The sequence below is a fragment of the Oreochromis aureus genome, linkage group 11, assembly GCF_013358895.1.
Source record: "Oreochromis aureus strain Israel breed Guangdong linkage group 11, ZZ_aureus, whole genome shotgun sequence".
NCBI lineage: Eukaryota > Metazoa > Chordata > Actinopteri > Cichliformes > Cichlidae > Oreochromis > Oreochromis aureus.
Genome location: NC_052952.1, coordinates 35,093,243 through 35,165,172, shown reverse-complemented (window position 1 = coordinate 35,165,172; position 71,930 = coordinate 35,093,243). Strand labels below are relative to the sequence as shown.

Here is a 71,930-nt window from a genome sequence, read left to right as displayed (position 1 = left end):
CGAGGTTCTGAGTGGGGGGCTGTAGTGTTTTATCACAGGCAAACATCCTTGTGAAGGTCTGATGTGGTAAAACTTCCTGCCCTTTGTATGGCTTCACTGTGTTATCTAGGGTGAACCATAGATTGGGTGTGGGGAGGTTACCCTCTTTATGACCTAGGATGTTGTTCCTGCTTTATGACCCTTTTGGTCAGCAGCTCACACACACACAAGGTATTCCTTGTTCACATGTATACCTATAAGATGTCATATGTTAATGAACCTATGCATATTCATGTAACCACAATAAAAGAGCAGTGTTACAGGGGAACGGACGAGAGCAACTGGGGTCAAGCGAAGGAACGGCGCCTGTCCAGTTCTCTCCCGTGCACGTGAAACATAAAGAATGTTGCCTACTCGGGTCTTGCTTGCTGTGTAATTACATTGCCTTCAACGTTCCAGCGAATAGGTTCAAGCTACAAACCTATCATGGAGATATAGGGAAAAAGGGTCGGTTGGACTTATCACAACGGCGGTTATCAACTTAAGCGCGACTCTCTGCTCCAGGATCCGTTCATGGTCACATAAAAAGGGGCGTTTTATGGGTCATGTGACTCTTCTTCCATATACTCAATTCAGAGGCATAAAATAATAAAAAGGAGATTACAAAACCTGTCTGTACATAACATAAATGATAAAGATCACTTTCACACAAAGTTGTTTCTGTTCTCTGTCGCTGATATAAAAGCGGGGTCATGGATCCAATGACATTCTCCTACTGGAGGATAAACGAATGAAGAAAGAACTATTAACTGACTAATAAACAAGCAACATGTGAATATGAAACGATTTAATAAACATTTGGAAGCATGAATTTCATTTTTGTTGGACAGATTTAGTTCTAAACAATATCTAAATAAACAGATATTGTTTATTTCTAAACAATGTCTGTGAAGGTTCTCAGTCATCCAGGTCATCGTAGTCAAAGGAATTTGCAAAGAAAAGCGTCTGGACTTCTTTGAGTTGCTTGAAGACGTTTCACCTCTCATCCGAGAAGCTTCTTCAGTTCTAAGGTCAAATGGCCGAGGGTCCCAGATTTAAACCCAGTGGGAGTATCCCCCCCAAAGAGGGACAAAGGACCCCCTGGTGATCCTCTAATCACATGAGCCAAGGTGTGAGAAAGCGGGTGTGGTACCTAATCAGCCAGGGTTTCGGGTGAGCCCATTGTGAAACCTGGCCCCACCTTGTCATGTGAATTCCTGAGGTCAGATGGCCCAGGATGTGAGTGGGCGTTAAGGCGTCTGGGGAGGGAACTCAAAACTGGATTATAGATGGCAGACAGTTGGTGTCGTAGACCACCACCTCTGTTCAAAGATGGTCGCTCACAGTGGACATAGATGGCCTCTTTCACTCCTCTTTCAAACCATCTGTCCTCTCTGTCCAAAATGTGAACATTGGCATCCTCGAAAGAGTGACCTTTATCCTTAAGATGCAGGTGGACTGCTGAGTCTTGTCCTGTGGAGGTGGCTCTTCTATGTTGTGCCATGCGCTTGTGAAGTGGCTGTTTGGTCTCTCTAATGTAGAGGTCTGGGCATTCCTCGCTGCACTGTACAGCATACACCACGTTGTTAAGTCTGTGTTTTGGAGTTTTGTCTTTCGGGTGAACCAGTTTGTGTCTGAGTGTGTTGCTGGGTCTGAAGTACACTGGGATGTCGTGCTTGGAGAAAACTCTCCTGAGTTTCTCTGATACACCGGCTACATAGGGGATGACAACGTTGTTGCGTCTGTCTTTCTTATCCTCCCTCGCTGGTGTCTGATCTTCTTTTCTGTGCCTCTTTGCTGACTTTATAAACGCCCAGTTAGGATAACCGCATGTTTTGAGTGCTTCCTTTACGTGTGTGTGTTCCTTCTTTTTTCCCTCAGGCTTAGAGGGAACAAGTTCTGCCCGGTGGTGCTGAAGAAGCTTCTCGGATGAGAGGTGAAACGTCTTAAAGCAACTCAAAGAAGTCCAGACGCTTTTTTTATTTCTAAACAATATTGTCACAAACTTTTCTCCAGCTAACATCCTGCCCTGACTTTTTATGCTCACTTTTATTACTCTGTGTTAAGCAAAGGGTAAAGGTCTTTGTATGCTCCGAATGGGAGGAGGCACTTTTGCTAAGAGGTTTGCTTGTACTTCCTGCTTCCTCTAAAGGCTTGTTTCCCGACTTCGCAGCCAATATTCAGACTGATTTTTTTTCTCAAGAGGATTTGTTTACGTTTTTCTTCTTCTCTGAGAGGTAAGTCTTTCAAATGATTCAGTTTATACAGCCTAATTAAATATGAGATATTCATTATATAACTACAGATTAAGCGATTTAGTGCCATGATGTCCATTTTATAATATATATTTTATGCTTACGGTAAAGTGATTTGCGGAAAGATACGTGAGAAAATAAAAGGTAGAAGTGAAACGTTTATTTTAAATGTGGGGATTGGATTGAAGTAAACCTAATGTGCTAAATTAGGAATTAGTTCATTCCTCAAGTGAGAAATGAAAAAGGGGGACTGTCAGGGACAAAAGAAATATTTTTTAATGTGTATCTGCTCATTAGATTGTTTTATGTACTTTAATAATGAAGGCTTGTAGAGCAGGGCCACCTTTGACTCACAAATAAGTGCTCAGCCAGACTGAAAAACAGGAAGTTTTAGTGCACAGGCCTATTAATAGATAAGACACAGAAAAGAGGAACTTTACATATAAGCAATGTTTGAAACTGTGTGACGTGTAAAGTACCAAAATAACACCTATATGAGACACAGCTTATGATTCTAATGTTAGAGCTCTTGCAACTGGCGTTTGAGCTGTGCAGGGGTCTCTCTCTTCCGGAAGATGATTGAATAAAAAGAAATATAAATGTTTTAACACACTATGAGTCGGTTTTCTCTGTTCTGTCATGGGGAAAAAAGGATCTACAGCATCCATTTAGCAAACATATACCTGTGGTGGGGATCGCAGTGTGATAATGACTACAATCCATACTGGTACTAGATGCGTACAACAACCGTAGTTACTCCATCTCCTGAGGAGATGACCATTAAGGAAAGATGCTTAGAGGGCCAAGCAGTGGTGATAAGTTTGAAAAAGTCCAACAGTTAAATTAAAAGTTTTTTTTTTCAACTGTTGGTTGGACAAAACAAGCAGGGAGACATTCATTATAGCAAAGAACATGAATTTGAACCTAATAACCAAATGAACCATTTGGTTGAACCAAATAAGCAAACAAAAAACTTGTAAATATGAGATCTAAGAAGACAATTTAAATCATGAAGAACAAATTCTTCATTAAATCGATACAAAGATAAACTATTTTCAGAAGTTTTAGAGGTAACATTGTTGTTTTGAAATGCATCATTGATTTTTGTCCCACCAGATGCTCTTGAGAAGCATCAGTGTTGTGCTGATTGTCCTGTCAGTCCTGGAGCTCTGCATCACCATCAGCTCTTCCATCCTGGGGATCAAATCTCTGAGGAGGAAGGACAAGGGAAAAAATGAGGTACAAGATATACAGTATGAACTAACACAGTCTGATAAACATCTTAATTAATCTGTAAATGTTGAGTAGACAGTAGTTTTATATGAGTTCTTAAAAGATTCATAGGAATATGTCATAGTTTTGATTCTGTCTTCATGTAATGAGTAGTGGTGTCCAAACATTTGTCTGGTACCATAAAGGTTTCTTTTCTTTTCTTTCTTTTCTTCTCAAATCGTCAATTAAATCTCTCTTCTTTTTTTTTCAAAATTTTGTGTTTCCCCTTTGTGTTATATACATCCTACTCTGATGGTGGATGTTCATATTAGACATGGTTTTAAAACAAATCTCATAATTTCAAACAGAGATTCAAATAATGTTTGCTGTTGTTCAAGTAATCCCTGTTGGTCAATAGGTCTTCAAACAGCTCTAAACCTTTTGTTTCATACAGTTTATTTTTCAACTCTTGGCTACCCTTAGTGACCTAAGTTGTCCCAGAAAAACAGCTTAGTCTAAGAACACTGGACCCACCCACATGCTGTTCAAATCATCTGCTTATAACAGGCATTCAGTTGAATTTAACTTAACTGAGTTCAATTCAGTCAATCAGATTCAATTAAATCAGATTAAATTTGTTTTTAATGATAAGAGGCTAAAACAGAGCCAGTTCAGACACGGAATGAACTGAGGGGCTGCACCGTGGCTCAGTATAACAGAAAGAAGGATTCTTTTGAACTTTTGTTGATGCAAAGTCTGACAGTGTTGAGGCTCATTATTTACCCAAACTGAAAAGAAAAGAGTGGTTACAGAAGCGCAGACTAAAATTGAAATGATAACTCCCCGCACGAAGCACAAAAGCACAGTTCATTCAGTTTTGAGTAATCGTCAGCACATTTCACGTACTTTCCCATTTCTTTCTTCTTCTTGTAGAGCACTGATGACTCAGAGTCGACCAAACCACTGCTGGAGGAAGTCACTGCACAGGCTGTAGCCTAAATGTCTTTGTTCAGTTACCAGGAATCATGTTCCTGTGCCTTTATGACCTACAACTAACTTGATGTCTTGATGATTTATACTAATTAAGACTTTGTCTTCCTAAGTGCTTCTTGAAAGGAAGACATTATACCAAATTGAATCAATTGATAATATCGTTGTTGTGTTGATTAAAATTTAAGTTGAGATAAGTGCCTTAAGTTTGTTGGTAAAAATGTGTTTATTCTTGAGAAATATGGGGTTATTTTCTTTGCCATTCTACAATGTATAGTGACAATATTAAAAAAGTTAGAAAAGAATATAAATAAAAAAAATACTGACAGTTAAAAGCAGATATTACACTTATATTGACATATTTTTGTAGGCTATTTGTGAAATGTCAGAATAAAGAGAGAACTGTTATGTATTTTTTATTGCTTTCATTAAAGTCAGAAGTATACATATACTTCCTTAGTATTTGGTAGAATTGCCCCGTTACTGTTTCACTTGGGCCAAATGTTTCAGATATCCTTCCACCAGCTTTCTACAATAGTTTGTGGGCATCTTGGCCCAGTCCTCTTGACAGAACTGGTGTAACTGGGTCAGGCTTGCAGGTCTTCTTGCTCCTTTTAGTGCCTCACCTTTTAGTGCCACCCACATGTTTTCTATGAGATTGAGATCAGGCCTTTGTGAAAGCCACTCCAATACCTTGACTTTGTTGTATTTTAAGCCACTTTGTAAATAATTTGGAGGAATGCTTGGGTCATTGTCCATTTGGAAGACCCATTTGTGCCCAAGCTTCAACTTCCTGGCTGATGCCTTCAGATGCTGCTTCAATATGTCCACCTAATTTTCTTTTCTCATGATGTTATCTATTTTGTGAAGTGCATCAGTCCCTCCTGCAGTAAAAAGCCCCACAACATGATGCTGCCACCCCCATACTTCACAGTTGGGATGGTGTTCTGAGGCTTCAAAGCTTCCACCTTTTTCCTCCAAATATACAGTTTATCATTATGGCCCAACAGTTCAGTTGTTTCGTCAGACCACACAACATGTGTCCAGAAATAGAGATTTTTGTCCCCATGTGCAGTTGTAAACTGTAGTCCATCTTTTTTTTATTGTGGTTTTGAAGTAATGGCTTTCTCCTCTAGAGTACCCTGTCAGCTCATGGTGCTACAGGACTCATTTTTACTGTGAATAGTCACATTGTCTTAACAGTTTCAGCCAGCATCTTCACAAGATCTTATGCTGTTGTCCTTGTTGGTTGATTTGCACATTTTACACCAAAAAACATTCCTCTCTGGGAATCCGTCTCCTTCCTCAGTGGTATGATGGTTGTACATTCCCATGTTTTTTTTATACTTGCATATTGTTGTCTGAATATGCTGTCACTTGGTGTTCGCTCGCTTTGTGGTAGAGTATCACTTCCTGTTCCTGCTCAAACACAGTGGTGTTTCTGAGTAGCTTTTCTGCTTAGCAATTTAATTTAAATCTTTTGATACATCCCTTTTTCATAGTATAATCTTAACGTGCTTCATCTGAATCACCCTTTTTGTGTGCTCACTACCTAATTTATAGCCAAAGTATTCACTCACTGTCTCTTTACTGTTTCGCTAGCTTAGCTTAGCTCGTAGCCGACTCGTTAGCACCATGGCTACTTCACCTGTCCCTCCTGCACTTTCCTGCTCATTGTGTCAGATGTTTAGTTACTCCTCAGCCTCCTTTAGCAGTAATGATACCTGTAACAAATGTAGCATATTTGCAGCTCTGGAGGCCAGGATTACTGAATTGGAGACTCGGCTTCGCACCCTTCATTCACCCGTAGCTAGCCAGGCCCCTGTAGCTGGTGCAGCCGAAGATAGCGTAGGCCCCGCTAGCTGTTCCCCGGCAGACCCCAAGCAGCTGGGGAAAGAGGGCGGCTGGGTGACGGTGAGGAGGAAGCATAGTCTTAAACAGAAGCCCCAGGTACACCACCAACCTGTTCATGTGTTCAACTGCTTTTCCCCACTTGGCGACACACCGCGCCGGGGTCAAACTCTGGTAATTGGTGATTCTGTTCTCAGACATGTGAAGCTAGAGACACCGGCAACCATAGTCAATTGTCTTCCAGGGGCCAGAGCAGGCGACATTGAAGGAAATTTAAAACTGCTGGCTAAGGGTAAACGTAAATACAGTAAGATCATAATTCACGCCGGCAGTAATGACACCCGTTTACGCCAATCGGAGGTCACTAAAATCAATATTGAATCGGTGTGTAACTTTGCCAAAACAATGTCGGACTCTGTAGTTTTCTCTGGTCCCTCCCCAATCAGACCAGGAGTGACATGTTTAGCCGCATGTTCTCCTTAAATTGCTGGCTGTCTGAGTGGTGTCCCAGAAACGATGTGGGCTTCATAGATAATTGGCAAACCTTCTGGAGGAAACCTGGTCTTGTTAGGAGAGACGCATCCATCCCACTTTGGATGGAGCAGCTCTCATTTCTAGAAATATGGACCAATTTATTAAACTCCCCAAAATATGACTATCCAGAGTTGGGACCAGGAAGCAGAGTTGCAGTCTTACACGCCTCTCTGCAGCTTCTCTCCTCCTACTACCCCCAAAACCCATCTCCATAGAGACTGTGTCAGCTCCCAAACAGACAAAAAAAACAAACCAAAACCCAGCAATAAACAACTTAAACATAAAAATCACAAAGAAAGAACAATACAGTATCCACATCTGAACCAAAGAGTAAAACAGTGAAATGTGGATTATTAAATATTAGGTCTCTCTCCTCCAAGTCTCTGTTAGTACATGACTTAATAATTGATCAACAAATCGATTTACTCTGCCTTACAGAAACCTGGTTGCAGCAGGATGATTATGTTAGTTTAAATGAATCAACACCCCGAGTCATTCTAACTACCAGAAACCTCGAAGCACAGGCCGAGGGGCGTGTGGCAGCAATTTTTCACACCAGTCTATTAATTAACGAAAGACCAAGACAGACTTTTAATTCATTTGAAAGCCTGATGCTTAGCCTTGTCCACCCCAGCTGTAAAACTCAGAAACCAGTCTTACTTGTTATTATCTATTGTCCACCTGGGCCTTACACAGAGTTTCTCTCTGATTTCTCAGACTTTTTATCTGATTTAGTTCTCAGCTCAGATAAAATAATTATTGTGGGTGATTTTAACATCCATGTAGATGCTAAAATGACAGCCTCAACATCGCATTTAATCTGTTATTAGACTCAATTGGCTTCTCTCAAATTGTAAAAGAACCCACCCACCACTTTAATCACACTCTAGATCTTGTTTTAACATATGGCATAGAAACTGAACATTTAACAGTGTTTCCTGAAAACCCTCTGCTGTCTGATCATTTCCTGATAACATTTACATTTACAATAATTGATTACACAGCAGTGGAGAGTAGACTTTATCAAAGTAGATGTCTTTCTGAAAGTGCTGTAACTAAGTTTAAGAATATAATCCACCCACTGTTATCATCTTCAATGCCCTGTACCAACATAGAGCAGAGCAGCTATCTGAACGCTACTCCAACAGAGGTCGATTATCTTGTTAATAATTTTACCTCCTCACTACGCACGACTCTGGATACTGTAGCTCCTGTGAAAACTAAGGCCTCAAATCCAAGTACCTGACTCCGTGGTATAATTCTCAAACACGTAGCCTAAAGCAGATAACTCGTAAGCTGGAGAGGAAATGGCGTGTCACAAATTTAGAGGATCATCATTTAGCCTGGAGAAATAGTTTGCTGCTTTATAAGAAAGCCCTCCGCAAAGCCAGAACATCTTACTATTCGTCACTGATTGAAGAAAATAAGAACAACCCCAGGTTTCTCTTCAGCACTGTAACCAGGCTTTAGTACCATCGATGTTAAGTTAGACTCTTTTTCTCCAATTGATATTTCTGAGTTAACTTCAATAATTAATTCCTCCAAACCATCAACGTGTCTTTTAGACCCCATTCCTACAAAACTGCTCAAAGAAGTCCTGCCATTAATTAATTCTTCGATCTTAAATATGATCAACCTATCTCTAATAATCGGCTATGTACCACAGGCCTTCAAGCTGGCTGTAGTTAAACCTTTACTTAAAAAGCCATCTCTAGACCCAGCAGTCTTAGCTAATTATAGGCCAATCTCCAACCTTCCTTTCATATCAAAAATCCTTGAAAGAGTAGTTGTCAAACAGCTAACAGATCATCTGCAGAGGAATGGCTTATTTGAAGAGTTTCAGTCAGGTTTCAGAGCTCATCACAGCACAGAAACAGCTTTAGTGAAGGTTACAAATGATCTTCTTATGGCCTCTGACAGTGGACTCATCTCTGTGCTTGTCCTGCTAGACCTCAGTGCTGCGTTCGATACTGTTGACCATAATATCCTATTAGAGCGATTAGAACATGCTGTAGGTATTACAAACCACTGCACTGCAGTGGTTTGTATCATATCTATCTAATAGACTCCAATTTGTTCAAGTAAATGGAGAGTCCTCTTCACACACTAAGGTCAATTATGGTGTTCCACAGGGTTCAGTGCTAGGACCAATTCTATTTACATTGTACATGCTTCCCTTAGGCAGCATCATTAGAAGACATAGCATAAATTTTCACTGCTATGCAGATGACACGCAGCTCTATCTATCCATGAAGCCAGGTAACACACACCAATTAGTTAAACTGCAGGAATGTCTTAAAGACATAAAGACCTGGATGGCCGCTAACTTTCTGCTTCTTAATTCAGATAAAACTGAGGTTATTGTACTCGGCCCTGAAAATCTTAGAAATATGGTATCTAAGCAGATTCTTACTCTGGATGGCATTACCTTGACCTCCAGTAATGCTGTGAGGAACCTTGAGTCATTTTTGACCAGGACATGTCCTTCAATGCACATATTAAACAAATATGTAAGACTGCTTTCTTCCATTTGCGCAACATCTCTAAAATTAGAAATATCCTGTCTCAGAGTGATGCTGAAAAACTAGTTCATGCATTTATTACTTCCAGGCTGGACTACTGTAATTCTTTATTATCAGGATGTCCTAAAAACTCACTGAAAAGCCTTCAGTTAATCCAAAATGCTGCAGCAAGAGTACTGACAGGGACTAGAAAGAGAGAGCAGATTTCTCCTGTTTTGGCTTCCCTTCATTGGCTTCCTGTTAAATCCAGAATTGAATTCAAAATCCTGCTCCTCACATACAAAGTCTTAAATAATCAGGCCCCATCTTATCTTAATGACCTTGTAGTACCATATCACCCCATTAGAGCACTTAAGCTCTCGCTCTGCAGGCTTACTTGTTGTTCCTAGAGTATTTAAAAGTAGAATGGGAGTCAGAGCCTTCAGTTTTCAGGCCCTCTTCTGTGGAACCAGCTTCCAGTTTGGATTCGGGAGACAGACACTATCTCTACTTTCAAGATTAGGCTTAAAACTTTCCTTTTGCTAAAGCATATAGTTAGGGCTGGACCAGGTGACCCTGAATCCTCCCTTAGTTATGCTGCAATAGACGTGGCTGCCGGGATTCCCATGATGCATTGAGTTTTTCCTTTCCAGTCACCTTTCTCACTCACTATGTGTTAATAGACCTCTCTGCATCGAATCATATCTGTTATTAATCTCTGTCTCTCTTCCACAGCATGTCTTTATCCTGTTTTTCTTCTTTCACCCCAACCGGTCACAGCAGATGGCCGCCCCTCCCTGAGCCTGGTTCTGCCGGAGGTTTCTTCCTGTTAAAAGGGAGTTTTTCCTTCCCACTGTCGCCAAAGTGCTTGCTCATAGGGGGTCATATGATTGTTGGGTTTTTCTCTGTATTTATTATTGTGCTATCTACTGTACAATATAAAGCGCCTTGAGGCGACTTTTGTTGTGATTTGGCGCTATATAAATAAAATTGAATTGAATTGAATTGAATTGAATTGAATTGAATTGAATGTGGGACCTTCAGGCATCTGGAAATTGCACATAAGGATGAGCTATACTTGTGTAGGTCCACAATTCTTTTTCTGATGCCTTCATTGATTTCTTTTGATTTTCTCATGATGCCAAAGAAAGAGGCCCTTCTTCTTCTTCTTTATATTGTTTATTGGCGGTTGGCAAACAGCAAATTGGTGCATTACTGCCACCAACTGATGTGGAGTGTAGGAAGAGGCTCTGTGTTTGGGGTGTGCCTTTATTAGCATTCACAGGTGTGCCACCAATTAACTCAAATGGACTCAATTAACCTATCAGAAGCTTCTTAAGCTCAGAATAAAATCATATGAAGGTTTCTTTTTAAAGACACAATAAACTTAGTTTATGTATACTTCTGACTTTGATGAAAGTGTTTCACAAATACTAAAAATATGTCAATATTTATTGATCTAAAACAAAAACGTTTACTCTGATTTGATGTTTGACGGAAAAGAAAAAAAGGTTTTAATGTCTTTTTGTATGTAAATATCTGGTTTAAACTGTACGTGTTTCATCGTACGTGTATCTCCTTATGCATCTGTGTAGGCTACTTTAAATGTAGTTTATAACACTGAAACTCTGTTATGCTGATTTCAAAGCTAAAGATTTATTCACTGACCAAACACATTATAATAACATCCTAGTTGATGACTCAGTCTACTTTGTCTCCTCCCTTTTTTGGAACTGTTGTAACTGTACCTTTTTTTTAATGGTACTTTTAGCAGTTATGGTTTAGTACTGACCACTATATACCACTGTTAGTGCTCAACAAGACCAGTAATGTTAAATTAAAATTACTAATAAAACAATTTTTTCACACGAATAGCCAGCACATTGAGCAGATATATCAGACGCTGAGTAACTGTGTGGGGTTTATTTGAGGTTTGGCTCTGGAGTCCTCTTGTTTTCCTTTTCCTAGTGTGACTGTTTTCTTGCCTTTATCTACGAGTTCACTTTCTGTTTGATTTTGATTATGACTTTCTCTGTTTGCCTGTACTTTATCTCTTTTCATTTTGGTTCATTTGTTTTTCCTCTTTTTTCCCAAATGGGAGCATCCATGCTTAAAATAGAAAAGGTAAAATGTAAATATTTCTAATTTGACACAGTATAACAGGCAATATAGAGCAGGGGTGTCCAACTCCAGTCCTCGAGAGCTACTGACCTGCATCCTTACTCCAAAACAGCTAAATCAAATGGTTAGGTCACCTCTTCAGCATGCCCTCAAGTCTGGCAAAGGCCTGATAACAAGCCATTCATTTGATTCAGGTGTGTTGGAACAAGGATGCTTCTAAAGGCTGCAGGACAGTAGCTCTCGAGGACTGGAGTTGGACACCCCTGATATCGAGGAACCATACTTCAATAGAAGCCATGTTTGACTACGTTATTTCAAGGCTTTTTAAAAAGACTCATTTTAGTCTTAGTAGTTTTCTTGATGTGTGTGTGCTCATGTAAACTGTACTGAGAAAAATAAAAGTCAATTTTGTAAATTATGGTTTTTATAAAAGTTGTAAAGTAGAATGATCCAAGGCATGATCACTGGCTAACAATAAGGCTTTTCCAATGAGCTTCATCCAGTGTCTCTGACTTTATAGCTTATATTTTAATATGTTCTATGGGTTAATAAAATGTATGTGCTTCCATATTTCAGCATATCCTTGTATGATAACTGTTGAGAGTATCTTCCCCAGTGGAATTCATGGGATTTTCCAGAACAGAAAATTGTCATAACTGTTCAAAAAAAGCTCTAGTCCAAACTGCCCTGCAGATCGTCCTCAGTCCAATCGTATTAGCAGAAATAAAGGAGACAACACTTGAAAACTCTCGAGTCATTTTAAATCACCACAATGATGAAAACACTCAGCTCTCAGCTCAACAAAAAGACTTCATAACCCATCTCTTGACATCATGGATCATATTTCTCTATACAGTATATGCATGATCTCATAAGCTTGGGCGTGGCTTCAAATTACATATCATTACAGAATTTTAAATACATTTATTCTAATATCACAACTGTGCTTAAAAATGTGATAAAATATGGTTGCTTTTGCCACTACAATACACTGTATCTAACACACACACACACACACAACCAGCTCCAGGATCAAACACTTCCTCTAAACCAGCCTCAACGGGTACCTACATCTCTGCCGATCTCACCTGGAACCACAACACCATCATGCTGGTAAAGAAGGCCCAGGAGCGGCTGCACTTCCAAGTCCTGAGGAAGAATAAACTGGACCAGAAGCTGCTGCTCCCACACCTCCAGACTCAGAAACAGCTTCTTCCCCTGGGCCGTTCAGACAGCTCTGACTGTGGTGATGGCTGTAGCTCAGGAGGCAGAGCAGGTCACTTACTTATCAGAAAGTTGGTGGTTCAATCTCTGGCTTTCACAGTCCGCATGCTAAATTTTCTTGGACAACTTGCATCCATCAGAGAATCAATTTGTGTGAATGCTTAAATAGAAAGCACTTAAGAAGCATAGAAGAAAATTAATGTAGTTTGTTGTCTTAAGTGCTTTGAGTGCTTCAGGAGAGTAGAGAAGCACTATATAAGAATCAGTCCATTTGCTAATAAACACTATTTGTTTGTTTTGTATACATTTCTCTTGTTTTCTATATTTCCCTCTTGATTGTATAAACTTCCCCTGTTTGTCATTTATTCCTGCTGTCTACTATTTATATTTTATTCCGGCAAGGTTGGTCATTGTACATGGAAAATGATAATAAATGTCTATTCTATTCTATTCAGTGACAACAGCAGATAATCTCAAAGATCCCAATCGGCCATTGATTATTGATTAGAGTTCTGGACAGCTGCATATTACAAAGTGTTCTGCAGTGACTTAGCCCCACACTTTTCCCACAGATTTTCCCACACAATTTTCAGTTCTCATTTACCTTTCAAAACATTTTTAAAAAAAATTCAAATGCTGATGAAATGTGCAACAGATTTCTTTATTTTTATGTATCATGGCCCAATATTGTGAAAAAAACAGAAAAAGAAAGAAAGAAAAGCAACAACAAAGCATATGACACACTATCTGAAAGATGGAACACTGAAAAGAAAAAGTAGATATTTAGAAATACATTCAATTTGGAGTATATAAAAATGCAAGAGAAGTGCATGATAATGTTGCAGTACAGAGTCAAAGCTGTAAAGGCCCACGCTTACAATGCTTCACAGCACAATTACATTCAGACTGTAGGCTCAGTGGTATCTTCCTCTAGAAGTGGTTTGTAGAGCTCTGGGTCATCAGTGCTCTAAAAAAGAAAATATTGGTAAAGTAAAATGAATAAATCTGTTTGGCTTTTGAGCTAGTCACCAAATATTCATAAACTTCCACATAAGAACTCACACAAAACAAAAACAAAAGAAAAAAAAACCCTCCACATATTCAGCCAACAGTCTCTGCTTAAATAATAGTTTCCCCTTGAAGTGATGCTAGTCTGTTACCTTGGTTTGCCCCTTTTCTTTGCTCTTCAGACTCTTGATCCCTAAGACGACTGAGCTGATGGTGACACAGAGCTCCAGGACTGACAGCACAATTAGCACAGCAATGATGCTTCTGTAGAGCATCTGTTGGGATACAAACAACAGTGTTCAATTTTATTGTAGTAATACCCCTGTGACTCAGGCTCAGACCCTTTGAACGGAGAGCGGGCAGAGACTTCTGTACAGACGTGACTGTGATCGCAACATCATCCTACAGTCAAAAACCTACATACAGTGGTCCCTCATTTATCGCGGGAGTAACGTTCTAAAAATGCCCCAGGATAGGTGAAATCTGTGAAGTAGTCAGCTTTATTTTTTTACAATTATTATAGATGTTTATTATTATTACAACTATTATAGAGCTGTAATTATTATGTATTATAGCTGTAAAACCCCTCACTACACGCTTTATACACTTTTCTCAGACAGGCATGAACATTTTCACACTTTTCTCTCTTGTTTAAACACTCTCAAAGTTCAAGCCTTCGTAGAAAAATAATTTCAGCATTATAGAATGAAACCAAGGATCAAACCCTGTGTTCAGGTCCAGAACATGAGAATAGAGCAGCAATTCAACATTAATGAATCAAGAGGAAACAAGAAGAATGAGTTGAGTAAAGTTTGACTTATCTGACTGTTTCGGTAAATTCTACGGTAGTGGTACCAGCGTTTGTTTTAGTTCAAAGGCTTTATGGTTTTTCCTATAATACCTGGTGGTGTAGTCGGCCGATCTTTTGTCAGTTCAGCCTTATATATTACGTTTAACCCGAGTGACCACCCGGTCAGCTGGTGGGTAACAGGCATCTCCGAGAACGTTAGAGCACTTTTGCAAATATGTGATGATGTCTTGATAAATCGAGCAGACATTTGAAGTTTACACAGCAACATTCTCGCATGAGTGTGTGTGTGTATGGATAATAGCAAACACTGAAATACATTTTTTGCACGCAGCAATGAGTTTTGTTCACTCAAATTTAGCTTTTCTTCGCTCAAAATAAATTTTTCCTCAAAATGCAACACCTGCAAATTCTTTTTACGTGCGCTCAGAATAGTGGCACAAAAATAACGCCGTACGGTAACATCTACCTTCCCTTAGCATTTCCAGAAGTCCAAGTTTTTGTGCGATGGTTAGCATCTTCCTCTGCCTTTTGGGTGCTAGCACAGGTGCCGTTGATGGTGCAAAACGTTTCATTGACATTGTTGTGTCAGTTGGGGAGAAAACTTACAAACATACAGTACAGCACTTCAGAGTTACACTGCTAGCGATCAAAGATTTATGTAAATTTGACATTCTGCACTGTACAGGAGATACGGCACAAGATTGACTGACAATGGTCTACAGCCAATCAGGACACAGAACAATGCACTGTAAAAAACTTTCTTAAAAGCATGCAAAATCGCACACAAAAAAATCTGCGAAACAGCGAGGCCATGAAAGGCGAACCGCGTTTTAGCGAGGGACCACTGTATACTATTATCTGATCACCAGCTGCAAATCCACAGATTTCAGAAGCAGAAACCTGTGATTATATCTACAAAACAATTTAATAACTATCCAATTATAAACAATTATTTTCCACTTGTCAGTTAGGTAATTTAACTTGTATGTAAACTGCTGAACTAACACTTACCTTAATTAAAGCTTTGCCCTCCAAGCATCTCTCCTGTAGTATCATCTGTTCAGGAGATGGACTTGGTGTTGTATGCCGGCCATACCAGTAGTCGGGCTCCCCACAAATGTTCCACAAATATATATTAAATACACTGATGCTATACAGCACAATGGCTGCAGTGGCAAAAGCAACCCCAGTCAGATTCAGAATCATATTGACGATAACCTGAAATACAAGATGTGTCAGTTAATGTAAAATCAAATTTTCAACATTAGAAGGCTGGTCGGTTAAAAGTTTTACAGTCAATCACTGCAGGAAAGCTTGCAGTGGTTGGTATTAATCTTACATGTACATAGATGTGCATACATGAGACCTGGCACAAGTGTGTATATTGAAATAGATTATTATACGTCTACTTTTATATCTTCAACTTAGACAACGAAATTCAAGTCATCCTTCTAAGATACATCTGAACTACTCACCAGACATGGACTTGGATACTTGTCAGACAAAATGCTGACAATTCCAAACACGATGAACTACACAAGACAAAAAAGGAAAAGACAAAGTTTCATTCCTTTTCATGTGTAATTTAACTGAATGAGGAGACACATCATGTGTTTAAGGTGACAACAAGAAACAGCAACTTATCAATAAAACCACAGAAGTAAGGGATTAAGATTTCAATTGATAAAACACATTTGATTTCATAAGATCCTCCAGGTTTATCTTAAGCACTCTGATACTCTACATACTCTGAACTACAGGCTCCATTTCAAAGAGTTGAGACAGTGTCTAAAATGTAAATGAAAACAGAATGCGATGATTGGCAAACTTCATAGGCCCTTGTTTATTTATTTTGCAGTAAAACTGAGAAAATCTACAATTACAAAAAAGAAAAGGGCAATTTTTTTTATCTGATGTTGACTACTGTGTAGCTCCCCTCTTTTAACAACAGCCCAAAACCTTTGGGAACTGTAGAGAGCAGCTGCTGGACTTTTGGGAGAGGAATGTTGTCCCTTTCTTTTCCGACTCAGAGGATTCCAGTTGCTGATCCACCTTTCTAGTGTTTTCATTTTATGATGCATTAAATGTTTTCAGTCACTGAAGGCCTGAACTTCAGGCAGGCCAATTCAGCACCTGCACTCTTCTACTACATAGCCATGCTGATATAATAAGGGTGTATGCAGTTTAGCAACGTCTTGCTGAAACAAAATGTCATCTGAATGGAGGCACATGTCACTCTAAAACCTGTAGATACTTTTCAGCTTCATGATGCCTTTCTGATATGCAAGCTGCCAATTCCACAGGCACTGATGCAGCCCCATACCTTCACAGATGCAGGCTTTTGAAATTAGCACTTATAACAAGCCAGATGGTCCATCTCCTGTTCAGTCCAGAGGAACTGAGGTCCATGTTTTTGGATATTATCTCCAAATTTTGATTTGCCTGACCAATGATCAGTTTTATACTTTGCTCTTTAAATTAGCTTTGGCCCAGAGAAGATATTTCTGCCCTGTTACCATTTAACCTAATAAGCTGCAAAATGTTTCTCCAGCAGCTCCTTTGAGTAGTATTTACTTATGTGGATCCATTCTTAGTTTAAAAAAATTGAGGAAAAAGCTGCTTAGCTTGCTTACCAACCCTCCCATCCAAAAAGGGTAGCCAGTCTCACGAATGGTCCATAAGCCAACATATCTGCTTACAAGGATTGCTCCGAGTCCAACACTGAGAAGCCCAATCATGATCTGCAGAGTCTGAGAAAGAAGAAGCACAGAATGAACAACTTGTGATGTACTGTAGGTGTTCAACACCAGTCATAGAATATGCTGTATACTGGAGCACTTTCTCTCAGGCTTTTTCTGTAGTATGACAGAAAAACCCTTTTAAGCTATCCATCCATTCTCTTCTCTCCTGGAAGTAATAAATGCATGAACTAGTTTTTCAGCGTCACTCTGAGACAGGATATTTCTAATTTTAGAGATGTTGCACAAATGGAAGAAAGCAGTCTTACATATTTGTTTAATATGTGCGTTGAAGGACATGTCCTGGTCAAAAATGACTCCAAGGTTCCTCACAGTGTTACTGGAGGCCAAGGTAATGCCATCCAGAGTAAGAATCTGGTTAGATACCATATTTGTAAGATTCTCAGGGCCGAGTACAATAACCTCAGTTTTATCTGAATTGAGAAGCAGAAAGTCAGCGGCCATCCAGGTCTTTATGTCTGATATATTATATATATATTAGACATATATATAATATATTAGACATAATATATTATATAATATATTACATAACTATATAAGCTCCGCTCTGTCGTGACTCAACAAATTACCCACATGTGGGACTAATAAAGGTTTATCGCTTCAATTTACTATTGTATAAATCAATCAGGAAAACCACATGTCAATAAATAAGTAAATACATTCAGAAGTAAATTTCAATTTAACCGAATTCTTTGCTGTCAGTTATTGATTTTTAATGTGCATTATTGGGTTACTATTTATGATTTGCAAAAAAAAAAAAGAAAATCTGATCAACAGTTCAGATTGCGTCATTTTAAGTGAGATATTGCCTGGGGTGTCTGTTTGGCTCAGTGGCTGAGCAGGTGACCACATGGCTAGAGCAGCATGTCACTCTCTCTCTCTCTACACTGTATCACAACCGGATAAAGGGAAAAAGTGTACGGCACCACTTTGACTAATGATTTTTGTGTAAACACAATGGCTGAAACTGCCGAGCAGTTACAGTTTAATTTTGTGTAAAGTTTCATGGAAAAGGGTTCTGAAACTTTCAGAAACAATCAAAAGGTCAAAGGTGACTGTAATATAACCACAAGTTAGTTCGCTCAGAACAAAAGTTTAGTTCTGAGATTGGAGAAAGAGAAAATTAATGATTTTTTTTTTTTTTAAATTTGACTTATTTGAAGCTTTTAAGGTTGTAGCTCACCCCCAGCACTGTCTGAGAAGTTCTGTTGAGGCTCCTTAGGCGCTGAGACACAGTGCAGCACACTGGGCTGTAGCAAAGGTTCTTGAGGATCTGGCACAGAGGAGGCCAAGGGCTATCAGGGTCAGAGGTCAGAGTGAGTACAGTGACCCCATCAGCCTTGGACACAGTGACAGACATCCTGCCTGTAGATCCTGGAGACTGAAAGAGAGAAGAGTAGATAAAAATGAAAATAGTCTGAATCACATTAAGGCCCCAGCTGTGGAGAAATGCCTGAACTCAGTATTAAAACAAAATATATATTTAACTTGTGCAAATAAAGAAATTAAAAATCCAAATCACTCGATACCTATTATCCTATATTAACTCTTATAAAATCACCTTATAATCATGTTGAGCTCCATTAACTGTAGCTTATACTGAATGGCTGTTAATTATAATGAAATAAAAAAAACTTGTATATAAATAAACGACTACATAAAGTGATGCAGTTGTGTTTATATTTGCTGTCCATGTGCTATACATTTCACTATTAGATAAAGATGATGATTAACTGAATAACATTACTGAAGATAAACACTCACAGTCACTTTATTAACCATTAAACTGCTTGTTAGTGGAAATATTTAATGAAAGCACTTTAAAGTATTTAAGCATGTAGACATTGGAAAAATAAAGTGAAGAAAGGTGATTTAAGTGACAGTGAATGAGGCATGGTCTTCGGTGACAGATGGGCTGGTCTGAATATTACAGAAACTGATGATCTACTTAGACAACTAAGGTTTACAGAACAATGTCCATAATGAAAAATTCAGTGACCTGCAGAAAATGCCTTGTTGATTATAGAGGTCAGAGGAAAATGGCCAGACTTCTTTGACATTAAACGAAGCAAGACTGACTCCCATAATTACTCACTGCTACCAACGTAGGCAGCGAAGCATCTCTGAACGCACAACATGTCGAAGCTCGAAGCAGATGGGCTACAGGTGCAGAAGACCATACCAGGGGCTACTCGCGCTATATTTCACACTGGCTCAGCAAAAATGCACAACAGGAGATATTCCCCTGCTCTAATGAGTTTCGATTTCCGTCCTAACCCAAATTTTGGACGCAGGTCAGAATTTAGTGTAAACAAAAGCCTGGCTCTATCCTGGCTTTGATGGAGGACCCAATAAAATGGCGTGGGAGAGTATTTCTGACACCGAAACTGAAATCATGAAACGAATATCTGAAAAATTGTATTGTAATTCGATCTCCCCGTGAAATTAAGTAACAGAGTAAAGCTGTTGTATAAAACATTCAAAACTTAACTCTTTTCATTAGCTTTGTTGACATTTTTGCAATCCTATAAACTTTTTTTTCGGGGTCCTCCACATATTAGGAAAGTGCTGTAACCTACCAGAGAGAAAACTCGACGTGCATGTGCTGCAAAGCGGACGAAACTCGACTTTACTCCTGTGAGTCAAAGTCCAAAAAAATAAAGTGACTGCGTCACTACCAGCAGCAGGGAGCGAAACTGCGCCGACTGATCCAGGAAATCGAGCCAAGACCACAAAAACAAACATGTATGTAAAAAAGTCTTCGATCAAAGTCTTTGTTGTCGACACAGTAATACGACGTAATTTAACAATTACAGTAATACAGCTCAACCCGTGACTGGCACCACGGAGCGCATTGCTTTGATCTGAGACCCCTGTTTACCAATGATTACGTCACATTAACCTGGATTACAATACAAAATCAGTAAAACAAACTGACTTACTTGTCAGAGGAGAAGAAAAGCAACCAAGAGCCAAATTAATATCTGGTTGTGTTTGTTGCGCAGCTGTTGCTGGATTAGATTTTCCTGTTGTTCCTCCGCCCATAAGACGATATAAAAATTAACCCTTTGCTCAACATCCAGTTACAAACAAAGATAACTGAAAATAAATCAAATATGGAAGAATTACCCCAAGGGCGTAGATTTGGTTTTGGCATTGGTGGGGACGGATGATTCAACCACCGAACCCTGCCCTGTTTCTTTTTTTTTTTTTTTTTTTTCCGTTTTGTCTTTGCTTCTTGATTAAAAAAAAAAAAGGAGAAACATACTTGCCTGTATATGCTATTCTACATGCTTTTAAACCATTTAAAATTACAATTCATAGTTTTATATGTGAAAAATTATCATTAAGCAAATGACTAAGTATTTTAGACTTTAGTTTACTTCAGCCATATTCCATATAAATCAGGTATCATACAAAAATAAAAATAGCTTCAAATACAGTCAAGACAATAAAAGAATATGACTTTAAGGACTTAACAACATTACTTCAGTTACAGTACACCAACATGTCTTATACATTAGCACCAAAGGAACACTGAATGACCTGGTGGTTTTTGTCCATAAAACTACTCATCTAAGATTACCACAAAATTATCAATTTCACCTGTGATCTTGTGTCACCATTGCTCTCTGAGCTTTGTGTTGGTTCTTCTGTCACCTGACAAATAGGACATACATGACAATAAGAATAAAATGTGGAGCTGCTTCAGTGTTTCTGTAAATTTGTGCAGATCTTGACTCATCAGTAATGTTTGTAGGGTGAGAGCATTTTTAAAACAATTTGTGCAAACTGCACTACAAGGTGGAATATTTGCAAAATCATGACTACCTCATGATATTATGTCTCAAAAATTAACCCTATGAAAATATCAGTACCATTAGGATTAAATTATTGTGTCACCAACATTTTAACGTTAGACATATAATTCTAACAGTCTCTGTAAACTAATATCCTGGCTTGCTCGAGGCTGCCGTTTTCTCTGACACTTTCAATCAAAATTAGAAATGCTACTCTGAGACTGAGATAACTAATAGTGCTGCCTGTTGTGCAGTTAGTTTCCAAAAAACGTTATTCATGGTTACATACAATTTTAGACTGATGTGGGCCAAAGCCTAGCATAGCCTGTAAAGTTATTATGACGGACACATTTTATGAGTGAACTTGACTTTAAGTGACTTACAGGTTTCTTTGAAAAATACTTTCTTATATCCAGGTTCTTCCTTTTTGCTGCCATCCTCCTCTCCTCCTTGCAGGTCCTCGCAGCGCAGGCTTGCCGCTGCTAAAACTAAACAGAGCTCCCTGAAAGGCACAGCCAATCACATTGACCATATTTGTCACATGAGGCAGGACTCCAGTAACGTAATGTAACTCTTTGTGCACCGCTGGGTGAATGAGACGTTGACAGATCGTTTTTTTCTTTCTATCGGGTTTGTTTTCCTTTACTCGAAGAGATCAAATTATTGGTGGGGACAATTCAATAATTGCTGGATATTGGTGGGGACATGTCCCTTCCGTCCATGCCAAATCTAGGCCCTTGAATTACCCTCACTAGCAAAAAGGAACCATACAGTGAAAATCGTTGGTGGACTCATTTAGAAATATTTTAAATGAATTCCGGTTATAACTATATATTATAAATATTTGTATAAACATTTAAAACATTTTCTGTAAAACCTTTTTGTATTACTTTGACTTTTTTTATTTTGGTAAGGTAAACTAATAAAAGGTTTAGCTAAAAGGATGATAATTTATGACAATAATAATTTAACAAATAAACGTTTTTATGAGGCTCCATCAAATTTGGTAGCATTGAAAAGAATAACACTGCCTTTATTGTGCTGGGAGACTTCAACAGAGCCAACATGAAGAAGGTTCTCCCCAAATACTATCAACACATCTCCTTCCCCACAAGAGGTGATCAAACACTGGACTACTGTTACACTCCATTCAAAGAGTGCTACAAACCCCTCCCCCACCCAGCTTTTGGCAAGGCAGACCGTTGTTCCATTCTGCTGCTTTTTGCATACAGACAAAGACTGAAACAGGAAAAACCAGCTTCCAGGGTCATCTACAAATGGGACAGTGAAGCTGAGGAGGTCCTACAGGACTGCTTTGAGACAACTGACTGGCAGATATTTGTGGATGCAGCTGATGGCAACATTGATGAACTCACAGACTCTGTCATTGGATACATTGGAAAGTGCATGGACGATACCATCACTAAAACCACTGTCCGCATATATCCAAATCAGAAACCCTGGGTAAATAAAGACATTCATGCCAAGCTAAAAGTGCGGACCTCTGCCTTTAACTCCGGAGATGCTGATGCATATAAAGCAACTACGTATGACCTCCGAAAGTCCATAAAAAAGGCCAGAAAGGACTACAGGGACAAAATGGAGTCCAGCTACCACAGCTTTGACACCAGGTGACTGTGGAATGGACTGTGCTGCATCACTGACTACAAGAAGGACAACACAGTCAGTGTTCAGACCACTGCATCTCTCACAGACAAGCTCAACAACTTCTATGCTTGTTTTGATGCAGACAGCAGAGAGCAGATCCTCTACCCTCAGGAGGACAGTGAGGCTGTAACTTTAACTCTCAAAACAGAAGCTGTGAGATGGACTTTTAAAAAGGTCAATCCTCACAAAGCTCCGGGTCCGGACGGCATCCCAGGCCGGCTTCTCAGAGCGTGTGCCAACCAGCTGGCAGAGGTGTTCACCAACATCTTCAACCTCTCCCTGAGGCAGTCAGTGGTCCCAACGTCCCTCAAAACATCCACCATCATTCCCGTTCCCAAAAAATCAGTGGTCTCCTGTCTGAATGACTACCGTCCTGTTGCACTGACATCCGTCATCATGAAGTGCCTCGAGCGGCTGGTCAAAGGTCACATCTGCTCCTCCCTCCCTAACACACTGGACCCTCTTCAGTTTGCCTATCGGACAAACAGAGCCACAGAGGATGCCATCGCCCTGGCAATGCACACCACCCTCACTCACCTGGAAAAAGGGAATACATATGCAAGGATGCTCTTCATCGACTACAGCTCGGCATTTAACACCATCATCCCCTCAAAACTTGCTACGAAGCTCGTCAACCTTGGGCTGGGAACACCGATCTGCAGATGGATTCTAAACTTCCTCACAAACAGGCCCCAGGTGGTGAGAGTTGGTAAGCACACCTCCTCACCACTCATCCTAAACACAGGAACGCCACAGGGTTGTGTGCTTAGCCCCCTCCTTTATTCCCTGTTCACACACGACTTCGTTGCTAAACATGAGTCCAACATCATCATCAAGTTAGCGGATGACACAACCATCATAGTCCTCATCACAGACAATGATGAGACGGCCTATAGAGAGGAGGTGATGGCACTGTACGAGTGGTGTCTGGAAAATAACCTGACTCTCAACATCAGCAAAACCAGAGAAATGATAGTGGACTACCGGAAACGACCAGTCAGGGAACACCAGCCCATCCACATACAGGGAGTGCAGAATTATTAGGCAAATGAGTATTTTGTCCACATCATCCTCTTCATGCATGTTGTCTTACTCCAAGCTGTATAGGCTGGAAAGCCTACTACCAATTAAGCATATTAGGTGATGTGCATCTCTGTAATGAGAAGGGGTGTGGTCTAATGACATCAACACCCTATATCAGGTGTGCATAATTATTAGGCAACTTCCTTTCCTTTGGCAAAATGGGTCAAAAGAAGGACTTGACAGGCTCAGAAAAGTCAAAAATAGTGAGATATCTTGCAGAGGGATGCAGCAGTCTTAAAATTGCAAAGCTTCTGAAGCGTGATCATCGAACAATCAAGCGTTTCATTCAAAATAGTCAACAGGATCGCAAGAAGCGTGTGGAAAAACCAAGGTGCAAAATAACTGCCCATGAACTGAGAAAAGTCAAGCGTGCAGCTGCCAAGCTGCCACTTGCCACCAGTTTGGCCATATTTCAGAGCTGCAACATCACTGGAGTGCCCAAAAGCACAAGGTGTGCAATACTCAGAGACATGGCCAAGGTAAGAAAGGCTGAAAGACCACCACCACTGAACAAGACACACAAGCTGAAACGTCAAGACTGGGCCAAGAAATATCTCAAGACTGATTTTTCTAAGGTTTTATGGACTGATGAAATGAGAGTGAGTCTTGATGGGCCAGATGGATGGGCCCGTGGCTGGATTGGTAAAGGGCAGAGAGCTCCAGTCCGACTCAGACGCCAGCAAGGTGGAGGTGGAGTACTGGTTTGGGCTGGTATCATCAAAGATGAGCTTGTGGGGCCTTTTTCGGGTTGAGGATGGAGTCAAGCTCAACTCCCAGTCCTACTGCCAGTTTCTGGAAGACACCTTCTTCAAGCAGTGGTACAGGAAGAAGTCTGCATCCTTCAAGAAAACATGATTTTCATGCAGGACAATGCTCCATCACACGCGTCCAAGTACTCCACAGCGTGGCTGGCAAGAAAGGGTATAAAAGAAGAAAAACTAATGACATGGCCTCCTTGTTCACCTGATCTGAACCCCATTGAGAACCTGTGGTCCATCATCAAATGTGAGATTTACAAGGAGGGAAAACAGTACACCTCTCTGAACAGTGTCTGGGAGGCTGTGGTTGCTGCTGCACGCAATGTTGATGGTGAACAGATCAAAACACTGACAGAATCCATGGATGGCAGGCTTTTGAGTGTCCTTGCAAAGAAAGGTGGCTATATTGGTCGCTGATTTGTTTTTGTTTTGTTTTGGAATGTCAGAAATGTATATTTGTGAATGTGGAGATGTTATATTGGTTTCACTGGTAAAATAAATAATTGAAATGGGTATATATTTGTTTTGTTAAGTTGCCTAATAATTATGCACAGTAATAGTCACCTGCACACACAGATATCCCCTAAAATAGCTAAAACTAAAACAAACTAAAACTACTTCCAAAAACATTCAGCTTTGATATTAATGAGTTTTTGGGTTCATTGAGAACATGGTTGTTGTTCAATAATAAAATTATTCCTCAAAAATACAACTTGCCTAATAATTCTGCACTCCCTGTAAACAGTGTCAAGGTCGAAAGGGTCAGCAGCTTCAAATTCCTTGGAGTCAACATCACCGAGGACTTCTCCTGGACCCTTCACACAGACACTGCTATCAGGAAAGCTCGCCACCGACTCTACTTCCTGAGGAGGCTGAGGAAGTTTGGCATGAACGCCAACATCACCTCAAATTTCTACAGGTGTGCAATTGAGAGCTTGCTGACGAGCTGCATTACAGTTTGGTACGGAAGCTGCTCTGCCAGCAGCCGTAAATCAGTACAGAGGGTGGTGAAGGCAGCAGAGCACATCACTGGCATGAGGCTTCCTGCCATTCAGGACATTTATCTTCAGCGATGCCTCCGCAAAGCACACAGCATCATCAAGGACCACAGCCACCCAGCACATAAGTTCTTCTCCTTGTTACCATCTGGCAGACGTTACAGGAGTCTGTCTGCTCGGAGTACAAGACTTAAAAACAGTTTCTACCATCAAGCCATACGACACCTCAACCACAACACTTAAACACACACAACACAGTCTACAGGACGCACTCAGAAGCTTCACAAGTACTCTGTATAATCTGCACTGGTCACTCCACTTTATTGGTATTTATATTTTTTTTTAAAAAAGTGCAATACTGTAATAACTGCCACTAAAAAACTTTTGTACTGTTCAGTTTGTACTGCTGCTCATTCCTGCCACTGTGCAATATCCCCCGCCCCCACATCACATTCCTATTTAAGATTTTCTTTATTTAATCACTAGTGTGTACATATATTTATATATACATATATATATTTAGTCAGTTAACTGGAAATCTCTTTTTTTTTCTTTTACTACATCCTATTAATATTTTGCTCTTTACTATTTTTTTTATTTATTTTTTCTACTGTACCATTCTGCTGAGTGACTGTCTGCTGCTCGTCAAATACATTTCATTGCAATGTTGACCCTGGGCTAACTTGCATATGACAAATAAAACTGAAAACTGAAAGCTGCTCTCTGGTGGACACATAGTATGAAAGCAGCAGTGTTACCACATAAACCCCAGGATAAGGAACCAGATTATAATAATCAAAGCACTGATTTCTATCTGTTTATTTAGCCATTAAGTGAAACAGCAAATTGTTGTAGAAATGCAGGTTAATGAATTTTGGATTTTGGTTGTTTCCTAAGTGGACAGTTTGCTTTCACAGAAGTGCGACTGACTTGGAGTTACATTGTGTTAAGTGGTCCCTTTATTTTTCTGAGCAGTATATATACCAACAAGACAGTGTACATCACTGTCACAACAGCTTTTTTTTCCATTCAAAGGCTTTATTGCCGTTCCTATAATACCTGGTGGGCCAGTCTCCAGTCATAATGCCCAGGCCGATTTTTTGTCCCAGTCCAGCACTGGTTCAGCCCTTGGAGCTTTCTTTCTTGTTTTCAGTGGTAATGCCTATGGTTGTGCCAGAGCACATTTTAATCAACACCATTTGCATTTCAGATTTCACACATGTTGTTGGACTCTGAAAATGGAATGTCTTGTGGCGGACAAACATGTTTTTTAATGGCACAAATAATTTGTGGGGCATCTTATTGTCACACCTGATTGTTCTTTCATTTTAGTTATAGTAGTGTTTTTAAATGGTTGTACAAAATAAAAAAAATAAAAAAAACGCCAATGTAAGGCTTGCATTTTTAAATAAATATTTGTATATGTTTACAAAATTTGTGCATAAGTTTTCAAAGTTTACAGTTTATATTTGCATTTCAAGTCATGATAATAATTTAAATTGTAAAAAAAAAAAAAACTACTACTAGGATTTTGTGTTTTTTTTGTGTCATTGAAAAAACAACTAAATTCAGACACATGAGGTTGAGCTGAAAAGAAATGGACAATTATATTTTGGACTTTAGAGGGTTGACCCCAAAAATCATGAAAAAATAGGTTTAAATTTGTATTCATGACAGGGCAGATTTCTGACATATTTATTTTAACTTTAAGCAACAATGTGATTTTTTTCTAACATAAAACAGTGTGAAACTTAAGTTAGACTTGTGTTTGTAAATGAACCACCCATGTTGTTTTCTGGATTTTGTATTTATTGAGCTACATATTTATTTATTGTATAGGCTATACAGTACATAAAATCAAAATGTGCATGTTTTATGTCACTGAAATGTTTAATTATGTGGGCTACAGAAAATAATTAAGTTATAGACTATATGTATATGAAACATGTGTAAACGTACATGCAGTTAAAATGATTCAAATGCAGTAACCACCTGCATGTGTTTGAAAAAAAAAAAAAAAGCTTTGATTTTCATGCCACCCTAAGAACATTTCTCTAGATCCGCCCCTGGCTCGTAACTCCTTGATGTGTGTGTGCTCATGTAAACTGTATTGAGAAAAATAAGACTTAATTTGGTAAATTATGGTTATTATAAAAGTTGTTAAGTAGGATGATCCAAGGAATGATCATTGGCTAACAATCAGGCTTTCTGTAGAATTATAGGAATTATTTTAGGGTTACTGTTCATAACCATCATCTTTATCATTGCATTAATTATCATTTCATCCAAGCATTTATTGAAGTTGCTGGCATTATGTTATAATTTGTATTACAGGGGTTATCATAATCAAATATTAACATGTTTATTACAGGTTGTTATAACCACTTTAAACTGTGGAGTTGAATCTATAATTTAAAGGTTTTCGAATGTTTTTATATTCTTACACTGAAGTCTTCAGTGGGGGAGAAGCTGACTGCAGGCTGACAGGAAATGCGTCTGCAAGCCATGCTTTTGCAGAAGTGAAACTGTTCAGAGAGCAGAAGCACACTCTGTGCACCCACAGACAGACGAGATACACGCACACTTAGTTAGAGAGATCACTGATAGGGGAAAGTTCAAATTGCTTTGCTTGGGGTTACTTTTAGACTATATTAGGAGGAGCAAACATATTGGCAGATCTGAGAAGGAAAACCTGTGTTATGAAAATGATTTTAATCTTTTATACATGATTGCATTTGAGCTTATTAAAGAGCTGTGGCTCCTGGTCACGTGAAGGTCAGAAGTGTAACGGGTGAGATGTGAGAGCATTTAAGGGCGAGACATATACATACAGACACAAATAGTGAGAGGTCATGACACGTACGCAGTACACAGCATGCACGCGCCCTCGCACGTGCACGCACACACACACATACACACCATGGTAGATCTATTTTGGTAGGGCGGAAATGCAGAAGTGTGCCGACGTACTTAGAGGAAGTGCACCAGATGAGCGACAGCGAAGACGAGCTGAGGGAAGCACCTGGCGTTGACCAAGAAGATGTTCTGTTTTAGACTATGCTAAAGTTCATGGAACATTTTGTGGTTTGGATTGACGTAAGCTGTACTATTGTCTGTTTTGCAAAAGAGGGGGCTTTGTTGTCCTACTCCTATAAAGCCTTTGTCTAATGATTGTAAGTTCGGTTCGACGCTGAAATCTGCACAGCGGTCGGACTCACACATGTGTTTATTAAAATACTGTCTAATTGCACACGCCTGGATCTGTGGTTATTTATGGATTCTTCTCTCAACATTGAACCCTAACATTTCCCAATGAGGGTGCAGTGTCTCTGACTTTACTGCTTTCATTTTAATATGTTCTATGGGTTAATAAAATGCATGAGCTTCCATATTTCATGTATCCTTGTATGATAACTGTTGAGAGTATCTTCTCCAGTGAAATTCTTGGGATTTTCCAGGACCAGTGTCGGGTCGCAAAGCCAACATGATAACCTTATCCAGCCAATGGTGTGGAGATCCAACTTTTTAGATCCAATTAAAATCAAATCACTCAACAAAAAAAAATCCTCTGGAAAGAAGTAGCAAGCATTCTTGAAACACAATTTAATAAACAGACTCATATGAACAGCAAGATAGTACATTAAGACACACAGAATAGAAAAACAACAGATAGAAAAGCAAGCAAAGCAAACCCTGGGGTGTAGAGCCATAAGCACAGACCGCAGAGTCTCACCAAGAGAGACAGAAAAGAGCCTGGTGGACCACTGACCCATCTTTTATAGGGGTCAGTAATCACTCCTCCTGCTACTGGGTAACTTTCCACTTGTCCTCCAGCCAAAAACAGCAGATGCAGGGTCAGGTGCAGGTCAGGGGTGTGGCCAGGAGCCATCTTCAGATGGATCATGTTTGATAAACCCTTTGTTGTGCTTTGTCACAATAGGCCATAACATGATCAAATGTTACACATTAATCCTGTTTATTAAATCTCACAACAAGCAGTATGCATAAACTTATGATGTGGATAATACTTGGCCTAAATATATTGGTTACATACAATTTAAATATATAGGTTAAATGCTTAAAATGCTAATTCCAATATATATAAACACTTCAGTGTAGGTAAAGTGTGTGTATATGTGATTATATAGTACTGTTATGATCCTTAAGATGATTTTATTGTGATGTGCTCACTATTTCTGTTGCACTCTTTCTGTTTCTTTAAGAGACATGTTTTGGTTGTAATGCATGAGATCAAAACGTCTGGTGACGTTCAGTGCAGATATATAGGTCTACATCCATCCATCCATCCATCCATCCATCCATTTTCTTCCGCCCTGGAGCCTCCTCCCGGTGGAACATGCCTGGAACACCTCAACTGGCTCCTTTCGATGTGGAGGAGCAGCGGCTCTACTCTGAGCCCCTCCCGAATGGCCGAACTTCTCACCCTATCTCTAAGGGAGAGGCCAGCCACCCTACAGAGGAAGCCCATTTCTGCTGCTTGTATCCGCGATCTCGTTCTTTCGGTCACTACCCACAGCTCGTGACCGGTAAATTGAGAGCTTTGCTTTTACACTCAGCTCTCTCTTCACCACAACAGGCCGGTACTGCGGCCGCTTCACCAATTAGTCTGTCGATCTCCCGCTCCCTTCTCCCATCACTCGTGAACAAGACCCCGAGATACTTAAACTCCTCCACTTGGGGTATAGGTATACATGTCATCCAAAAATCCACAGCACGGGAAGTTGTCATAACCATTCAAAAAGGTTCTAGTATCTGTCCAAACTGCCCTGCAGATCGTCCTCAGTCCAGTCGTACTAGCACTAATAAAGGAGACGAAACTTGAAAAACTCTTGAGTCATTTCAAGACACCACAATGACAAAAACACTCAGCCCGCAGCTTCACAAAAAGAGTTCATAACCCATCTCTTGACATCATGGATCATATTTCTATATACAGTATATGCATGATCTCAAAAGCTTGAAGATGGCTTCAAATTACATATCATTATAGAATTTTAAATACGTTTATTCTAATAATAACTATGCTTAAAAACGTGATAACCTTTTTAAGCATAGTTATAATATTAGAAGTGGTTGCTTTTGCCACTAAAACACACTGTACCTAACCTCATGCACACTTGATGGTCACAACTAAAATAATAACATCACTGCCAAAAGTATATAGACAGTGTTGCCTCAGTGCCTCACCTTCAATGACTAAAGACATACAGCCCTCACGTCTGTAGTCAAATGCTGATGAAATGTGCAACAGATTCTGTTATTTTCATGTAACATGGACCAATATAGTAAAAACAAACAAACAAAAAAACCAAAACCAAAGCAAAACAACAAAGTAATAAAAAATGCAAGAGAAGTGCATGATAATGTTGCAGTACAGAGTCAAAGCTGTAAAGGCCCATGCTTACAATGCTTCACAGCACAATTACATTCAGACTGTAGGCTCAGTGGTATCTTCCTCTAGAAGTGGTTTGTAGAGCTCTGGGTCATCAGTGCTCTAAAAAAGAAAATATTGGTAAAGTAAAATGAATAAATCTGTTTGGCTTTTGAGCTAGTCACCAAATATTCATAAACGTCCACATAAGAACTCACACAAAACAAAAACAAAAGAAAAAAAAACCCTCCACATATTCAGCCAACAGTCTCTGCTTAAATAACAGTTTCCCCTTGAAGTGATGCTAGTCTGTTACCTTGGTTTGTCCCTTTTCTTTGCTCTTCAGACTCTTGATCCCTAAGACGACTGAGCTGATGGTGACACAGAGCTCCAGGACTGACAGCACAATTAGCACAGCAATGATGCTTCTGTAGAGCATCTGTTGGGATACAAACAACAGTGTTCAATTTTATTGTAGTAATATCCCTTTGACTCAGGCTCAGAGCCTTTGAACGGAGAGCGGGCAGAGACTTCTGTACAGACGTGACTGTGATCGCAACATCATCCTACAGTCAAAAACCTACATACACTATTATCTGATCACCAGCTGCAAATCCACAGATTTCAGAAGCAGAAACCTGTGATCATATCTACGAAACAATTAAAACCGTATATTTTCCACTTGTCAGTTAGGTATTTTAACCTGAACTACCCTTACCTACACTTACCATAATTAGTGTTTCACCGCCGTAGCATTCCTCACAAATTTCCGACCAATATATATTAGATACACTGATGCTATACAGCACAATGGCTGCAATGGCAAAAGCAACCCCAGTCAGATTCAGAATCACATTGATGATAACCTGAAATACAAGATGTGTCAGTTAATGTAAAATCAAATTTTAGACATTAGAAGGCTGGTCGGTTAAAAGTTTTACAGTCAGTCAGTGCAGGAAAGCTTGCAGTGGTTGGTATTAATCTTAAAAAGCTCTGCAGCTCCATCCTACATAAATACATATACATAGATGTGCTTACATGGGACCTGGCGTAAACGTGTATATTGAAATAGAATATTATACTTCTACTTTCATATCTTCAACTTAAACAGGAAAAAGAAGAGACGAAATTCAAGTTGTCCTTCTAAGGTACATCTGAACTACTCACCAGACATGGACTTGGATACTTGTCAGACAAAATGCTGACAATTCCAAACACGATGAACTACACAAGACAAAAAAACAAAGACATTAAAGTTTCATTCCTCCAACTGAACGAGGAGACACATCATGTGTTTAAGGTGACAACAAGAAACTGCAATATATCAATTAAACCACAGAAGTAAGGGATTAAGATTTCCAATAATAAAACACCTTTGATTTCATAAGATCCTCCTGCTTTTTCTTAAGCACCAACTCTGATACTCTACATACTCTGAACCGGGGTTTCTCAACCACTGTGCTGTGGCACATAGGTGTGCTGTCAGAAATGGTCAGGTGTGCCGTGGAAGATTATCTGGTTCCACCTGATTCGTACTCTAAGCAATTGGCATGAGTAACGGGCAGAACAATTACATTCTCTTCCACTAGAAGGCAGTACAACTACCTGCTCTAATTAAATGGGTTGCCAACTGCCAGTAAAACAGAAGAAGATGAAGGAGATATTACACAATAGTCATGCAGTGAGACGATGCAGCGTGTAATACCAATAGATAAATATTTGAAAAGAACCTGACCTGGGTCCTGGAGAAAATTCCTACCCAGATGAAGTAACTAGCATGAGTAGTGGTCATGATCTCTGTCATTCCAGGAAAGGAGCAGATAATGAGGAACAAAGTCAAAATTGACTTTGTTTTGTTTGATAAACAATGAGATGTTTCTGAGGATAAATATTAAATTGACATTTATTTTTGTTTGGCAATCACTTAACAGCCATAGCAGTAACTGGTATTTGTTTTGTATTCGTTTTTGCATTTTGATCTTTCAATTCAAGTCAAAGTCAAAGTAAACTTTATTGTCATCTCTGCCATATACAGTTCAGTATATAGAGAGACGAGAAGACCAGGCTCCAGTTCTATACAGTGCAAAAGAACAACAATAAATATAGGAAGAGTAAGAATAAGAAGAATAAATATATGTACAATTTGAGACTGAGGTAAGGGGAGAAAAATATACATTTTGAGGTAAAAAGGATTAATAACAGTCTAAAAATTTACAATTGAAATTTTGAACTGACTTTGAAGCGGTTTAAAATGACCAACGTAGCAGCTTTACAGTTTACAGTGTGAAATAATTGATCTGTCATTAGTTGTTATCAGTAAACTGCTGTAGAATTAACTGCTATTTGTTTTTGCATTTGATTTTCTTTGATTGATTCATATATACAGTTAATTGCGTGAGTCAATTTCGAAATTAATTTTCATTTTTGTTTGGTTTGATTCTGAAGACGATTACTCTTCAGTTAATTGCTAAATTGACTTTTGTTTTTGTTTGATTAATTTTTAATCAAGTACTGATACAGATTCTTTTTTAGTTAATTCTTACATTGATTTTTGACATTGTTGATTTCACCTTTTATTAGTTTAGTACAGTGTGTTTGTTTTTGAATTATTTACCAGCTGGGTTGAACAGCTCTGATTTTGCTTGCTTTAAATTAGAATAATTAAATTTGCAGTTTTACTTCAGAATTACTTTCTTTACAATTGAAGTTTGCAGTTTTGTGAAAAGAGAAAAACATTGCATTGTCATCATTTTCAAATAGAGGTTGATCGTCTAATTCTTAGCAATTGATGAAGATGAATTTAGTTTTTGGTTTCAAAGAATAACAGAGAAAAAAACATAACAGAAAAGTAAAGGAAAGAAATAATAATTACACCTGCGAGTAAGAGAGTCCTTATTCCTAGATATAGCATCTTGTCTTGGGGGGGGAATAGCCAGGAGTGGAACCATATTCCAAATAGAGAAGCAAGCTAATGAAGAATATGAGCAAGCAGAATGGATGGAAAAAGAGAGAAAATCAGGAGGCTCCAAGAGGAAGGAAATGGACAAGAAGCGAGAGCACGTGATGACAACCTTAGATATGTGCTATTGGATGCTAAGAGGAAAAGAAAGACAAGTAAGAATCCAAGATCCAAACTACAAGTTACAAGGTGAAGACCAAAAATTACAAACATCATCACAAAGAACAAACAAAGAAGGGGTACAGACTACAACACCTGGAGCTTCTACCTGACTGGAGTGTGTGGAGGAAAGAAGATGGTCCTTTTTAAAGGAGGAGAACGTGAGATTGAAGAAGAAGCTGAAGAGGAATTATCTGCATTGATCAGCAGAGGTAGCGGTGTGCACTGGACCAGACTGGAGGTAAAAAAGCAACAACAGCCACTTGCTATGCCAGTTCATATAACAATGACAGGAGAACCAGTTTATCTCAGAGATATAGAAGGATTGGTGAGAAAAACCACCTTTGTGTGCTGGAGCACCAGCATGGATTTCAACTTTTGAAGACAACACAGCAGGAGAGGCACTTGCCATTAGAGACCTTCTCGTGCCTTGCTTTCTTGAACAGAAGGGGTAACACAGTGCATGAAAACTGCTGGAAGGAATTAGGATTGGCTCTGGAACCCATGATAGCGATCAATTTGATCCCTTCAGGAACGCTCTGTGGGAACATATGAGAACCCTGTACCCGGGAATGAAAATCTAAGGGCACTTAAAGGATTGAAGTTGGAAGCCAATGAGTCCTTGACTAAATATCTGGAACGAGTAGCCCTACTTTGAGAACATCACACAGGAGTGCTGCCTGATAGGAGTGAGGCAACCGTACACTTGTGGAGAAATCAGAGTGAAATTGGTTTGCCAAGATCTGTGCAAGACTTGCTTGATGGGGTGGTTGGATTGAGTTTTATGACAGATTTGTTATGGAGAAAGCACTTGCAACATTATGTCAGGTGACCGTCCGATGTCTGACCCAATATCCACAACAAATGAGGGCCCAGAGATCGACAGCTGGACCACAAGGAAGGATTCCAGACTATGGCGAAGGAAGAGTAACAAACTACAGACAAATGCTCCAGCCAGTGGTGGTCCCCGAGATTTGGAGCAAAACCCATATTGATGGGGCCCTGGAGTATATGTAGGTCCAGTTACAACACCTAAGACAGAGGCAATGGTGACGTGTACAAATGAGGGTGAGAAGATCTGCTTAATGGCTGATACTGGAGCAAAAATTTCAACATTGAACATTTTAACCATTGTCAACAAACACTCTACAGCTGAACTGACTTGGACTCAGGAAGGAGGAGTGTGTTTTTGACACCAAACAGATATTGGCACAAGCAGTGGCCCTTGCCTCACCAGACTACAAGACTGATTTTTTCATGGATGTTTCTGAAAAAGACGGAATTGTAAATGCCATGCTTTTTCAGAAAAAGGAGGGAGTAAAACAGAAGACAATATGGAAAAGCACAAGCAAAAGTCAACCATTAAAAAAAACAAACAACAAAAAAACAACAACAAAAAAACCATCAAAAACCATTAAAAATCAACATTAACCATGGAGTTTTGGCATTTTTTGCGCTCACATTCATTTCTTTGACATCATCAAGGAAGATAAAGATCTCCAGCATGGTTACACAGCCGTATATCACTTATGGCACGCAAGCAGTCAACATGGCTGAAGGAATGATGTCAGTGGAACATCAACAACATGACTGCATAGAGAAAGCAGTTAAGGACAACAGATTGAGATCAGATCTACAAACTGAGCCATTGGAGCATACAGATCTCACCTTGTATACTGACAGATGTTACAGAGGAGTAAATTTGCTATGGTGAGTCAGAGCCATGATGGATAGTGTGAAAGTGTAGCTCTCACCAAAGCACTACAACTCTCAGACGGAAAAAGAGTGAACATCTATACAGACTCAGCAATTCATGTTGTTGTTGCTGTTCTTGGAAAGTTTAATATACATGTGTGTTGTCCTGATAAACAACTGGTAAAGGACTTTTAAGGCTTATTCACTCTTTTAATCTGGTACAGTCCGTGCCTGGACCTACACATGAGCACGGACACACACTGGACCTTGTTCTGTCATATGGTCTGCCTGTCACTAATCTGGAGATCTGTGACTCTATACTCTCAGATTGTTTGCCTGTGTTATTCAATGTTGGTTTTACACATACTGTAGTTAAATCTTGCGCTGCCGCTCGGTGCTATCGGGTTATTAACCCCTCCACTGCCGCGCAGTTTTCTGCTGCTTTTAATCAGCTCTGTGGCCCTTCTGACTTGGTCTCCTCTCATACAGAATAGCTTAATTCCTGGTTTTATTCTTGCTGTCAAACAATCTTGGACTCTGTGACTCCATTAAAAACCAGCCTAAGGCCAAACCTGAGCCTTGGTTTAATGACAGAACTCGTGCTGTTAAGAGGGACTGTCATCGAGCAGAACGCAGAAAAAGGATAAAATGCAAGTGTCATTTCTAATTCTAAAAGAACACTGTCAAAGAGGCAAAAGAGAATATTTTGCAAATATTATCTCTTCCAACCGTCATAACCCACGTGTGTCATTTAAGATTATTATATCTGTTCTTAATACTCCACCAAATGTCTGTTTGGAAGTTTCTCCTGATATCTGCAATAATTTTCTGAGCTTTTTTATTGAAAAGTTTGTCACCATCAGGGCTCTTATCACAGCTCCTGACTCTGACCCCTCTGGCTCTGTCCCTTGCACTGCTGTTTTTACTCAGTTTGAGTTTGTGATCCTCTCCACTTTAGAGGATGTGGTTCGCCATATTAAGCCTGCAGGTTCCCCCTGGGATCTTTTCCTACCTTGATTTTTTAAAGAAATTTTACTTAGTATAGGGCAGTCTGTCCTTGACATTATTAACAGCAGTCTTTCCTCTGGTATGTTTCCTGCAAATTTCAAACATGCAGCCACTGCTTAACAAACCTGGCCTTGATCACACAGTATTAGCTAATTCTAGGCCTATTTCCAAGCTGCCTTTACTTTCCAAGGTTTTAGAGAAAATTGTTTTTTGTCAACTGAAATATTTTCTAGATAATAATGGAATCCTTGAGGGTTTTCACTCAGGTTTTAAAACCCTTCATAGCACAGAATTTGCATTATTAAGTGCTTTTAATGACATCCTCCTGGCATGTGATTCTGGTAACCACGTTGTTCTGGTCTTGCTTGACCTAAATGCTGTCTTTGACAAAGTAGACCACAATATTCTAATATCTCGATTAAATGATCTAGTGGGTATCGGTGGCACTGCACTTAATTGGTTTAGGTCTTATTTGGCAAATAGAATTTTCTCTGTCAACCCTCTCACTCCTGAATCATCTTCTGCTTCTCTGTCATGTGGTGTCCCACAGGGCTCAACTTTAGGGCTACTGCTGTTTTTACTGTATTTATTGCATCTGGGTTTCAACCTTTTCATTGCTGATGACTGCCAAATTTATTTGCCACTAAAGAAAAAGGATGGCATCTCCATAAAACATGTCTCGACATGCCTAGCTTGGTTGGCTTTAAACTTTTAAAATTTTAATGAAAAGAAAAAAGAGGAGCTGGTGTTTGGACCCAGTGGTCCCTGTAAGTCCTCCTCTGATTTGGGACCCCCGGAAGTTTATTTTAAACCTGTTATTACCGACCTTGGTTTTAAATTGGGCCGTGATTTTAAATTGGACAGCCAAATTAGAGCAGTGGTGAGGTCCAGTTTTTATCATTTAAGGTGACTGCCTAGAAAGAAAAGATTTTCTTTCTAGGCAGAACTTTGAAACAGTGATCCATGCTTTTATTTCTTCCCATCTAGACTACTGTAACTCACTCTATGTGGGGGTCAGTCAGCCATTACTCTCATGTCTGCAGCTGGTCCAAAATGCCGCTGCACGACTGCTAACGGGAACTCATAAAAGAGGGCATATAACCCCTGTGCTGGCCTCACTGCACCAGCTGCCTGTATCTTTTAGAGTTCATTTTAAAATTCTTATGTTTGTTTTAAAATGCTTTCAGTCTTGCCCCGCCTTACCTCTCTGAGCTTCTTCAACCCTACACACCCTGTCAGTCTCTTAGGTCAGCTGACTAGTTGCTCATGGAAGTACCGAGATCCAGGAGGAAGCTCACAGGGGACAGGGCTTTTTCTATTGTTGCTCTTAAATTATGGAATAACTTGCCCTTGCATGTTAGAGAGGCCCATTCACTGTCCACTTTCAAAGCACGTCTTCAAACCTGTTTTTTTCTTATGCTTTTGACCTCAGTGAGACTTAGTTTTCTCTTGTAATTAAATTAGTTAGTTAATAACTAATTTAATTATTTTACTTTTTTCTTTTATTTGGCTTTTATTTATATCTTATGTAAATTTTATTATTTGGTTTCATTTTACAGCACTTTGATCAGCTGTGGTTGTTTTAAAGTATGATGATTATGACAACGACCATCACATCAATCAACGGATTCCACTTTAATAATAAACATCTGGCAAAGGTGGAGAAAGCTCTAGGCATTACTCATCTGTGGAGCATTTTACCATTCAGCATCGTAGGGCATTGTAGAAAGAGCTAATTAAATTTTAAAGAGGAAAATAACCAAACCAATATTTGTGTATAACAAAGGGTATGGCAGATTTGTCATGTCTAAAACGGAGTTATGTAATAACAAACACTGGTCCACATGACTGAGGTATTTTCCTTGAAGGTAGCCAATCACTAAAAAGTAGAATACAACTAGCGGGGGCATGTGCTAGGATGTCATGCCATTAAAAAAAAAAAAAGGCAAAAAAAAGAAAGAAAAATGTAACCCATTAAGTTTATCCTTGATAAATCCAATTATAACGTGCCATTACGGACAGAGGATCAAGAATTTAAATGCATGCTAGCTTTGCATATGCAACGCATGCCTGATAATTGTTCTGCTTTTGTTTCCTATAGCACCCAACTTGACCACACCGCCAGTTTTCACGCCAAAGGAGGGTAATTACACATGTCTGATGTGGAGGAATTTTACCAAAGGGGGAGAGGTAAGCCCTGACTGGGGTAACAACACCATAAATGTCACTTTATGGTCAAATTCCTAAAAAAATTATTTTGATATCAAGGGCAGATTTTTTTTTTTTTGGTATTGTGGAGGAAAGAAACTGTTAAATTTCCTGCCCAGTACCTGGTCCAGTTCGGACTGCCAGTAACAGTTATAGGACATAGGCAAAAGGTAAGTCTAAAAATCAAACTAGATGGTCCACAATAGACAGTTTTAATCTCATACTATATTTTCCAACATATATAGATGCAATAGGAATACCAAGACGAGTTCCAGATGAATATATATTGGCAAACCCAATAGCCAACGGGGTTTAAATCTATAGTACTTTGGATAACAACCAATAACAATGTTGACTGTATTAATTATTTTTATTACAATGTGCAGAGATTTTCTAACCCAGTGGTTTGTAAACTGTGATGCGTACCACTAGTGGTACTTGGGCTCTCTCTGGTGGTATGCGGGAAATCTCCAATTTATTTTAAGATCATTGTGGAGGTATGCAAAGACAACACGAGAGTTCCTGAGGCTCTTCTAGGAGCCAGAGTAGACCAGAAAACATCTCCCCGAGCGTGAGTCCTCTATGAAGAGCAGCCTTTCCTTATAGCCAGCGGTCACGGCCGCTACAGAGCGCTGGCGGGTTCATTTCCCTGGGCCTTAAAACCAAAACCAAAAATCTAGCAGCTTAATCGCCACAACAAAAATTAAAATGTACAGCTCTGCTATCACTCCAACATAAATGAAAACAGAAAACTAAACAGCAGTGATGTTTGTAGGGTTACTGAAGTTGGGCTAGCTGGTATATAATGATGTGCTGCAAGGCTAGCGACACAGCTATGGTTAGCATAACATAAACACAGTGAAGCTGGAGGATGAACACTAAATTTTTTCCACTCGATAAAAGTCAACGTGAGGGTTCCCGATGGTTAGGGACAAATGCAATCGTATGGCAGGATGCTGTAAACGGACCAAACTTCAGTCAGGAGAACAACCGCAAAAATTAGGTTAGTCATCAATATACTGCTGCATGGGCTGTGTTGTAATTACATCGTAAGGTTTTAAAAACTGAGTTTTAAAATGAATAGTGATGATCAAAACTGAGAGAGGCCAACAGTGATTACTGACTTTTTTAAGGGCCTTGTTCAGATTAAATAGAACAAGATACAAAACATTAAAACATGTTAAAAACACAACAGCCTTAATAAATGCGGAGTAGTTTGGACCTGGAAGCAGGGTTCATTAGGTCATCACTTAAAGACTGGATATCCCACCTGCTGTCAATGTTTTAATGCAGTACAGTTGTTATTATTATCACTTGTCACATCCTGTTTATGACAGATGCCAGGAATGCAATAGCAGGACTCTCAGAACAGCTGACGTTAAAGTCACTTATGACAGTCCAGAATAGGACGGGTCAGTTACCAGGGCATTGGAAGGACTATGGACATTATCAAATGAGATGAAGGAATTTTCTGGGATAGCGGGTCCTCTGGGTGAGTGGTTGAAAAATAAATTTATAGAATATAAAGCTTTTATTTTATCACTGATGGTGTCATTGGCTACATTCACAGCTATATTGACTTGTTGTGGATGTTGTCTAATCCAATGTTTGAGTACAGTAATTAACAGATAACAACGGCACTAATGGAAAAACATGCAGCACCATCCTATCAGATGCCATTGCTGGTTGGGATCAGAGCTGAATCAGGTGAGGAGGATTCATGGCTGAGCCGAGACATAAGTTGGAACACTTGATGTTGAGAAGTAAGAAGGGCTAAATGTACATTGCTCATTTGCATGCTTAGGCTTTTAATGATTAAAAAGAAACATTGAATCATGTTTAGAAGGTAAAATGTGTCACGCCCGGTGTGGCAGGCGTGTGGAATTTGTAGAGAGGACCCAAAAGGCGGCAGCTCTGGTGCAGGTGAGTATTTATTTACAGGAGTGGGTACAAACAGCAATGGCGGGTGAACATGAAACCGGAAAACCTAAACTGGGTAAAACTAACAAAACAAACCAGAAACGAAGGTGCAGGAAGGTCCGGGGAAATACAAACGGAGAGACGCAGGGAGACTGAGGGGAAACAACACAGACGAACCAGCAACGAGGACGAGTGAACACACACAATAAATACACACCAGTAATCAGGGGGATGGGAAACAGGAGGGAACACACCTGGGAGACATAACAGCTGACGAGGTGGGGGAACGTAAACAGGACACTCTGACATAAGACAAAGACCTTCAAAATAAAACAGGAACACATACATGTAAAGACACGGACTAACCACAGGAATGCACGGCAGAAAAGCATGAACACAAACCGAGGAGGAACAGAAACCATAGTACCATAATAGAAAACACAAAACGCTGGGTCAAAAGGACCCAGGATCATGACAAAATGTCTATGTCCGTTTGGTGCGTTTACCTGAGGGGACAGGTTAATGGTCTATAAGACCCAACTACTGACCAAAGGAGGGCAACAGCTGATTTTACACTGGCTTGAGCACAGGACTCCACTCCAGTTAAGAGGGAAAGGCTGAGTATTACACTGGAAGGACGTCTGTTGGATAGCAGCTGAACAAAACACGTTCTTTTGATTCACATGTAAAACACATGTAAAAGGGGGGATATGTTAGGATTTAAAATGATTAAATAGAGCTGTTTTTTTATATTTTTATATACACATCACATGTACTCATAAACTTGTTGGCGCTCCGTGTTTTTGAGGGTCAGGAGCCTCTTTCAGTGCCATGTCTGGACTGAAATATTGAGAATTGGCGTAAAGCGCAGAGGGTCTATTTTGCTACATGCTCACACATCACACCAAATAACAGTCAGGATGATATTTTCTGGGCCAAGGGAGTACGAACAGAATGTCCCAAAGTTAGATAATAAATTAGAATATTAAATAATCAAGGCTAGGCAGGGAGGGTTTTATTGTCTCTGTCATTCCAGGAAAGGAGAAGATAATGAGGGATGTGAACAGACGTGAGCGGGGGAAGGAGACTCAAAGGGAGACAACAGGGCTGCCACGTCAGTTCCAGAAGAAGATAGTCATAATAATAATGTGTTATTGTTGGGATATAAAACTGTATGGCCCAATTCAGGGTCATCCTTTTTGTCGAGTCACATGGCTGCTTTCACAGAAGCAAATTAAATCTTTTTAAAAGACAGATATTTCTCCTGTACTTCCTTCGAAGAAATTGAAAATGACAGATGTCCATGTTTTTGGATATTATTTCCATATTTTGATTCGTCTGACCACAGAACAGTTTTACACTTGGCTTTTTAAATTAGCTTTGGCCCAGAGAAGATATTTCTGCCCTGTTACCAGTTAACCTAATAAGCTGCAAAATGTTTCTCCAGCAGCTCCTTTGAGTACTATTTACTTATGTGGATCCATTCTTAGTTAAAAAAATGAGGAAAGCTGCTTAGCTTGCTTACCAACCCTCCCATCCAACAAGGATAGCCGGTATAACTCATGGTCCATGATTCATCATGTTGGCTTATAAGGATTGATCCGAGGACAACATTGAGAAGCCCAATCATGATCTGCAGAGTCTGAGAAAGAAGAAGCACAGAATGAACAACTTGTGATGTACTGTAGGTGTTCAACACCAGTCATAGAATATGCTGTATACTGGAGCACTTTCTCTCAGGCTTTTTCTGTAGTGTGACAGAAAAACCCTTTTAAACTATCCATCCATTCTCTTCTGTTTATCCTTGTCAGGGTCGTGGGGGGCCTGGAGCCTATCCCAGCTGTCTTAGAGTGAGAGGCAGAGTACACCCTGGACAGTTCGCCAGTCTGTCACAGAGCTACCACATAGAGACAGACACACATTCACATTCACACCCACATACACACCTTTGAGCAATTTTAGAGTTACCAATTAACCTGACTCCACTAACAGCATTCCTTTGGACTGTGGGAGGAAGCCGGAGAACCCAGAGAAGACCGACACAAACATGGGGAGAACATGCAAACTCGACACAGAAAGACCCCAGCCTGATGGTGGAAATGAAGTCAGGAGGAGGCAGCATCGCTAACCATCGTGCTGCCCTCTTTTAAACCACAGTGGATAAAACCTTCTCACTTTTAAGTCCAATAAATTTGTCAGTGAGAGAGTTAGACTCACGTGGAGTAAGGAAACATGACACTGATACAAAGCCGGTGGCATCAGTGACCCATATAAAATTTACCTTTACTCTGTCTTCTTGGAAGGCTTTCTGACATTAATAGGAGGCAACAATAGTTCTGACAGTGTTTTATCTCCTGAATGTTTAAATGTGCAAGTGGATGAGTGAGTTTGTTGGTAAGCCTTTGCGTTGTTGCATTATCAGGGTTTTTGTTTAAAACTGGGGGCTTAATGGTGTCAAGCGTTCATACAATGCTCCTAAAAAACATTTGTATTGCAGGACTGAAGCAAACAATTTGTGATGAGTGAGTTTGTCGGTAAGCCTTTAAAGGAGTATGTGGTGGGTGCAAAGAAGAAGCTCATTAAAAGAATATTAACTAAACATGTATCAGATTAAGTTAGCAGTTCATTTGCATTTTTAATACAACTTCTGGAGGCTTATCTGAAGCTTTTAAGGTTGTAGCTCACCCCCAGCACTATCTCAGAAGGTCTTTTGAGGCGCCTCAGGTGCTGAGACACTTTGCAGCACACTGGACTGCAGCAAAGGTTCTTGAGGATCTGGCACAGAGGAGGCCAAGGGCTATTAGGGTCAGAGGTCAAAGTGAGTATTGTGACTCCATCAGCCTTGGACACAGTGGCAGACATCCTGCCTGTAGATCCTGGAGACTGAAAGAGAGAAGAGTAGAAAAAAATGAACATAGTCTGAATCACATTAAGGCCCCAGCTGTGGAGAAATGGCTGAACTCATTGAAGTGTTAAGACAAAACATTTATTTAACTTGTGCAAATAACAAAATTAAAAATCTAAATCCATTCAATACCGATTTGTAACCCAAAGGATTTGACACAAGGCTTTGCTGTTGTTTTTTTTTTTTTTTTGTACAATAGCACTTTTTGCTTTTTGCACGTTCCAGCGAATTTTGCTCCAGCTCCGGAGCTGCACCGGTGCTTTGTTCCAGCAGCTCTCTTCCTCTCCGGCCCTGCCGCTACTGAAATAGGGAGTTGACCGCCCACCAGATGGCCAGGCACTCCTTTTCTACTTTACTGTACCTGGCCTCATGCTCCGACAATTTTCAGCTGATGTACACAATGGGGCGGTCAATGATGTACACAGGAGCTCGTCGACCCGGGTCATTGGGTAGGCATCAAACGGTGACACTTCGTTCATCTTGCAATAGTTCACACAGAACCATATAGACCCATCTTTCTTCACTGCAAGAACTATGGGGCTACACTAAGCACTGTGCGACTCTTCTATTATTCCCAGCTTTAACATTTCTGCCAATTCCTTTTGCGCAATTTGTCTTTTGTGCTCAGATAACATGTAACGCCAGGCTGCGTTTCAAAGTGATGCTTCATGAGATTTGTATGGCTGCGCAGGGGGCAGAACACATCTGCAAAACACTGTTTTGCAGCTCACACATGCAAACGGCTTGTGTGAGCTGGTCATCACAATGGAGGGAGGCGGGAATGGTGGAATTTGGAGCCTCTGGAGCCAACTTATCTCTCTTCTTAACCAAGCTCACCAAAGAAGCGGTTTCAGCCTCTCTTCACGCTTTAAGGAGGTTGAGGTGATATATCTGTGTGGCTCCACCCCTGTCTGACTGTACCATTTTATAGTCTACATCCCCCACTCACCGTGTGACCACGAAGGGTTCTTGCCACTTGGCAAGTAACTTTAAGCTAAAAGAAGGGAGTAATACAAGCATTTTGTCTCCCGGTGAAAACTGCCACAGTCTAGCCCCTCTGTAGTACAGGCGCTGCTGACATTCCTGGTCCTGGTGCAAATTCTCTCTTGATAACCTCCCCAGAGTGTGCAGCTTTGCTCTCAGGTCCAGGGCGTACTGAATCTCATTTTTCGCTGGGCTTGGACCTTCCTTTCAGTTTTCTTTAATCAGGTCCAACACCTGCTTTCTGCCGAACAGTAACTCTAAGGGACAATATCCCGTGGAGGCCTGGGGCACCTCCTGCAATGCAAACAACAGAGGGCAGGGGTGTCAAACGTACGGCCCGCGGGCCAGATCAGGCCCGCAAACAGGTTTAATCCGGCCCGTGAGATGATTTTGTAAAGTATAAAAATGAGCTGCAATTTTTCAAAAAAGAAACTGCTGTTCCAATTGCATCCATTGGATGGCGCAATAGCAATTGTGAGCTACTTTGTTTTGCCCGCATAATTTGAAACCTGATATGCTTTGGCACCCTCATTGCCCCAATATGTCTCTGTCAAAAAAGAGAAAAGTGGACACAGAGTGCAGAGTGTTCCAAGAAAAATGGTCATCCTCCTATTTATTCACGGAAGTGAATGGGAAAGCTGTATGTTTGGTGTGTTCCCAGCATGTTGCAGTGCTGAAAGAATATAACCTCCGTCGCCACTATGTGAGTCTTCATGCCGACAAATATGACAACTTTCAAGGACAGCGGAGAAGAGAGAAGATGAATGAACTGTTGGCGTCAGTGACGCTGCAGTGAAAGCTAGCTACCTCATTGCTAACGAAATTGCACTAGCATTTAGTGAGGGTGAATTTGTAAAAACATGTATGATGAAGGCATCGGAGATTGCGTGCCCTGAAAAGCGCCAGGCCTTTGCAAATATCAGCCTGACAAGAAACACAGTTGCCGACAGGATTTCTGATCTTTCAGCAGATTTGGACAGCCAGTTGAAGCAAAAAGTAAAGTCATTTATTGCGTTTTCAGTTGCAATTGATGAAGGCACGGACATTACAGATGTTGCACAACTGGCAGTTTTCATCCGCGGAGTTGATGACACATTGACCGTCACTGAGGAGTTCGTGGATTTGGTGCCGATGACAGATACAACGACCGCAGCTGATATTTTCACCGCACTCGTCGGCGCGCTGGACAGGGTCGGAGTGGACTGGTCCCGCGCTGTCAGCCTACAGATCGTGCGCCCTCAATGATCGGGAAGAAAGCAGGCGTTGTAAAAAAGTTCAGAGATAAAGTGCAATCTGCAAATGGAGGACTTGATTTTTGGACTTTTCACTGTATTTTGCACCAGGAGGCTTTGTGTTGCAAGTCACTGAAAATGGATAAGGTCATGAAGGTGGTCATCCAAACTGTTAATTTCATCCGATCCAAAAGCCTCAATCACCGTCAGTTTGACAGTCTCCTCAGAGAGAAAGACCACATCTATGGCCTGCCATACCACACTGAGGTAAGATGGTTGAGCCGAGGTGCTGTGCTGAGGTGTTTCTTTGATTTACGAGAAGAAATTGAACAGTTTATGGAAGAAAAGGGCAAACCAGTGTTAGAATTTCATTGCGCAGAATGGATGCAGGACCTTGCATTTATGGTAGATGTTACAGAGCACCTGAATAACTTGAACAAACAGCTGCAAGGACGCAACAAAGTTGTCATGCAGTATTATGACAGCATACGTTCTTTCAAGTTGAAGCTGTTATTGTGGGAGACGCAGCTCACCGGCGGTGATGCAGCTCACTTCCCCTGTCTGAAAAATGTGTGCACGACCCAAAGTGTGGCAGATATGAAGTGGTTCAAAGATAAAATAATGGGACTGTTACTAGAGTTTGAGCAACGATTTCAGATTTTTGGTGAACTGGAGAAAAACTTCAAAGTTCTTTGCTCGCCGTTCACCGTGAATCCCTCTGATCTGCCCGTCAGGATCCAATTTGAAATAATAGACTTGCAGTGTGACTCGGATTTGAAGGGCAAATTTGCCGCAGCTGGCTTGAACACATTCTATCAGAATCTCTTGCCAGGTTACCCCAACTTGACAGCCCTTGCTGCAAAACTGTTGTGCATGTTCGGAACCACATATCTTTGTGAGCAAGTTTTCTCTGTAATGAGCATAAATAAAACAAAACTGCGCTCAAGACTCATGCACAAGCACTTGAATCACATCCTGAACTTGGCTGCCGCTCAGGATGTGACGCCTGATATTGATGAGCTGGTGAAAACTAAAAGATGCCAGGTATCAGGGGTCAAATAAACTATGCAACCCCACTGAAAGTGCCGCATGAGACACCCTGATATAGTTCTGTGATCTGTGATATACTTCTGTGAATCACTGAGGCACTGTGTGCTTGTGTGCTCTTTGTCCTCAGAATTTTCAAATAACTTGAGGTGTTTTATGATTAATAGCAATGTTGTGCCTGTATTATTTTGAACATACTGTCCACAGGCTCTAGCTTTATTTTTTATGTTGATCATATTAAAACAAAGAAAAGGATCTGAAGTTGTTGTTTTTAAGTTATATATACAATGATTTTACCAGTCCGGCCCACTTGAGAATAGACTTTTCTCCATGTGGCCCCTGAACTAAAATGACACCCCTGACAGAGGGTCTAACCAGCGATCCCAATTGCATTTATCCTCGTGAATGAACTTACTAATTATGGACTTTAAAGTCTTATTCAGCCGCTCCACCAGTCAGTCTGAGGGTGGTAGATGCTGGTCCGAATAGATTTATTGCCCAGTAATCTTTTAGTGTGTGAGACAAATGAGGCAGAAATGGCTTCCGCTCCATGGCTGTGGGTTGGGCTGGTGGGGGCTGGGACCGGTCAGCCCGTCACTGGTGGACGTTCCCGTGGATGTTCCAATTGCGCTCCCAGGTGGTCCTAGGCCAGCGTCACCGCAGCCTCGAGGCTTGCCAGCCGATGGCAGCAGACTCACTGCGCCATCCCGACTGGAAGTCCCTTCATGAATTGCTCCAGCACTACCGTCTTGAGCAGCTGCATCGCCCCTGGCGTGGGGGCAGGCTGTAGCCACCTGGCTGCAGCACCATGCAGCCTCCTGGTAAACGCCAATGCCAGTCCTCCGGCCCCATCCATCCCATCTGGAAGGGGTGCCGATGGTCCTCAGGGGAGAGCCCCAGCCAGTCCAGGATGGCTCTCCTAACGTCAGAAAGGACACGTACACCGTTGTGAGAAGGCTCAGTGCCACCACCTGGGCTTCCACCAGTATGCGACCGTGGTTCCCTGGAACACCTCCAGAATTGCTTGAGGGTCATCTGAGGAGCTTGGGTTTCAGCACCACTGTAACCCAAAGGACCTGACATGATGCAGAAACTTGCGTTTTGCCTTTGTTTATTTGCTACAATATCACTTTTTGCACTTTCCAGCGCACACTCCTTCGGCTCCAGATCTGCACCAGTGCTCTGCTCCAGCAGCTCTTCTCCTCTCCGGCCCGGCCACTACTGAAATAGGGAAGACATGATTAGATGATGCTTGTCGACTGTAAACACCGGCCTCCCCTGACACCACACCCTGAAGCCACTGCTTCACTCCTCCTCTGCAGCTGAGCTACCAACCACACCCTGTCACACTATTGTCTCATATTAATTCTTATAAAATCACCTTATAATCATGTTGAGCTCCATTAACTGTAACTTATACTGAATGGCTGTTAATTATAATTAAATAAAATAACTTGTATATAAATAAATGAGTACATAAAGTGATGCAGTTGTGTTTACATTTGCTGTCCATGTGCTATACATTTAACTATTAGATAAAGATGATGATTAACTGAATAACAGTACTGAAGATAAACAGTCACAGTCACTTTATTACCCATTAAACTGCTTGTTAGTGAAATATCTAATGAAAGCACTTTAAAGTATTTAAGCATGTAGATACTGGAAAGATGACCTGCTGAGTTTAAAGTGAAGAAAGGTGATTTAAGTGGTCTTTGGTAAGAGATGGGCTGGTCTGAATATTACAGAAACTGATGATCTACTTAGACGACTATCTCTAAGGTTTACAGAAAAATGTCCATAATGAAAAATTCAGTGAGGTCTGTGAGAGAAAAATACCTTGTTTATTATAGAGGTCAGAGAAGAATGGCCAGACTGCTTTGAGCTTAAACAAAGGTGTTAGGAATAAAATGATTAAATAAGTTGTTTTTGTGTGATTTTTATATACACATTGCAGTTGTGCTCATTAAGAGTTGGCACTCTGTATAATAAAGGTCAAAAGCATCAATTCAGCACTATGAATAAATTGAATTATTGAGACTGACATGCTGAGTTGCAGAAGGATTTGCAAACATGCTTACACATCATAACTAATTAAAATCAGGGTGACATTTCTCAGGGGGAAGGGAGTCTGAATAGAACGTTTGAATAAGTAGAACCAACAGGCTGAGAATTGCAAGCGTATCTGTGCCAGGCAGAATTAAACCAGCTCTGAAGGCAAAAGGGCTCCTATTAGCAGCATCCACTCAATAAAGTGCCATTGGAGAGTATTTCTGAAACCGAGACTGAGAAATCATGAAACAAATATCAGACAGATTGTACTGTAATTCCATCTTCCTGTGAAATTAAGTAACAGCGTAAAGCTGGTGTATGAAAAATTCAGAACTTAATTCTCTTTTCATTAGCTTTGTTGATATTTTTGAAATCGTCTGGACTTTGTTTTTTTGATCCTCCTCATATTAGGAAAGTGCTGTTACCTACCAGAGAGAAAACTTGATCTGCTGTAGAGCGGAAGAAGCTTCACTTTACTCCTGTAAATGTTTGAAAGTCCAAAGTGAGTGCGCTGCTATCAGCGGCAGGGAGCGAAACTGTGTCGTCTGATCCGGGAAATCGAGCTATGATTTTGGTCAGCCTTTTTTCTGGACACTATAATATGACGCAGTATGACGTAATTCAACTATTACAGTAATACAGCTCCACCCGTGGCTGGCACCACGGAGCGCATTGCAGCTTTCCAAGTTAGCCTTACAAGCTCGCTTTGATCTGCACCCCCTGTTTACCAATAATTACGTCACATTAACCTGGATTACAATACAAAATAAAACAAACCGACTTACCTGTCAGAGCAGAAGAAAAGAAAGCAAGATCCAAATTAATATCTTCTTGTATGTTTGTTGCGCAGCTGTTGTTGGATGCGAGATTTTGCCCGTTGTTCTTCCGCCCGTAAGGAAGATATAAACAAATTAACCCTTTGCTCAACAGTTACACACAAAGATAATTGAAAATAATCCAATATAGCAGAATTACCCTCACTAGCAAAAAGGAACAACACAGTGAAAAACGTTGGTGGACTAATTTAACAATATTTTAAATGAACTCCGGTTATAACTATATATTATAAACATTTTTTATAGACATATAAAACATTTTCTGTAAAACTTTTTTGTATTACTGACATTGTGTTGTTGGTTTTTTTTTAAATTTTTTTAATAAAAAGTTTAGCTAAAATGATGATAATTTATGACAATAATAATTTAGCAAATAAACGTTTTCATGAGGCTCCATCAAATTTGGGATTATTGAAAAGAATAACGGTGCTCTCTGGTGGCCACATAGTATGAAAGCAGACGTGTCACTACATTAACCTCAAGATAAGGAACCAGATTATAATAATCAAAGCGCCGATTTTTATCTATGTATTTAGGCATTAAGTGAAACAGCAAATAGTTGTAGAAATGCAGGTGACTGTTCGTAGGATTTTAGTGGAAGCACAAAAAACCTCCAAGAAGTGTGTTGTATTATAACATAATTATTAATTATTTTTGCAGGGTATTTAAGTATTAAATAACTACTATTGTTGATCACAACATGAGCTTGAAACAGCGTTATTGCTAAACTTTTAAGAAACAGATGAACGTGACAGAAAATCGTAACTGCGCCAATCCTCCAAAAGTTTACAAGAAAATGAATCACTGACGGGATTTGTGCTGCGTGTTTTGGTGGTGATTGCAGAGGTGGGAAGTAACGAAGTACAAATACTTTGTCACTGTACTTAAGTAGAATTTTCAGGTATCTGAAGTTTACTTGAGTATTTATTTAGTTAGTTAGTTAGTTATTTTTAGTGGGGGGTTTGTTGTTGTTTTTTGGGTCTGTAGGCTACATGTGACATTATATTTCTTCATATTGTGAAAGGTGGCACAAATCAAACTGAGGCAGACTACCTGTGTTATGCTCTACAGGTTAGTGCAGGATAAACAGGTTAGCTTGCTGTACTGTGATGGATTTAGATCAACAAGCCTGCACTACTACTCAATCTACTGGAACTATTAAAAAAAAGCATGTACAAAACTCCACAATGATAGACTGATTAGAATGATTTCAGGTAGAACTGCTACATTTTATTAAACAGAAGCTGTCAACTCTGCTGTCTTGAGTGGGCAACCATGAGGAAACAGTTCCTTTTAAGTTGTAGATTCAACCTGCTTCATATTTTTGGCCACCAGATGCTACCAAAGAAGATTATGTTGAAAAGCTTTGAGTAATGAACCCTTTATCGATACAAGCTTCGATGCTTCAGAAAGCTTCATCTGGCTGTCACTAGCACTAAGCTGACACTTATAAACACTAATGAACTAAACAGGAAACCTCTAAATGAACAGGACACCTGGGATGAGGGGAAAATTGACGACGATGTAACAAAGAGCAGTGGCAGAAACAGACAATATATACACAATAGGAAAGTAACACATGCACAAGAGCAGGAAAACAAAAAGATGAAACACACAGAGGAGAATGTGGGACCAGGAAAGGGAGAAACACAGGATGCAGGACTACAGACATAATAACAACACAAGAGAGGGAACACAGAGAAACCAGACAAACACAAGGACACAACCAGGGAGACAAGGATCACAAAAGGAAACTAACAGCTAAGGAACAGAACTAGAAACATATACATAATCCAAGTAACCATGACAACATTAAAGTTATCTTTTTTTATTAGCTGCAACAGAAGAAATGTCACATTTTGACCTTTTCCCCATGTCCCACTTGAAGCCACCATTGCATCATACAGCACTTAATAATATATACATACCACAGGTGAATGGAAGATTAAAAAAGCAGATGTATTATGAATAGATGTATTAAAGAATAATACAGAAAAGACAGAAACACAACATGCTTTACTTTGTCCTCTGTTGCATATTTTACAGTCACTAAATAAATAATGGCAGGCAAAGGACACAAGCATTATCTCGCTGCCTTAGAGCACACCAACGGCTTTAATACACCTGCACGTTTGGATTTGATAGGTTTGTTGACTGATAATTGTGACTCTGTTTGCTTTAAGCATTGAGAATTTGGCGCATTCAAATGTGGGTCCTCTGCAAATACCCACCCCTCACATGCACACATGAACCAAAAATGAGAGACCACCTGTGTGAGCTCCAACCTCTAGAGAGGTAGCAAGACGACACATTTCTTTGGTGGGAGGCACATTCCCACTGCTGAACAAAAGGACAGAAACGTCTTTCAAGTTTTAGGTGTCGGCCCATCATCAAAAAAAGGAAGCTGGCAAATAGCGAGAAGATGCTTCCATCAGTGTGTCACATCCTGAAGTCTCTTTGCTGCAGTCCAAAGATTTGCTGCTGTTTGCATCTGCTGCAGGTCTTTGATGCTGCAGCTATTGGGGTGAGAACATAAAAGAAATGTATCATCCAGCTGTTAAAAGGTAATTTTAAGCTTTTACAGTAATTGTTCTGAATCCTTTACAGACTATACAGATCTTAGTGGGCCTGTTTAACATTGGACTTGGGCCGGGACGAACAAGCACACATCCTGGGGACCTCACCAGCCTGGGAGCTGCTTACTGGCTGGGTGCTGTGGTAAAATAATCTTCTTTTTCCCCTTAGTGTTGCGTATTTAGCATTTTTTGTGGTAGAAGAGTTTTGTATTTTGACCTGCAGGAAAAAAGAAGGCCTTTTTTAAATTAATGTGTCTTTTATGCATATGTTAGTTATCCCATCATTTGTAGGTCCAAATATTTAATGTTGGGAGTCATTCTTCAATCTACAGCTGTACAGTTCGTGGCAGCTGTCAATCGGACTTCACAACAGCTCAAATCAATCTGCTCATACCTCATGATGGGCTTGGTGTTGTAGCTCCTCCCCCTATGTGTCAACTTTCTGCTGATTGACTTTAACAAAAACAGCAGTGAGGTGGGGCTGTTTGCTTGACATGACCAAATTAAGATGATCTGTTCTCGATGACACCGTACCAAACGCTAGCTGTCCCTTTGTCACAAGGGTCATCAAAGCAGGTAGCTCTGGTGGAGTTTTACACCAGATGTCCTTCCTGATACAATCTGAAAAGAATTTATGTTTCCAGCTGGAACTTATTTGGCAACCTGCTAAGCAAAGGGGTAAAATCACCTGAAACTAAAGTCTATAACTTTTCAATAAATACATTAACAATTTGTTAAATGGTCTATTACCTTTTTTAAAAAATGTAGTTTTCTTGAATTTATGATCACCTCTAATATCATGTCTACTGACCTCTCACCAGTTCATTGTTAGTGGAATTGTGTCCATTTTGGCTGGACAACTCCGTTCATCCTGTTTGGTAAGAAAATTCATAAAGACTGTGCTGTAAATAAGATTGTAAATAAAAAAATGTGTTAGAAAACTTGTTTCTAAGTTTTAATTTTATAAATGTCTCCTCTCAGATGGGCTTCTCTGTTTTCATAAATATTGCTGGTGGGATCTTTGCCATTGCTGCCATTGTGCTGTATGGCATAGACCTGAGAGACGCCTCTCTCCTCTGGATTTGTGACCGCAGCAGCGATGATGCTGTTCATTATGAAGACAACTGCAGAAATGTAGCGCTTTTTGCCCAAGTAAGCCAGCCTAAACACACATTTACAGCGTACATACCATAACTGCAGCATGCTGGCCATGTGAGTTGCTCTGTACAGTGCTGTATGACAATTTTTGAGGTAAATTGTGTCTTTTCTTTATTTTACTTTGTTCTAAAATCATCAGAAATTACTGAAATCCTTGGACATCACACTGATCACCCTGGCTCTTCTTCAGCTGGCTGTCAATATTCGTTATGCTATTTGGGGCATCAGAGCTCTGTGTCCACAGGGTGACAAAGATGTCGAGGAACAGTTGCCACAAGTCATGGAAGAGATCATCCCGATCCATCCCGGAAATGAAAACTGACCTCGTGAACACATGAATGCATGAGCTGCACATTTACTTCTGTTTCTCTGAACTCCAGCAGAACTTTGCCCAGTATCTCTCTGTATATCCTCATCTGCTTGTAAATGATTTCTTTGATTCTTGAATAAAAATAAAAGTAAAAGTAAAGTAAAACTATTTGTTTTGTTCTTCAGTTCTTCAGTTTCTGGCTTTTTCCACCATTGAGAAGTGCTTGAAATATTTTTTTATGCTAATTTTCTGATTTCATTGTGTAAACAAATGAGAAGACTTCTCTGTTCTACACACACGTACAATAAATGATAAGAATGCACCTTTGCAGATATAAAATTGACAACTCACAGTATGAGTTAAAAGTTTTCATTTTCTACCACTGGTGAGTTTAGACCCCTCCAAGCACCCCTAAATTTAATCACTGGACCCCTAAAAATAACTATACTAAAAGCAGTAATGATGGGCAATTTGCCCATATTCATATAATGGAATGCTTATGGTCGGTTTGTGTGCTTTGCAATAACATATTTAAAAATGTCAGTGGACATCCTAAAGAGCATACTTACTGACATGAATAGCTGTCACAGTTAGAGGAAGCAGACTGTGGGAAGTGTGAATAGTGGACCCAAACGCAGACACTTGGAAACCAACTGTAATTTAACAAAAGGTGAGACGTTTATTGAAAGATGATGAAAAGGTACAAAACAAAGGGCAAGGCGAACCAATCTGAAACTAAACACTAACTAAACTGGGTAAACTAGAACTGAACATGAAAAAACCTGGACATGAGTAACATGAATACTTGGAAACATGGTGTGAAACACAACAGACGACCTGACAAAGAATAAATGAAAACTCACAGATTACATATAAGCAGGAGGTGAAACTGAACACATTGAACATGGAACACAAGACCTTCAAAATAAAACAGGAAGCACGCAGACTAAGACACACAGACTTGACATGGTGATAGTTAAGGAGAGGATGAGGGAACATGGATAAACATGACAGACAGATGAGACATGGAATGAACACAAGAAGGGGGAACGTGGGAACAGAAAAGGGACCCGTGCACATAAACACAAACACAGAGAGGGACACAGTGGACAGAGACACAAGGGGAACCTAAATGGACAATTACACATGACAAAGAGAGGAGACGACGTAAGACAAAGATATCACTCAAACAAACACAGGGCGATGGAGACTTGACAGACTCGCACACTGAAGACACGACACAATTACCACCATAGTGGGGAAGACACACCTGAGATGAATCTAGACAGATGAGAACTAAATAGGGAAACAGAACTCGCTATCAACAGAACCAGCTGAAGCCCAAACTATACAAAAAAGAACATCATAATACAAAAAAGCATAAAACTGAAAATACTTGGTCAAAAACCCGGAACCCTGACAGTAGTAGCATTTGACAGGATTCACATCACTCCAAATATGGCTTGAACAGAATGGCTGCCACTCTATTAATGTGAAAGACCTCAAACCTGTTCTCCACTCTTTGATTTGGGATGTGCCGAGTCTGCACAATAAAGGGAGGGTTTGTGTGAATCAAAAACTTTCATGTAAAAGCAGCTGTCTTGCCAGTTCTATCACTAGAAACTTTCAGTAAAGCAGTTTCTGTGGAGTGGGGCTTATGAAGCCCAGACTGAAATTTCTCAAAGATCTCATGCTTTTCCCTAAAAGAAATCAGCTGTTCTGCCACAGTTTTTTCAAGAAGCTCTGACATAAAAGGGATCTTAATAATAATAATACATTTTATTTAAAAAAGCGCCTTTCAAAACACTCAAGGACACTGTACACAGCAGAATAGAGACAAGCAATGACAACAACAAGCATAACAATTTACAAAATTAGAAAGCTAAAACACAGAGCAAATTTAAAATAGCAGAATGGAAAAGCTTATGTGGAATAGGCTATTGTAAACAGGTGAGCTTTGAGTCTAGGCTTAAAGAGAGAGAGGGAAGTGATATTCCTTATTCCAGGAGGAAGGGAATTCCTGAGTCGAGGAGCAGAGCAGCAGAAAGCCCCATGGTGGCTAGCCGAGGGGAAGGGACGGAAAGAGAAAGAGAGGAAGAAGATCTGAGACACCGAGAAGGAATGGTGATCTGGACCAGATCAGAGAGGTATGAAGGGGAGAGGTGATGGATCACCTTAAATGTGTATAAAAGTATCTTGAAATTGATGCGGTATTTGACAGGGAGCCAATGAAGCTACTGCAGGACGGGGGTGATGTGGTGAATAGAAGGGGTCCCGGTGTGGCCTTTTTGTGTGTGTGGGACCAGAGACCATAGAGTCAGTAATGGATAAAAAGTCAGTTGCTGTGTTACAGTCAGTGTCATCCACATGAATGTTAAAATCAATTTAACTTTCTCAAGTTTAATAATTGAAGATAACAAAAACTGTAAAATCAGTGAGAAAAACTTTTATTTTGAAGAAACAGGTGGTGACAGGAAGGACCACTGTTATTTTGTTTATTTAAACTTGTCATTGGCAAAACAGACTCAGTGCCGGGAACCAGAGCCTGCTAGGTAAGAACACTGCACAGAACAAACTCACTCCTTACTTACAAAATGTAACATGTTTAACATGTCGAATAGTTTTATGTTACTTTAGCTGTGAGCTGACGCTTTTCTTGTGAATATTATATTGTGAAAATCTTTATTATCACATAACTTTTTTCATGAACATAATATGCGACACAAGGAAGTGCAGGGCTTCTCGGAACACTCTGAATTTCCCCTTTTCAACTCGGGTGTCACATGTCAAAACATGTTTGTGAACTTGCAAAATTCATTTTTCAGCATATTCATTCAACACTTGTTCTACAAGAAGCCAGTACATATATATATATATATATATATATATATATATATATATATATATAAACACCCAGCACGCCCCTGCGGGCGGTTTATCCTTCAAGCTCGGGTCCTCTACCAGAGGCCTGGGAGCTTGAGGGTCCTGCGCAGTATCTTAGCTAAAATCTCCTTTCCACATTACAGGTGTGAAAGATTTCCAGTACTGTTAAAGACGAGAACAACTGTTTCACACCAGGATGTGCATGTACAGGAGCATTATTCCAGTTCTCGGGGTAAGGAGAACTGAAGCTCATACAAACCTTTTAAGTGTAACACAGTGGGATATAACTGTTGTAAAACTTTTACAGGTGATACAGATATTTGTGGGTCTGCTAAACATTGGACTTGGTCCAGGACGAACCAGCATGTATCCTGGCGATTTGACCAACATGGGAGCTGCTTACTGGCTTGGAGCTGTGGTACAAATACAACCTTTCCCATCATTCTTTAATCATATTTGAAAATATTATTTATTATTATTATTATATTTATTTATTATTAATAATATTTCATGCTATTTAATATTTCCCTTTTCATGTTAATTTTTCTCCCTTCAGTACATCATAACTGGAATCTTCACAATTACTCTCAACTGCTGTCCCTATTTTGTCTCAGTAAGCAAAGACTGAAGTTCAAGAGGAAAGTACATTATTTTAGATCATTATCAAAAGACTAACAGAAGTTCTCCACAGGTGATCTTTGCTGTGACTGTGAACATAATCAGCTCCATCTATGCCATCATTGGCATTGTGCTGTATGCTTTAGACCTTGATAATTCCGCTTTCATCGGCTTTTGTCAAAACAGCCAGCCCAGCGAGGAGTATTTCAATGAATGTGAACTTTTGGCATACATTACTCAGGTGAGCACGCTTTTAAAACAAGTGATTGTTTTTATCCCATACTATAGTTTTTTTTAAAATTTTATTTGACAGTTTAATATAAGTACTCAGAGTCCAATAAAATTCTTTTATTCTCTTATTAACAGAGATTGGTGATAGACATGGACATTACTTTGATTGTCCTGGCTGTTCTCCAGCTCGGGGTCTCCATTGCCATCACAGTTTTGGGCATCAGGGCTCTGTGCGGCAGATGGAAGGAAAAAGTATGAATCAAAACAAACACACAAAATATTAGTTTAGATGCCGGTGCAGGTAGAGCTGAATTAACATGTTAGCATAACATGAATAATCCTATTAAAAACTAAAGGCTAAAATGCTGGTGCTATAAGAACAAAGATAAATAATCAGTAAATCATTACATAATCATGATCTAATGTTATTGAAGTGCACTGTGTTTTGTGTCTGCAGGGTGTCAACGATACTGAGATTCACCAGCCAATTTTGAAGGAAGTTCTCATGATGAGTCCCGGTGCTGAAAAAGGATTCACTCTAATGTTTGGATCCTTGAAATAAATCCTCAAGATTTACTAACAGAATCAAATCAAAACTGCATTACAAAAGTAATAATGTTTAGTGTTGGCTGTAACTGTAAAGCTGTTTCTTAAGTCAATTCATTCATTCTAATTCATTTTCTAAAATGCAGATTTTGTATTCTACAAACATATAATAGTAATTAAATGACACAGTTGCACATTAGCAAAGCACATCAATGCACGGTATGGGACTACTAGTTTGTCTGTTTTTTCTCATATTTTTAGCTCTTTTAATAAACTGTAACTTCACTGAGTGAATGGAGCGAACTGCAAAATGATAATTTCAATTAATACATATTTTCACTGTTATTTTCACTTATTTTCCCTGTTTTTGTTTGTTTGTTTTGAAAAAGGGCCCAAATGTTGTTTTAGCTTTTGGCTGCATATGACAACAGAAAGAATACATAGTGAATTAGAAATGAAACTGTAAAATGAACCAACCTATAAAAAAAATCAAATAATGAGCTTTATGTATTGTTCTTACTCTTTCAATTAAAACGCATAATGAAAACGATGATGACTTTTCAGTTACAGCACTTATCATTTTTATTTTTATAATTATGATAAATTTGTGTATGTGTAGATTTTACATTTAATATTAAAGCGATAGAAGAAGAGGAAAACAAAACACTAGAACATATTTTTTTCTGGAATACCTTCAACAGGTGCCAATTTTATTATTTAAAAAATCTAAAAACCTTAGTCACATGTATTTTTATTCATAGACCATATTATTTTTTTTAGATGTGTCACTGCTCTTTTGTTAATGTTAAGATAATGTCTGCACATAATATTTTTAATGTGCAGAAAAACGTCCCTTAAATAAAAGACAAAGAACTGTCTCTGTGTTAAACAAACTTTACCACTGTGTATCGAATCAGCAGGAACAAAATAAAGAGAGCTGGGAATAATTACTTACAGAGTGCCAGGTGGCATCACTGTATTATATTCCAGAAATGCGGAACTTTAACCTGGTTATTGATTTTGCACGTTCAGTTTTAAACGGCTTTTATTTTGAAGAAAAGTGTGACACAGGAAGTTCCACTTTTGTTGTTACCTGAGTTTGTCATCGGCGCACGAAACTGTTGGCGTTACAGGGCTTGAGGCAGCTCGCCAGGTAAGTCCTCTGCACGAAACTCACACTTGCAGTCATTTATAAAACTTAACGTGAAGCCGCAGGCTGAATCATCTGGATTTTTCTCAGTGTTTCCACTGCTTGCAAAAGAAACGAATAGACAAAGAATAATTTATTGTGTAGCCTATTCGTTTTTATTTTGTTCTATTTTGTTTTATTTTAGCTGTTTTGGGGTTAATAATTGATTTTCAAGGTCACATTCAATTACCCTGATTTCTTTTTTGAGTACATATCTTTGCTATAATATAAGAGGCTGAAGGAAGTGCAAATTAAATCTTCTGAGAACTTCATCTGCTGAGAGACAAAACCCGTTCGTAAGCATTCAATCTCAATTACTCTTTCAAATACCAAGCAGCGCTTCCTGTTTTGAAATTACGCATGTCAATCACATTAAATTCCAGCGTTTGTAGCGGTGAAGTGGAATATGATAGTGAAAATTACCACTAACACTTCCCACGGGGCAAACTGACATCTTTTCCTCTCCAACCAACAATCCAAGGTTCCTACACTCACCCTGCCATAAACAAAGGAAACAAGTTATCATTTGACAAATGGAATTTGGGGACTTTGAGTAGTTATGATGACAAGCGACAATCAAAAGAAACGCCTACATTGAGGCGATCCAGTGGTTGTTATTTTGTTAAAAGAAAAGAATTCAGGATTTTTAAAAATATCTGGTCATTTGAAAATTTGATATTCCAATATGTCGACTAATATATATTTTTTTCTTTAGAAAAATGAGATAAGAACAATTTTCCCTTTATTCCCGTTTATTTATTTGTTTGTGCTCTATGGTTGCTGGTTATTCCCGTTTGTGGCATTCCAAACAGGAGCAAACAGCGAAGTTGCAGAGCGCCCTCTGGTGGACACTCATAGCACGATTGAAGAGTGTTTCTCCCCATCTCTTCTTTACTTTTTTAATTTTTACTTATTAGATGTTATAAATCCAGTTGTATAGAGTAGCAATAAAATTGATGATGACATCCATGCATTTTCTTTTCTAATTTTATTATGAGAATAGTTATTTAAAAACAACAACAACAAATAAAAACAAAAACCAAACTATGTTTACTATTGCATCCACCTTCTCTCAGATGCGCTTCTGTCCATAATCATGTTACCAGCCATCCTTCGGCCAATGAATCTAATTAGCATAGTTTCAGTGATTTAGAAATCATTATATTTTTATTGTTTTTATTTACATCTCTTCTCAATTTCTGTGGAAACAGGTATTTATAACATAGTAATATATTCCTTTATATTTCACATATGCAAATGCTTAAGTGTATAGAGACAAGTTATCTGTGAAATATCATTATGTAAAATTATATGACACAGCAGGATTACATTATGCAGCATGTCATTACACACTCTCGCTGCATATATTTTAGTTATAGCGATATGTCAGTCTTGTGTTGTTTGAGTTGTGATTTGCTGTTTTGGCTTCATAACTTCCTAATGGGATTTATAATTTCAGTGTGTCTGTTGAACCATGCCTCCTAAAATCTCTTTACCACTTTGCAGATGTGAGAGTTATCTGTAGTCACTGTGATGACCACAAAAAAGAGCAGATTTCCACCACTGCATCAAACCCTCAAGACTCTCTCCAGCTGTCCAGTGTTCAGGGGGGCGATGCCTAATGGGGCATTTGGAGTTCTTGGGGTGAGGGCAACTCAAACTCTTTAAAAAAATTCATTTTTCATTTGTATGACTGTGTGATTTATTCTTTTACAGACCATACAGATCATGGTGGGGCTGTTTAACATTGGGCTTGGTCCCGGACGCACAAGCACACATCCTGGAGATCTGACCAGCTTGGGAGCTCCTTACTGGCTGGGTGCAGTGGTAAAAAATAAAACTGTTGATTTAAGAATAAAAACAAAAGAAGAAATGTTGCATTTAATATTTTTGACTTTAATGAGTTGTTTAATGAGTTGTTGATCCCTGTTCAGTGCATCGCAGCTGGAATCCTTTCCGTTATCATTGGTCAGTGCCCCTGCTTGTGCTTTGTAAGTAAAGACTAAAGTTAAAAGGAAACCTACATTGTTATGAAGCACAGTGAGGTAAATAATTGAATCTCTCCTCTCAGACATGGTATGCTGTGTTTATGAACATAGCTGGCTGCATCTTCGCCATCACTGGTATTGTGCTGTATGCTATAGACCTGGCAGAAGCCTCTGTTGTCTGGATGTGTGACTTAAACTGGTCCACTGCTCAATACAACGATAACTGCAAATATGTGGCATTCTTTGCTCAGGTAAATATGCTTTTAAAACATACAGAATAGCATATTTTTGTCATTAATTGTGCACATTGATTGTATTTTGTTAATTATTCCTTTATTGCAGAGTTTGCTGACAGCCATGGACATTACTTTGATCGTGCTCACTGTTCTCCAGCTGTGCGTCTGCATTAGTGCCACAGTTCTGGGAATCAGGGCTCTGGGTAACAGAATGAAGAAAAAAGTATGAACTAAGACAAGCACACACACACACACACACACACACACACACACACACACACACACACACACACACACACACACACACAAAGAAAAGAAAAGAAAAGAAAAGAAAAGAAAAGAAAAAAGTAAAAAAACAAAAAACTTTATAATGACACCCTCCTCTGCTCTCCACTATCTTCTAATCTGAAAAATAAAGCCACTGTGCTTTTAGCTAACTAAACTTACATTCTTTCTAATGGTCATCAGGCCAGTCCTCTGGTTTAAAAAAGAAGTCTTACTGTAAAGAAATATAAGGAAATATGTGTCGATGGCTCTCTTGAGTCTTGACCTGAATAAACCCTTTCCTGATATGGTCTTGTTCACTGCATTCAATATGTAGTTCATCAATCTTTGTATTTATTTTTGTAAATTATGCTCCCTTTTAAAGAAAAATCAATGATAGAACACTTTATGCTTTATTACAAACCTACCATGAAAGTGTCCCTCAGTTTCTCAGACCTTGCTCTTGCTCATCATGACCAAATTCAAATCACCAAGATGGTGAAGGACAAACTCTCAACTTGAGGCTTCACAATTTTTCAAATTACATTTTATTTAAGGTACTAGCTATTCTTTACACATGGCTTCATACAGGACGAGTCATCACTCTCCTGGGGAGAAGGCCCCTGTTTAAAACATTGCACCACCACATTTTGTGTTCTTTATGGTATAATGCATGGAATTAGCTTGTGTTGATGGTGTATTTGTAAAACTGTAATTGGCTAAAGTTATCAATTACTGACTTGATTTTCTAAAGCACAAAAACAATGGCACATCGAGGTGTAGGAGTCAAGGTCCTCCTCAGACCACAAAAAGCTCACACCTGTATTTAAAAATGGAATCGTTCCCCAATAGACACTACAGATGATATTTATAGTAGTATTCTTTGTAACGACCTATCAGGTATCAGTTGCTCTGGACTGCTGGATGTGCTGATATAGCTTGACTAAAAACTACATGAAGAAAAACAGATACGCCCTGTAAAATTATCTGTAATTGGCTTTTTACTCTGCTTTGTCTCAGCAGGATCTCAGACATGCTGAGATTTACCAGCCTGTGTTGAAGGAAGTCCTCATGACGTGTCCTAGTGCCTGAAATCAACTACCCTAACATGTGGATGCATGAAAAAGCAATATGTCTTTATAAACCTTGTGTAAATCTATAAGATGCGTTAGTGAAAGGTAATCAAAAGTACAACCCCAACTCTGAAGAGCTGGGATTCTGTGTAAAGTGTAAATAAAGTTAAAATGCAGTGAAAATGAGTAAATCTAAGAAACCCATATTTTATTCACAGTAGAACAGAAATAGATGTCAAATGTTTAAACTGAGAAAATGTAAATTTCAAGAAAAAAACAAAAAGGTAAATTTAAATTTAATAGCAGCAACAAGCCTCACAAAATTTTTTGCCACTGTGTAGCATCACCTCTTCTTTTAACAACAGCCTGCAAACGTCTCAGAGCTGAGGAGACCACACTTTTTTGTTCTGCTCTCCTCGGATGCATGATTGATTTATGAAGCACTCTTCTGTGGTGAAGTCATGTTGTTGGAAAAGATTCAGAGCGCTGTTTATTGTAAAATATAAAATTGCTTCCCCGAAAAATACTACATGAGATCATATGTTGCTGCCCATAAACCTGGATATACCTTTCAGCACTGATGGTGTCTTTCCACATGTGCAAGCGACCAACTCCGCAGGCACTAACGCAGCTCTAAATCCTGTAGATACAGAGTTCTGAGTGCTGATAAGAAGCTTGATGGTCTCTCTGGTCTGTAGGCTGGGGGATGCATGTTTTTCAAAAAGAATTTCACATTGTGATTCATCTGATCACAGAACAATTTTCCACTTTGCCTCAGAACACTTTATGTAAGCTTTGACTCAGAGAAGATGCCAGCATTCCCAAACTTGTCCAAATATGACTTCTTCTTTGCATAATAGACCATTAATGTGTATTTCTGGAGGTCATTGTGCACTGTTAAAAAAAAAATCCTAGAAAAACAGTAATATTCTGGCAGCTGGGGCGCCAAAATAATACCAGAAAATAACAGAAAATAACTTTCTCATAAAAATACGGTTATTTTCAGTAATGACAATACAGTTTGTTGCCCTAATTTCACATGGGATTTTGCCTTTTTCAAGTGCTTTTAAACATTAAATTAGGAACATTTTAATGTGATTAAACAATGAAATTACCCATAAACAAGGTCAATGAATGTGGCAATATGAATAATAATACTTAAATGTACAGAAATATACAGTTAACAGTTGGTTTAAATAATAATGGATTGCATGTCCTGGGACAGACTGACAGAGGCGAGGCTGCCATATCGCACCATCGGCCCCTCTGGCCATCACCAGTAGGTGAAGTGTCTTGACCAAGGACACAACGACCGAGAGTGTCCGAGCCGGGGCTCGAACCGGCAACCTTCTGATTACAAGGTGAACTGCCAACTCTTGAGCCACGATCGCCCTAAATAGCAATAATAATAATTATTATTTGATGTTAAAAAAGTTTATAAGAATCATTTCATATATTTTTCCATAGCATTACATTTGAATTTAACAGTTCAATCTTTCAAATAACGGACAGATATTTGTGAAATCATGATACATTTGTGAATGTATTTTAACAATCTAAATATGCATATGTACAGAGAAATACATTTAAAAAACAAGAAAATTATGTTTTATTACATTACAGTGATTATATGTTAATTTACATTTGAAATGTGAAATCACAGTCTATTTATGTAAATTTAATGATATTCTAGAAGAACAGAACAAAACTGTAAAATACACAGTAAAATTTTATATTAGGATTTTTTCTTACAGTGTGAGCTGTGTCCACAGACAGTGATTTTTGAAAGTGTTTCTGAGCCCATGCATGGATTCCATTAAAATGATGCCTGTTTTTATTGGCTCTTGAGGAAGATCACAGGCATCTGGTGTTGTTTTTTGGCCTTGTCGGTCGTGCAGAGTCTGAATGTTTTGATGATAGTCTGTACTGTAGATAATTAGATGTTCAACGTTTTTGTAACTTTACATTAAGGAACATTTTTCTGAAATCGTTCCACAATTTGTAGACATTTTTTGTGGAGTAGAAAACCTCTAACTGCCTTTATTTTTGAGAAAATCTGCCTCTGTGAGATCCTTTTTTATATCCAGTAATCCTACAGACCTGTGGCTCTTTAACCTAATTAGTTGCAAAAATGTTGTTCCAGCTATTTCTTTGTTGCCATCAAATTGCTGCAATCAAATTCAAAATAAGCTACTATTTTAAGTGAAACAGTAAAAATCTCTGAGTTTAAACATTTAAAATGTTTTCTGTTCTACTCGGAATAAAATGTGGGTTTATGAGATTTGCAAATCATTGCATTCACTTTATTCACATTTAACAAAGTGTCCCAACGTTTTGAGAACTGGGGTAGTACAATGTGTAACTATCATATAATAGTTACACAATAAAGACAGTATTTACTCTAAAACCCGTTTCAGTATATTTCAAAATGTTAAGTGTGTTTTCTGCCTGCAAATAATCTTTTACATTTGTTGAATAAAACCTAAATAAATTGCAAAAGATGTGATATTACACTGTGTTCTTTTGTCAGTAATAATATTCAGTCAGCTTTCTGCAGGCGTCTCAGTGTGCATGCTGGACACGCTTTGTAAGAAATAAAATGTGAACCAGAGCTATCAGGTTAGCTCAAAGTGGAGCTGATCCTGAACAATTTGTTGAGAACACAGCTGTTATGTGTCGGAACAAGGATGCATCTAAAAGCTGCAGGACGGTAGCTCTCGAGGACTGGGATTGGGCACCCCTGATTTAAACTGTTCTCACATTTTAGATTAAATGTTGTGTGCTGTGATGACATCCACCAGGTGGCATCAATGCATCGCTTTTGTTTTGTTTGTAAATTCTGTGAAGACACATGTAACTTTATGCAACCTTCATAAGAAGAAGAACAATATTGTATATAGCAACTTTATGAACCAAAGTGACCTAAATATGACACGTCATGCTAGACAACACCTTGAATTCTGTCCCTCTCTAATCTTCCTCCAAACACTAAATGAAATGCAAAATTTGCTTTAATCTGAAAATCGAAACTCGTAGCAAAAAGCAGCAGTTCAGTTCTTTTTCTCCTTAGCCCAGAAAAACTATTTCTATGCTGGATTTCTGATTTTCATGAGACTTAATCATTGAAATGAAATGAAATACATGAAATGTTTCACTTTACAGGTAATGAATATTTAAAGATTCAAAGCATTTATTGTCATGTGTACCAAGAAAAAGCATTTCTCTGTACAATGAAATTCTTTCTCTGCTGTCCACGCACAGATGCCGGTTAATACGTACAAATAGATAAAATACAAATAGTATGAAGAAATAAATGGAGACAAAAAAATTGAAGTATTAAATAGATTTATGTGCAAAAGAGCTATGAGCTTAATATGCTGGTTTGATATGTGAGATGACCTGATGTGCAGAGATGTTCTGGATTTCACACTTCTGAAACTTCGTCTCGAGGGCAGAAGTGTGAACAGTCTGTGTTGGGGGTGTGTGGGGTCTTTGAGGATGGAGGCAGCTCTCCTCTGGACTCTGTGATGGTAGATGCTCTGCAGAGAGGTCAGTGGGGTCCTGGTGATGTTCTCCGTAGTTGTTATCACTCTCTGCAGTCATTTGTGGTCCATAGCAGTAGTGCTGCCGTACCATGCAGTGATGCAGCTGGTCAGTGTGCTCTCCACAATGCAGCTGTCGAACCTGCTGAGGATCTTGTCCGACATACCAAATTTCCTCAGCCTCCTCAGAAAATACAGCCGCTGCTGAGCCTTCTTGACCAACTGTGTGGTGTTCAGAGTCCAGTTGAGGTCCTCAGAGATGTAGACGCCCAGGTATCTAAAGTGGCTCACCCTCTCCACTTCAAGGCCCCGGATAAACAGCGGCTGGTGAGGCCTCCTCTTCTTCCTGAATGACTAGTTATTTTTTAATTAACTTTAATTAAAAATAAAATATTTTTGAAGTAGGGGAGACCGGGGATAGTTGTAACGTGGGTCAGTTGTAACACTTCCAATTTCTCCAATCAGGGCTAAGTTTCAAATGATGTGACTCATCCTGTGCATGCCCCATTCAGTTCTGCTATCACATGTGAAAAATCAGCACGTTTTGTCAAACACAGACAATTTAACACGAAAAAAAAGTAATTTGTATGCCAAAAAGTAAGTTTTTCTATTTTATTTCAATTTCTAATAGCATTATCTGCTTTGCAGTTAAACTCATCAAACTTAAATAATGTTATTTGTATGTCTATGGGGATATATTCTGTGTAGGTCTTTAGTGCTAATGTTTTAGCCGTTGGCTGCAATGTTAGCTAGTTCATGGCTATAGGAGTCTGGGTCAGTTGTAACAACAACAGTCTGGGTTAGTTGTAACAATAATGCAGATGTTACAACTTACCAGACTATTACTTTAATTTATATTAAACAAGTTGGGGCAACGACATCAGCAGAGAGAGGTTCACTGGTCACCTTTGTATATGCGGTTAATGCCATTGGCAACACAATTCCTCCACTGTTTGTGTTCCCACACATACATTATGCAGACCACTGTGTCAGAGATGGACCAGTAGGAAGTATTGGTAGTGGAAATAAATCAGGATGGGTGCAAGAAACAGCACTTTGCAAACCACTCCAAGGTAAGCCATGATAAAAAGTAATGGAATTGCGATGCTGGTGCACAACTACATTTTTTCAGCTTCATTGTTATGTTCAAAATTGGTGCAAGAGTTGTAGGTTATAATGCCCACTGAGCCAATGAGGCCAAACTCAAGGAAGACCAACCAAAATTAATGAAATATTCAGTTGCAGAAAATTCCATAATTTGTCTTTTTTGGGGGGTTGGAATATGTTCAAAAGCTAGATTTCTGCATTCTGTCACACACACACAGCTACATAAATGGCTCTAAGTGCATTCATGTGTTGAATAAACAAAGATTACATGTTAATGTTTTGTTAGTACCTTTATTTCATGGTGTTACATTTCACCCCAGGACATGTTACAACTAACCCAGACTATGGGGTTAATTGTAACATTTCACTCTTTGTGTTTGAGACCATACCATGCAATGGGTAATTGTGCTGCAGAGAAAATAGCTGCACTATTTAATAGCGGAGACATGTAAATACTTTGCATTACATTTTGAATCCACTACCTTAAAAGAGCTCCAATTTACAGACAGAAATGTCAAAAATGTTACAACTATCCCCGGTCTCCCCTACACATTTTAAAAGTTGGACACTTGCTGTCTTTCTCATCAGGTTTAATCCACTTAAGTGATTAAATATAGTAGCTGGCCTTTTAGAAGTTTAGAATTTCTCCTGGCAGCCATAAGGATTTGTAGTACTAATACACAATCAAACTGTCACAAAAATGAAGAAAAGAAAAAGAAATATTCTCTGCTATGATTCCTAAAGGCAGCACCAATACTTTTAAACTTATTATTATCATTAAATCACATGTAGATTAAATTAACCTATTATCTGAGTGCACAGATGCAACTGTATAAAACAAAGGTAGTAATTTACACAGGCTTTCATCACAGGGTCAAATTTGCTTCAGAAGGTTTCTCAACTGACTAACGTCACATTGAAGTAACTGTATAGCAGTCATAATACGAGCTACTCAAATTTTCTGAGTGAGGAAAAACAGTGTCTTTTCCATTCCAAGCCATAACCTGCTGATATAGTTCCACAGCTGAATCATGAGTTACTGCTATGAACTATGACTGTTTGATTTGGCTTCATTCACAGAAGGCTTTAAGAAACGCAGGAGTTACGCTGGGTCACCTTTACAGCTGGAAGATACATATGATATATATGATATATGACATTAAGTAGATATATGCACATATATCTAATCTTGCTGTAAGTTATCCCCGCCCACTTATGCTAACTGTAAGAATACTTGAAGCACAGGCAGAGGAGAACTGCCAATAACAACCTTTCCCTGAAGATTAATAATCAACCAAAGACATAGCTGATTTATAATTTCTTTAAAAGATGCAGTGTGAGCCTTTTACACTCAAGCTGGGGGAACATTTTTTTTGTTTGAGCTCTTATTTGATTTCTCAGACTTTTTAAATGTTAAGTTAGTGTTCAGGCCAGATAAAATAATTATAGTGGTGCTTTTAACTTTAATGCAAAAGCCTAAAAAAGCAAAGTCAGTGCAGCATTTAATTTACTATTAGACACATTTGGTTTATCTCAAATTGTAATTGAGTGGCAATGGTGTTTAAGCAAATACAGGGTGTAATGATGTGGAATGTGAATGGAATAACTGTATTACTTTAGGATCTTTACCTTACAATATAAATGACAAGGTGTTCAGTAGTTTGTTACCAGTCTGTTTGTTCAGTCATTGATTCGAGCAGGACTTCACTGATGGAGAATCTAAAATAGGAAGTTTTCTGGCCCAGTTTAACTATTCTCTTTGAAAGCCTGGCCCAGACGACAGCATGGGCCCTTTTTTCTCTGTCAGCACCGTTTTCACAGTGGTGACATGCACTGAACTGTTGTTCTTGCTGTTGCTAACTTAGCCCTTTAAATTTTTCTAAACAAACCCCAAATGTGCTGCTGGCACAGTAACTTAAGTGTATGACAGGTGATTTAACTCACTTCTAAAACATTTACTTCTAAATAATCAAAATTATATAGTCACCCAGTGACTAAAAACACTTAAATATCTAAGGCTCAAATACGCAAACACTTTACTCTTTGTGTTCAACTTTTTTTAAGCAAGAACTAGAAAGTAATTATGAAAATTGTACAAAACTTAAATTACAATGTCTTCTTGCATTGTGGAGCTTACACTTGGCTTATCTTGAAGATCGCATAGTACCAAATCACCCCAAAGGAGCACTTCACTCTGAGGCTGCAGGCCTACTTGTTGTTCCTAGAGTATTTAAAAGTAGAATGGGAGGCAGAGCCTTCAGTTTTCAGGCCCCTCTTCTGTGGAACCAGCTTCCAGTTTGGATTCAGGAGACAGACACTATCTCTACTTTTAAGATTAGGCTTCAAACTTTCCTTTTAGGTAAAGCATATAGTTAGGGCTGGACCAGGTGACCCTGAACACACCCTTCGTTACATCTAAGGTGGTGGGGTTTTCCCATGATGCATTAGATGTTTATTCTTTACTCACCTCCTCTCACTCTGTGTTTGTACAACACTCTGTATTTAATCATTAATTACTGTCTGTCATCTTAGTGTCTTTTGTCCTGCCTCCCTCCCTGTGTCTGGTTCAGCTATAGAGGTTTCTTCCTGTTAAAAATGAGGTTTTCTTTCCCACTGTCACAAAGTTCTTGTTTGTCAGGGGTTGCCTGATTGTTGGGATTTCTCTCTTATATTGTAGGGCATTTATCTTATAATATAAAGCACCTTAACTGTATTTGATGCTATATAAATAAAACTGAATTGAATTGGTGTGCTGTATTGAAGGACTTTTAAGTGTGTTTGCTTACAGAGCACATGGACCTGAACTTGAAGAGAAGAAGCCAGATAAGGTTCACCTCTGAGAGTATAACGGTGTAGTTATCAGCCCTATCGAGGTGTCTTCAAGAACAGACAAAGAACAAGGTGCAGCTGAGGTTTTGAGGTGGAGTGGGAGTTGGTGAAACTAGTGTCAGTGTACACATGCAGGGCGTGAATGTTACTTGAGAGTAAAAGTTCAGTTTACAGTAGACACATGAATGAAGTCATTGTGGTCTTGTATATTATAGCCAACTGGCAAAACAATTAGAGTGGCTCAGGCTCTTGTGCTGGAGCTGTATGGACTGGAGCAGGAGATTGATGGACAGACTAGTTTGCCATCTGCAGTGATGCAAACACTGTATCTGACACTGTTTTAGTGAAGGGAGAGCAGAGTGTGACAGTAAAGCTGTCAATTTACCAGCTGACCTATGTTCCTACCCATTTTTATGAATACAAGGTGTAGGTAGTGACTGAAAGAATTAAATCATCGATGCAAGCAGCAGAAATGAGCTTCTCCAAAGGATGTCTGGGCTCAGCATTGATGATAGGGTGTGGAGTCTCAGTCACCTTTTGTTCTGTTTGTTAGCAGAGGTCAAAGGAGTTTGCAAAGAAAAGCGTCTGGACTTCTTTGAGTTGCTTGAAGACGTTTCACCTCTCATCCGAGAAGCTTCTTCAGTTCTAAGGTCAAATGGCCGAGAGTCCCAGATTTAAACCCAGTGGGAGTATCCCCCCAAGGAGGGACAAAGGACCCCCTGGTGATCCTCTAATCACATGCGCCAAGGTGTGAAAGTGGGTGTGGGACCTAATCAGCCAGGGTTTCGGGTGAGCTCATTGTGAAACCTGGCCCCACCCTATCATGTGATTTCCTGAGGTCAGATGGCCCAGGATGTGAGTGGGCGTTAAGGCGTCTGGGGAGGGAACTCAAAACTGGATTATAGATGGCAGACAGTTGGTGTCGTAAACCACCGCCTCTGTTCAAAGATGGTCGCTCACAGTGGACATAGATGGCCTCTTTCACTCCTCTTTCAAACCATCTGTCCTCTCTGTCCAAAATGTGAACATTGGCATCCTCGAAAGAGTGACCTTTATCCTTAAGATGCAGGTGGACTGCTGAGTCTTGTCCTGTGGAGGTGGCTCTTCTATGTTGTGCCATGCGCTTGTGAAGTGGCTGTTTGGTCTCTCCAATGTAGAGGTCCGGGCATTCCTCACTGCACTGTACAGCATACACCACGTTGTTCAGTCTGTGTTTTGGAGTTTTGTCTTTCGGGTGAACCAGTTTGTGTCTGAGTGTGTTGCTGGGTCTGAAGTACACTGGGATGTCATGCTAGGAGAAAACTCTCCTGAGTTTCTCTGATACACCGGCTACATAGGGGATGACAACGTTGTTGCGTCTGTCCTTCTTATCCTCCCTCGCTGGTGTCTGAT

At 39.4% G+C, this 71,930-nt stretch overlaps 3 protein-coding genes and 2 long non-coding RNA genes across 9 annotated transcripts; 3 read left to right on the top strand and 2 right to left on the bottom strand.

The window, feature by feature from the left end:
* Positions 1-1,913: 1,913 nt before the first annotated feature.
* On the top strand, positions 1,914-5,635 carry LOC120442810. The gene is made up of 3 exons (XR_005614943.1): positions 1,914-2,255; positions 3,390-3,512; positions 4,419-5,635. It is a non-coding gene; the product is annotated as an uncharacterized LOC120442810 (long non-coding RNA).
* Positions 5,636-13,346: 7,711 nt separating this feature from the next.
* Positions 13,347-21,499, bottom strand: LOC116327122 (B-lymphocyte antigen CD20-like). 3 transcript variants are annotated; one of them, XM_039619811.1, is made up of 7 exons: positions 21,468-21,499; positions 18,468-18,665; positions 17,159-17,275; positions 16,001-16,057; positions 15,537-15,743; positions 13,867-13,989; positions 13,347-13,673 (listed from the first exon to the last, which is right to left on the bottom strand). In XM_039619811.1, the coding sequence occupies exons 2-7, from the start codon at positions 18,642-18,644 to the stop codon at positions 13,608-13,610; spliced, it is 747 nt and encodes a 248-aa protein (XP_039475745.1). In that variant the 5' UTR covers positions 18,645-18,665; positions 21,468-21,499; the 3' UTR covers positions 13,347-13,607. The 3 variants fall into 3 exon arrangements, with proteins under 3 accessions (XP_039475745.1, XP_031604471.1, XP_031604473.1); XM_031748611.2 differs by lacking the exon at positions 21,468-21,499 and adding an exon at positions 20,227-20,384; XM_031748613.2 differs by lacking the exon at positions 21,468-21,499 and adding an exon at positions 19,864-20,083.
* Positions 21,500-30,063: 8,564 nt separating this feature from the next.
* Positions 30,064-49,715, bottom strand: LOC116327116. 2 transcript variants are annotated; one of them, XR_005614951.1, is made up of 7 exons: positions 49,582-49,715; positions 47,516-48,321; positions 43,618-43,815; positions 42,458-42,574; positions 32,151-32,207; positions 31,300-31,849; positions 30,064-31,106 (listed from the first exon to the last, which is right to left on the bottom strand). It is a non-coding gene; the product is annotated as an uncharacterized LOC116327116 (long non-coding RNA). The 2 variants fall into 2 exon arrangements; XR_005614952.1 differs by lacking the exon at positions 47,516-48,321 and having other exon boundaries at positions 49,582-49,691.
* Positions 49,716-52,409: 2,694 nt separating this feature from the next.
* On the top strand, positions 52,410-54,044 carry LOC120442743. Its single transcript, XM_039619892.1, has 5 exons — positions 52,410-52,512; positions 52,596-52,706; positions 53,386-53,442; positions 53,546-53,716; positions 53,862-54,044. Exons 1-5 carry the CDS (start codon positions 52,411-52,413, stop codon positions 54,042-54,044), a joined length of 624 nt encoding a protein of 207 aa, XP_039475826.1. The 5' UTR covers position 52,410.
* Positions 54,045-59,413: 5,369 nt separating this feature from the next.
* Positions 59,414-64,054, top strand: LOC116327131. Of its 2 annotated transcripts, none has more exons than XM_031748627.2 (7): positions 59,414-59,463; positions 61,006-61,143; positions 61,216-61,326; positions 61,434-61,490; positions 61,571-61,738; positions 61,830-61,946; positions 63,011-64,054. In XM_031748627.2, exons 2-7 carry the CDS (start codon positions 61,033-61,035, stop codon positions 63,077-63,079), a joined length of 633 nt encoding a protein of 210 aa, XP_031604487.1. In that variant the 5' UTR covers positions 59,414-59,463; positions 61,006-61,032; the 3' UTR covers positions 63,080-64,054. The 2 variants fall into 2 exon arrangements, with proteins under 2 accessions (XP_031604487.1, XP_039475950.1); XM_039620016.1 differs by having other exon boundaries at positions 63,008-64,054.
* The last annotated feature ends 7,876 nt before the right edge of the window (positions 64,055-71,930 follow it).

Excerpts from the sequence above, each read along its gene's own strand:
- LOC116327122 (XM_039619811.1), bottom strand. The coding sequence starts at position 18,644 with ATGTCTGTCACTGTGTCCAAGGCTGATGGGGTCACTGTACTCACTCTG. Across the intron at positions 17,276-18,467 it reads CTTCTCAGACAGTGCTGGGG|ACTCTGCAGATCATGATTGG; the intron begins GTGAGCTACAAC and ends CTTCTTTCTCAG. Across the intron at positions 15,744-16,000 it reads AGTATCCAAGTCCATGTCTG|GTTATCGTCAATATGATTCT; the intron begins GTGAGTAGTTCA and ends CTTGTATTTCAG.
- LOC120442743 (XM_039619892.1), top strand. The coding sequence starts at position 52,411 with ATGCTTCCATCAGTGTGTCACATCCTGAAGTCTCTTTGCTGCAGTCCA. Across the intron at positions 52,513-52,595 it reads TTGATGCTGCAGCTATTGGG|ACTATACAGATCTTAGTGGG; the intron begins GTGAGAACATAA and ends AATCCTTTACAG. Across the intron at positions 52,707-53,385 it reads CTTACTGGCTGGGTGCTGTG|TTCATTGTTAGTGGAATTGT; the intron begins GTAAAATAATCT and ends ACCTCTCACCAG.
- LOC116327131 (XM_039620016.1), top strand. The coding sequence starts at position 61,033 with ATGACCACAAAAAAGAGCAGATTTCCACCACTGCATCAAACCCTCAAG. Across the intron at positions 61,327-61,433 it reads CTTACTGGCTGGGTGCAGTG|TGCATCGCAGCTGGAATCCT; the intron begins GTAAAAAATAAA and ends ATCCCTGTTCAG. Across the intron at positions 61,739-61,829 it reads ATGTGGCATTCTTTGCTCAG|AGTTTGCTGACAGCCATGGA; the intron begins GTAAATATGCTT and ends CCTTTATTGCAG.